This window comes from Ranitomeya variabilis, chromosome 1 (genome assembly GCF_051348905.1).
Source record: "Ranitomeya variabilis isolate aRanVar5 chromosome 1, aRanVar5.hap1, whole genome shotgun sequence".
Taxonomy (NCBI): Eukaryota; Metazoa; Chordata; class Amphibia; order Anura; family Dendrobatidae; genus Ranitomeya; species Ranitomeya variabilis.
The window spans coordinates 224,331,442-224,403,530 of NC_135232.1; the positions used below are offsets into that span (position 1 = coordinate 224,331,442).

General features: G+C 46.3%; 1 protein-coding gene across 1 annotated transcript; it reads right to left on the bottom strand.

Moving 5' to 3' along the window:
- Nucleotides 1-14,662: 14,662 nt before the first annotated feature.
- On the bottom strand, nucleotides 14,663-48,445 carry VPS33A (VPS33A core subunit of CORVET and HOPS complexes). Its single transcript, XM_077293144.1, has 13 exons — nucleotides 48,250-48,445; nucleotides 46,122-46,187; nucleotides 45,905-46,032; nucleotides 44,405-44,594; nucleotides 43,898-44,014; nucleotides 42,170-42,344; nucleotides 36,241-36,434; nucleotides 35,225-35,351; nucleotides 25,780-25,847; nucleotides 23,531-23,668; nucleotides 17,132-17,269; nucleotides 16,230-16,398; nucleotides 14,663-15,287 (listed from the first exon to the last, which is right to left on the bottom strand). The coding sequence occupies exons 1-13, from the start codon at nucleotides 48,382-48,384 to the stop codon at nucleotides 15,094-15,096; spliced, it is 1,839 nt and encodes a 612-aa protein (XP_077149259.1). The 5' UTR covers nucleotides 48,385-48,445; the 3' UTR covers nucleotides 14,663-15,093.
- Between the last annotated feature and the right edge of the window lie 23,644 nt (nucleotides 48,446-72,089).

Sequence of the window (72,089 nt, forward strand, 5' to 3'; positions counted from 1 at the left end):
TTCCTGTGTACTGGTGCAGCATTAATAAATCCTGTCCAACCACAGTTGCCATAGTTTGTAGAATAAGCTTGTTTCTCTTGGTGTAAATACTTTTTTCAAGTTGAATTATACGGTTCGTTTGAGCAATAAATTCACATCTGGACGGGAGGGGGGTGGGCTCATCTCTAATCCAATATTTTGCAATCAATTTCCTTGCTATAAACAATAATTTTGCAATTACTATTTTGGTCATGTTGTCAGTTATTTCTTCCACATACCCTAATATACATACCCTAGGGACGACACACCCATACACTTGGAATGCAGACTTTGATGGAATGGTCTGCTGGTGTCATGTCACATTTGCAGAGCCCCTGATGTGCCTAAACAGTAGAAACCCCCCACAAGTGACCCCATTTTGGAAACTAGTCCCTCAAGGAACTTCTATAGATGTGCCTAAACAGTGGCAATGCCCAACAAGTGCCCCCTTTTTGGATCTAATCTACTGTTTCCTGGTATGTGAATTTTATAATGTAGTGGCATACGCGAGTTGTGTAGTGTTCAGCGGATTGTCACATGTCAGTTGTGCAAGTCAGAAAAGAATTTAGTGGTGCATGGAGGTATAGTACAGTCTGAAGCATTCTGTCATACACAGACCAGGTTTATTGGGGCACATGTCGCATTGCTAAATAGTTTCCTTAATTATTCCCCTTTTGTAACACACTCAGCACACTTTTGCGGCTTACCTTTTTTCCCCACTTTGAGGGATTTCCTCCGGGAAATGTTGACCTGGCACGACACGAGCACCTTCAGTTCTGGAAGTACGGGGCCCGCTCCTTCCTGATCTACAAAAATTAAGGCCTTGATCACTACCTCCTGGAACTGAAGGTACAACGTATCGGTCTGGCCCGCACATCGTGACAGCAGGAAAAGGAGATTTGTGTACTCACCGTAAAATCTTTTTCTCCGAGCCAATCATTGGGAGACACAGGACCATGGGGTGTTATGCTGCTTGCCACTAGGAGGACACTAAGTAAAACACAAAGTTAACTCCTCCTCTGCAGTATACACCCCTTGACTGGCCAGTAACGACTCAGTTCGGTAGTAAAGCAGTAGGAGTATAAGAAAAACCAAGACAAGTAAACTGTCAAAAACCGAGGAACAAAATCCAACAACAAACAGCCAATAGGCTAACAGGGTGGGTGCTGTGTCCCCCAATGATTGGCTTGGAGAAAAAGATTTTACGGTGAGTACACAAAATCTCCTTTTCTCCTATGCCTCATTGGGGGACACAGGACCATGGGACGTCCTAAAGCAGTCCCTGGGTGGGGAGCAATTGCACTGCTAAAAGCCCATGTACCACTGGCTTACTGAGGTACCGCTGTCTGCAGAATGCGCCTGCCATGGGTAGCGTCTGCCGAAGCCAGAGTATGAACCTAATAGTGCTTCGTGAAGGTATGCAGACTGGACCAAGTCGCAGCTTTGCAAAGCTGTTGTGCTGACGCCTGATGCCGAATGACCCAAGATGCACCGACCAACCTAGTCGAATGCGCCTTAACCCCTGCTGGGACAGGGGTGTTCCTGATGCGGTAGGATTTCGGGATAGTGGAGCGAATCCACTTGGCTAGAGTGGCCTTGGAGGCGGGTAGACCTTTCCTATGTCCCTCCGGAAGCACGAACAGGACATCCAACTTACGGAAGGGAGCCGTGCGAGATATGTACCGCCGAAGAGCTCTAACTACATCCAGAGTATGGAGAGCTTTCTCGATATGATGGGTTGGTGCCGGACAGAATAACGGCAAGACAATGTCCTCATTTAGATGAAAAGAGGAGACGACTTTAGGTAGGAAAGAGGGAGAGGTTCTCAAAACTACCTTGTCTGGGTGAAAAATCAGGAAGGGGGGGGGGGGGGGGGGGTCGGCAAGAGAGCCGCCAACTCAGAAACTCTCCTGATTGATGTAATCGCCACGAGAAAGACCACCTTCCAAGAAAGGAGGGTGAGAGAGATGTCCTGCAATGGTTCGAAAGGGGCCTCCTGAAGAAGTCCGAGAACCAAGTTAAGATCCCATGAAGCCAAAGGCATTCTATAGGGAGGGACCACCCAGGAGACTCCTTGGATGAACGTCTTGACCAGCAGTCTGGAAGCGATATTTCGTTGGAATATAACAGACAATGCAGACACTTGTCCCTTGAGTGAGCTTAGGGCAAGGCCTGACTAAGCCTGATTGGAGAAACTCCAGAATGGACGGAATGGAAAAAACCAGAGGAGAACGTTCATGGGCATTGCACCATGAAAAGAAGATGCGCCAGGTGCGATGATAGATGCGCATGGATACGGGTTTCCTAGCGCGAATCATGGTAGAAGAAACCCCTGGAGAGAATCCGGCTTGGGCTAAAATCCAGGATTCCATGGCCACGGCCCTGTGAGAGAAGATCCATGCGATCTGGAAGCCGCCAGGGGGCATCGGCGACCATTTGGACGAGTTCCGCGTACCATGCTCGGCGCGGCCAGTCCGGCGCAACGAGGATCACTGGTCTCCCCTCTGCCCTGATCTTCTTGATGACTCTCGGGAGCAGAGGAAGAGGCGGAAATATGTATGGCAGCTGGAACTGATGCCACGACTGGACCAAAGCATCTGCATGGTGCGGCGGGCCTTGCAGGAGTTTCAGGCGGATAGACCTGATCGTTGCCCACCTGGTAGACTGTTTGTTCCTGATGATTGGACCAGTAAAGTCATTTCTGAGGTTCATTCTTCTGCGTTGACAGGTCATCCTGGAATCTTTGGTACCAGGGATTTGGTGGCAAGGTCCTTCTGGTGGCCTTCCCTGTCTCGAGATGTGCGAGGCTTTGTGCAGTCTTGTGACGTTTGTGCTCGGGCCAAGCCTTGTTGTTCTCGGGCTAGTGGATTGTTGTTGCCCTTGCCTATCCCGAAGAGGCCCTGGACGCACATCTCGATGGATTTTATTTCGGATCTTCCTGTTTCTCAGAAGATGTCTGTCATCTGGGTGGTGTGTGACCGTTTCTCTAAGATGGTGCAAGGATCGCGCAATGAACTGGAGAAACTGGTTGTTGAGCCTCGAGGCCATGAGATCCACATCCGGTGTCCCCCAGCAAAGACAAATCTGCTGGAAGACTTCCGGATGGAGGGACCACTCGCCCGAGGCAAGACCTTGGCGACTGAGGAAGTCCACTTCCCAATTCTCCACACCCGGTAAGTGGATCGCCGAGATGAGCGAGTGATTGGTCTCGGCCCAGCGCAGGATGTGGGAGACTTCGAGCATGGCTGCCCCGCTGCGGGTTCCCCCTTGCCGGTTGATATACACCACGGCTCCAAGATATTGATTGGACGCGGCTCTTGTGGACCAACGACCCTGTGGCATGTGGTGATTGAAAACTGCGCCCCAGCCCAAAAGGCTGGCATCGGTGGTCACCACTAACCAGCGTACTGGGAGAAAGGACTTCCCTTGGTTCAGGGAGGACTGTAGCGTCCACCACCTGAGGGTCTGCCTGACCTGTGGAGACAGGCGAAAACGACGATCGAGGGAAAACGGGCTCCTGTCCCAGGGTGACAGCAGCGCCTGTTGCAGGTGATGGAGATGGAACTGCGCAAACGGAATGGCTTCCATCGCCACAACCATTTTCCCGAGGATGCACATCGCGAAGCGAATGGAGTGAGGGACTGGGCGGGAGAGCTTGCACGCTCCCTGTTGTAAGGACAAGACCTTCTCTGGAGGGAGAATGACTAACCCGCAGGAAGAGTCCAAAATCATACCCAGGAAACAGATTTGCTGAGCCGGCACTGGAGAGGATTTCTCGAAGTTGATTTTCCAACCCAGGCGAGAAAGAGAATCCACGGTGATACTTACAGACTCCTCGCAGGCAGAATGGGACAGACCCTTGATTAATAGGTAGTCCAGATAAGGCAGAACTACCACTCCCCGAGCATTAAGAATGGCCATGACGGCGGCCATGACCTTCGTGAAGACTCTGGGGGCGGTGGAGAGTCCGAAGGGCAAGGCCACAAACTGGAAGTGTTCTTCTTGGACTGCGAAGCGCAGGAACTGCTGATGGGAGGGAAAAATTGGAATATGTAGATAAGCATCCTTGATGTCTATGGATGCAAGGAACTCTCCTTTTTCCAGGGACGTGACAACGTAACGGAGCGAGCCCATCCTGAAGTGTCGGACCCGTACGAACTTGGTGAGCAGTTTGAGGTCCAGTATGGGCCGTAGAGTCCCGTCCTTCTTTGGGACCACGAAAAGATTGGAGTAAAACCCCTTGAACCTTTGGTCTCGAGGGACCGGAGCGATGACACCGTCCCTTTGAAGCACCTGTATGGCCTGAAGAAGATGAGACACCCTTGATTTGGGGGGAGAAGACTGGAAGAAAACTTGATTTTGTATCAGGAAGACATGAGCTCTCTGACCCACTCGTCGTGAACGACCGAGAGTCAATTTTGACGGAACGAAAGAAGGCGTCCGCCTACTTTGTCGGTGTCCACCGGACACGTCGACGAGTCATTGTGTAGAAGGTTTAAGGGATGCGGATGGCTTAGGGCCAGAAGGTCTCGGTCGGGGTTTCCAGGAACGATTTGGTCTGTATGAGACATGGGGATTTCTGTTTTCCCGCAGTCCCGAACCAAGGGAAGAGGAGGACCAACTAGAATTGTTACGAAAGGACCGGAATCGAAAGGGCTGTTGATTCCGAAAAGGCCGGGCAGGTTTTTGATGGGGAAGAAATTTACTCTTCCCTCCTGTAGCGTCAGAAATGATTTGGTCTAGTTTCTCCCCAAATAAACGGCCAGCTTGGTAGGGTAACGAAGTCAGCGACTTTCTAGAAGCAGAATCTGCTCGCCAATCACGGAGCCACAAGGCCCTCCTGATGGAAATTGCGTTTGCAGCCGCTTGTGCTGCGCAATTAGCTGCATCTATGGAAGCGTTAACTACGAAATCTCTGGCCTCAGCTAACTGGTTAGCTAGTTTGGCCGCCTCTGGGGGAAGATTACTATCGTGGATGGTAGAGGTTAACACCTCTGCCCAGGCCACCACTGCCTTAGCCACCCAGGTAACGGCAAAAGATGGAAGGAGCGCTGCTCCTGAGGCCTCGAAGACTGAGCAAGCCATGTAGTCAATTTGACGGTCAGAAGGATTTTTGACTGATGAACCGTCTGACAGGGATGACTGTTTTGGATGCGAGTCGCGATACGGCAGGATCCACAGAAGGAGAGAGAAGCAACTCCTTCACCAGATCCTTGGAGAAAGGATATTTAGCTTCTGTGGCTTTTTGAGCCGTAAAACGCTTCTCCGGCTGTTCCCTGTGCTTTTGGACAAGGTCCTGAAACTCAGGGTGATTAGCAAATATCTTTTGAACGCGTTTAGTCTTTTTAAAAGAGACGACGTGTTCCTGAGTGTATATCGATTCCTCGTCCACCATTAGGTGTTTTGTTGACTGCCTCAATAAGGGAGTCAAGTGTCTCCTGACCGATAGAGGAGTCTTGGGTTAAAGATTCCTCTGACTCATACTGAGTCATGTACGCTGCGACCCTCGGGGGAGGGGGAGCGAGAAGATGCGCTCACAGATGCTGAAGCTTGAGCAAAGACGGGAGATGAGGGAAGGGTTTTTTCTGGCACCCCGAGAGTCCCATAGTACGGTACGCCCCCTGTGGTCGGACGGCCCCGCACCGTCGCCAGATTCCGTCGCAGCCGACGGAGGCGAGTTGCTTAAGGAGGACCCCCGAAAGAGTCCAAAGCCCTGACCAAGGAATCCATTGAACGTGACAAGGACGCGGCCCACTCAGGAGGGTTAGGCTCGGCGGAGTCGGTGGAGACATTGGAGGTGGCGGCAGGAGGCGGCTGCGCACAGGCCAGGTCACAGTTCTGGCACAAAGGGGTATTGTGGGCACGTGGCAACGCAGAATTGCTAGTGGCACATGAAGTAAAAAACACTGCTTTTTATTGCCCCTTTTAGCCTTCTTAGATTGAGACAGTGTATGTCTATACTCCAATTAAACTGCGATAGCAGGGCTATGGAAGCAGAGAAGGGGTTAAGCTTTTCCCTATGGAGTGGAGCAGCTTACCCACGGTCCTGTGCTGGTGTCCCCAGGGAGGAAGAGAGAGAAGTAGTGTTTTTGGCTGAATTTCCCCTGCAGAAGTGGAGTCCCAAGATGGCGCCCGAGATTTGCAGGGCACTTCTCGTTCAGAACGAGAAGCGCCTGAATAGTCCGCGGGGCTTCGACGGTGGGCTGGAATTTTAAGTTGCGGCCTAGTCCGGCAGTAGAAGTTGGGGACTAAATTTATGGAGCCGGCGGAACACACCGGCGGCCGCGTCGCCTGATGACCGCCGCTGGCATCTAGCCAGCGGTATCTCTCCTCAGGGATCCGGAACGCACCTTCCCACGCAGGCAGCGTGAGGAAGGGTAGTACTCACCAAGGAGAGGTGCCTGCAGCTCAATCGATCCTCCCTATGCCGGGGGATGGTGAGCGTCTGCATCTTTAGATATGCCTGCCGCAGGGGACTTACGGAAATGCCTGCCGCAGGGGACTTACAGCTACTGTGGAGTCTACGTGACGGCTTAATTTTGGATGCGCCTGGGAGATGCACATAAGAGGTATACTCTATGTGCTCGCCCACTTACAGGGGGAGATCGGGACCGTATAGGAACGGTCGCCCTGGTGTAGCTTAGGCGTGCCCCAGTCGTCACAGGAGAGGTACGGGGAGGTATACTCGTCGTGCTCGCCTGTTGATGGTTCGGGGGGAGAGCGGACCGTAGAGAGGAATCCCCCTTCACTCAATTAAAAATTTACAGAAAATAAAAATAAAAAAAAAACGGTGGGGCCTGAAAACAGACCCAATTGCCTCCTACAGACACTAAGCAAGAACTGAGTCAAGGGGTGTATACTGCAGAGGAGGAGTTACTTTGTTTACTTAGTGTCCTCCTAGTGACAAGCAGCATAACACCCATGGTCCTGTCCCCCAATGAGGTGTAGGAGAAAGCATTGTCATCTGTACGATCTGCATGGCCAACTTCATGTACCACACCTTGGCCTTTCTCAAAGCACTGTACGGCTGGAGGAGTTTATCAGAGATCAACGCCCCCATGTTTTTGTTGTACCCCAGTACACAATCTGGTTTGCAGACCTGTGCAGAGCTACTTCGTACATTGCTGAGATCACCATGTATGGTGGTCAATTAAAAGACATCCCTCTTGTCCTTGACCACAAGCAGGTGGTCGCTACATTGGGCTCTGCTCTCAACCCTTCTGAGCATCTGCCCAAGTAGCGTTTTTGGGAGGCCTCTGATTTTTGTGGACAGTACCGCAGGCTGTGGTACCTTGCACAGAGGGATATGAAGAGTGGGATGCTGGTATAAAAGTTATCCACATAGAGGTGATAACTTTAATCCAGCAGTGGGTGCACCAAATTCCACTCACTCCCAGGACAGGGGGGCTTTCAGGGGGTTCAATCCGGGTGTCCTTCCCTTCATAAACGCTAAACCTGTGGGTGTACCCTGAGGTACTCTCACACAGCTTATAGAGTTTTATTCCATACCTGGCCCTCTTACTGTCCAGGTACTGATGGAATTTGAGCCTCCCCTTGAAATGAATTACGGACGCATACACGCAGATGTCCCTTTGGGGCATGTACACTTCAGCAAACTTTGTTGAACCGTTTGATTATCTGTTCAAAGTGCATAATTTCAACAGCATCTACAGGAGACCAGTTAGAAACTGATGAATCTGAGTTTTGTGCCAAAAATTGGTGAGCGTACAAATTAGTTTGGCCCACCATGAGGTTAACAAAATCCTCAGAAAAAGACTTTGAAAAAGCCTAGTTCTGTGAGGCTGGTGGTGTCAAACTTGATTCCTGAAACAGTTGCCCATAATTTTCAAGGGGGGCGGGCGAGGTCCATACGGGTCAGTAATGTAATGGGGGGGGCACCGCTTCACCTTCTGTCCTGGGACGTCTGCGTGGTGGTTCAGCAGCACCTGAGGAGGAAGAGGACGAATCGGAAAATAAAGAAGAAGTGTGGGATCCTTTCCCTCGCTATCAGTGTCGGAGGCAAGGAAAGCATAACATATCACTGAATAGCGCTTTTGGGACGAATGGGACTTTTTTTTTTAAATCTGGTGATTGTTTTGGTACTTTATGTGAGTGAGTGAGTGGTGTAAACTTTTTTTGTTTGAAATGAAAAGGCTAAGGGAAAAAAAAAAAAAGGTCAGTGAAAAGAAAAGTGTAAAACAGCAGGCACAAGCTGTCACATCAGTGTTTCAAGCAATCTGATTTCATGAAACATTGAGGAATGCTGCGATTGGCTGTTGAGAATTGAACAGCGACCATGGTTGCGAGAGGGTGGCTACACCCCCCAGGATGACAACACCATCTACCCAGAGGTAAGACGCCGCCGGAATTTTAATGCAAACACCGCAACTTTGATCGCAGTGTGACATTAAACAAATGACTTAATATTCCATCCATGGTCAAATATTATTCCAAGATCTATTGAATAAAATTTTGTCTATGGGAAAACCCCTTTAAGGGAGTTAAATTAGGCATACTGTGGCTTGTGCCAACTTTCCTTGACTAATGGTGGCTTTTTGGGTACCAACAAGTTTTCCAGGCCTTATACCTCATTCACAAATCAGCTTTTTTTCCCTGCTAGTCAATGTTTCATCAGTATTTGAAAGGTTCACAATTCTGTGTTTTAGACTCACTGCCTAGCTTTGGATTGCAATCATCATTTTTCTCTGTGTAGGCTATACTCCTGACTTTTGACTTACAAATACTGATCAAACACTCAGCAAAAACTAGTGTGAAGAAGGCCCAACACAACAGGGCCAATTCATCAAACCATTTATGCCAGAATTCTCAAGTAAAGAGGGATTTTTGTGTACTCACCGTAAAATCCTTTTCTCCGAGCCAATCATTGGGGGACGCAGACCGTGGGTGTTATGCTGCTTGCCACTAGGAGGACACTAAGTGATACAAAGAAAGTTAGCTCCTCCCCTGCAGTATACACCCTCCTGCTGGCTCTCAGCTAACCAGTTCGGTGCAAAAAGCAGTAGGACATCAGTAACAACATATTAGCTTACAGCATGTCATTATATATGAGAGTATAGCATATGGGATTATAAAAACAAGCATAAGCCAATACCAGGGTGGGAGCTGTGTCCCCCAATGATTGGCTCAGAGAAAAGGATTTTACGGTGAGTACACAAAAATCCCTCTTTCTCCTTCGCCTCATTGGGGGACACAGACCGTGGGACGTACCAAAGCAGTCCCTGGGTGGGGACAACATCAGATCAGGCCCTGTGTAACTGCTACTTACAAGTGCACCACCGCGGCCTGCAGAGTCCGCCTGCCCAGACTCACATCTGTGGAAGTCTGGGAATTATAATGTGTCACGAATGCATGCGGACTGGATGAATCCGCAAGCTTGCAGGCGTGTCTTGTCGACGCCTGGTGCCTAGAACCCACGATAGGCTGACATCTAACACGGAAGGACTCCTGGATGGTGAAAGGAATTACACCAGGCTAAATGGCCGATGAAGACGGCTAAACCCTTCCTGTAAACGTCAGGAAGCCTTCCTCTTACCGTCAGGAAGCCCAAGATACAGTGTCCAACCTTCAGAAGGATGCCGTCCTCGAGACGTACCTACTCAGAGCGCTCGCTTCGTCCGGAATATGGGGAACTCATTCCATTTTGTGGACTGGTGCCGAAAGATGAGGGAAGAACTATGCCCTCATAACAGTGGTAATACAATACCACCTTGGTAACAAGGGACGGGGAAGGCCTGAGGACAACCTTGCCTTGAAGGAAATAAGGGAAACAAGTCTGAAAGGACCAGTTAGCACCGAAGACTCGTCAGGATGAGGATATCGCCGAGAAAAAAGGGGGCGACCTTCCATAATAGAATGAATGCGATAGGGAAGAACTACATGTGAAAACTTCCTGCGAGGTGGACCCTACTTGCAGTTTTGTTGCAGAAAGGCAGAAAGCTACCAGCTCCGCAAGCAAACAAACTGACGTGGTCAGTGCGGATTTCCGAGGATCACTGGGGCCCTTTCTGCTTCTGAAAAGCTTTCGGAAGTAGTGAACGGGGAGTTGTGGAAACTGGTACCACGGAAGAACCAGAGCATGCAGTGCGATGGCTCTTGGATCTCGAGGCCGAACGACGAACTCGAGTACACAGGCAGTCAGGAAGCCATCCAAACTACAACTGGAGAGCTCCAGTGAAGGCAGGTCTGATGGAAGACTTCCGGGTGAAGTTCCCACTCACTTGAGGCGAAACCCTGACGGCTGAATATGTTCGCAGCCCAGAGTTAAACTCCTGAGATATGTACTGCCAAGATCACCGAGTGATAGATCTCGGCCCATGTGAGAATGTGAGGTACCTCGGCCATGGTGCCTGAACGTGGGTACCTGCTAGATGATTGACGTATGGCATAGCCGTGGCATTATCCAATTGAATTCACATGGGTTGACCCGTCATAAGGTAGTGGAGCTACTGTAGGACTACCTTTCGGATTTCCAGAGCAATGATCGGGAGAAGAGGACTGGCATTGGGAGTTACTAGTAACCATTGAACCGGGAGAAAGGCCCTGGATGAAGAAGGAGCTCAGAGACTATCGTCTGAAAGTCTGCTTGACTTGCTGAAAACTAACGGAGCGAAGGAAACTGCTTCCATTGTCGTCTCCATTTTTTCCCCAGAACCCTCCCAGCAAATCGAATGAAATGAGGGGATGAGTGAGCAAGTGCTCGAGCTCCCTGTTGAAGGACCATGACCTTGTCTGGAAGGAGATTTACCACCCTTCTGGAAGAGTACCGGATCATCCTCAAAAAGGATATCTGCTGGGGTGGAAATGAGAAGTTGTCTAAGTCTAGCCACCAGCCCAGGTGAGAGGGTATCGCAAGTGATATAGACAACTTAGCTAAGTCCTGCAAGGGCAGGTAAACAGTCGGCCAAACAGGGCAGGACAACCACACCTCTAGGTGCAAGAGGAACATGACAGCCGCCATGACCCTTGCGAACACTCTGGGTGCGGTAGCAAGGCCGAAGGACAAGGTCGTGACTTAAATGCTGTTCACAAATGGAAAAGCAAAGGAATTTTTGAAGAGGGTAAGCATCCCGAATGTCGATGGATGCCAGAAACTGCACCTTTTTCTGTTGAAGTAATGGCTGAGCGGAGGAACTCCATTCGAAGAAGAAGAACCTTGTGAAAGGTTGTTAGAAGTTTGAGGTCCGGGATCGGTCCTACTTCTCGTTCCCCTTTTAGGAACCAAGATCCCTTAGATCTAGACTGTCCTGGACAACCCTGTCACTGTTGGTCGGGGCTGTAGGAACGTACGATCCTTCGTTAGTCTCCCGCTCAAAAATTTGATTGACCAGCTGTACTGTCTTCAGGAAAGGGGTACTGGTGTGAATCAAAGTAGTTAAGGTCTCCAGGCAGGAGACCGTTGCTCTAGCAATCCATGCGGTGGCTAGGGAGGGTAGAGGGCAGGACCCGTAGCCGCAAAACGGAACAAACCAGATTTGCTATTTGACAGATCGTGGCATTTTTAATTGATGACACATCGGGCAGGGATACTGGTAGGTAAACCACAGGAGATTGTACCCGGTTAATCTGCCAAGTGGCAGAATGCGCAGCTGCTTCCAGCAGGTCATTGCAGAGTTAAAAATTAGGAACCCTCGATCCACCATCCTCTTAACAGGGAAGTGGAGAGGGAACATCCGCCTTCTTGCATCTTCTGTTAAATAGTGGTGATGCAGAGGGGGTGCTCAGACGCCCGAAAAGGGTGCCTCTGTACATCCACAGAGTTCAGGTCTCCGGGTGGACAGGACAGGTTGTCTGGCGTTAGGCCTGGATGCAGAAGAGGATACCTGGAGGCGACACTCCGTGTGCCCGTCTGTTGATGGTGTGGGGAGATCGGCGCCCTTTAAAGGGCCCGTCGCCCTTAAAAATCAGACCAGGCATGGCGTCCCACGTAGAGGCTTCTGTCCAGTGAATCGCATATCCGGACTGGATGGCAAATGCTCTACGAGGGAGTTTAGTCTCCTTATGAGGGACACTGTGTAGTCTAGAGCAGGACCGGAGTCCTCGTCAATGTACAGAGATTGGCTGATGATATAAATAAGCGAGTCATCCTTTACTGAAACTCTGGCAAGTCCAGGTCCAAGGCAATATCCGATCCGTGTTCAGAGTCTTGTTGTCAGCAAATCCTTGGAGAGAGATTACCAAATGAGAACTTCCGTTTTGTAGATGCCTGTACGTTTCTAGAATACTCGCGGCCCCTGCTAGCCAACGGATCCCATGTTGGAGAGGGACCATGTATATCGGTCCTGCGAGCACTCCGAGCCACGGAGGATCACGGAGGGATTCAATTTCTTGGTCAGAAAAACCATGGGTTGCGGCAGTGACGAAGTCCACTGAGGGAACTAGTTACACTGGGATAAACTGGGATCAGCGGCAGAGGGCTCCTCATTTATGACCAGCTTCGGATTGGTCATGTGCCTTTAAGACCAGGGAATACTGGTCATGTGCCTTTAAAACCAGGGAATACTGGTCGTGTGCCTTTAAGACCAGGGAATACTGGTCATGTGCCTTTAAGACCAGGGAATACTGGTCATGTGCCTTTAAGACCAGGGAATACTGGTCATGTGCCTTTAAGAACAGGAATACTGGTCATGCGGGTTTAGGTAAAATCTCGCAGCGAGCGAGAAGCGCCAATTCAGGGGGCGGAGCCACAGGCACGACGTGGGCGGAGCCTCGAGACTTCCATGAATAGGCCCAAGCCGGGGCCTAAATTTCTGCAGCCGGCGCCAGCGTAGAAGTGAGGGGCGTTGCTCGAGAAAATTGAGCGCTTCCGTGCCAGGCGAAAAGCACCAGGAAAAAAGGCAGAGCCGCCTTAAGGCGGCACAGTGCGCTTCCGGGGTGCGGCCTACACATCGGCCGAAGCCGGGGGCTAAATTTGGTAGCCGGCTGGAGCGTTACCTCAGGGAGGCCACAGGGAAGCCTGAGACTGCCTGTGAATATCCCGCTGCAGAAGCCCATCGCTGGCAGGATCCACTCACCAACGGTGCGCGTCCCGGCATGGAGCCGCCGCGGATGTCGGGTATTGCAGCGTGGACGGTGCAGGGATAGAGGGATAAACCTCAATCCATCATCCCTTTTGTTAGGGAGGTCGAGAGGAACCGTCCGCCTCCTTGTGCCATCCGCTTTCATAGAGGTGGGACAGTGGGGGCTGCTCGGACGCCATAGAAAGGGGCCTCTGTACATCCACGGAGTTCAGCCCCCGGGTGGACAGGGCCAGTTGTCCGGCATTAGGCCTGGCTCCAGGAGAGGATACATGGAGGAGACACTCCATGTGGTCGCCTGCTGCTGGTGTGGGGAGATCGGGACCGTGAAGGCACCGTCGCCCCTGAAGTGAGCTGGGCGGGGCTCCGGCGGTTGGCGGGGATTTCAACTGCGGCCTAGTCCGGCTGAAAAAGCCGGGGACTAAATTTATGGAGCCTGCCGGTGGAGCGCGTCGGCGGGCCGCGACGTAGCGCCGAATGATTGCCGCTGGCGTACTGGCCAGCGGCACCTCCAGGACCGCACCTTCCACGCAGGCAGCATGAGGAAGGAAACTACTCACCACCACCGAGCAGAGATGCAGCCTCTATTGCGAGGGAATAAGCTCAATCGATCCTCCCTTGGCCGGGGGATGGAGAGTCTCTGTCCATCTTCATATGTGCCTGCCTCAGGGGACTTACGGCTACTGGGGGACTACATGACGCCAACAGGTGAGGACTTAATTGCGGAGGAGCCCGTGAGATGCACATAAGAGGTATACTCTATGTGCTCGCCATCTTACAGTGGGGAGATCGGGACCGTATAGGAACCGTCGCCCTAGCGTAGATTAGGCATGCCCCAGTCGTCGCAGGAAAGGTACGGGGAGGTATACTCGCCGTGCTTGCCTGTTGATGGTTCGGGGGAGAGCAGACCCTAGAAAGGGATCCGTCGCCCCCTTCACTCCGTTAATTAAAAAATAAAAATGTACAGAAAATAAAAATAAAAAATGTTGGGGTCTGAAAACAGACCCAAGTGCCTCCTACAGACACTAAGCAAGAACTGGTTAGCTGGGAGCCAGCAGGAGGGTGTATACTGCAGGGGAGGAGCTAACTTTCTTTGTATCACTTAGTGTCAGCCTCCTAGTGGCAAGCAGCATAACACCCACGGTCTGTGTCCCCCAATGAGGCGAAGGAGAAAAATGTTTGAAAAGTCTCAACATTTTAGCACAACATGAAGCCAATCATCCCTAATGGCTGTTCACCATAGGACTCTAGCAAAGGCCGGGGAGGGGTTCCCTACATTTGGGGCTCCCTGTGCGCCTGTGGCTGGGAAATATAATCCATACAGCCCTCTGTGCGACAGTTTGAGGAGAGTTACTCGCTGGTGACCTATTTCAAATGTGTGATCAAAGAATCGAGGCTGGGGGATATAGAATCAGATCTCCCAGCTGGCTGAATAAAAGCTGGCACAGAAAGGTCTTTAGGGTGGAGGAACAGCACAAATACTGCCCGCTTACTCTGGAGCAGACCTTAGGAGGGGTGGGTAATCACAATCCAACAAGGTCTATAAAATGGCGAAAAACTGCTGAATGAAAATAAAACAAATTATATAAATCAGATACTTTTAAATTACATTGTTCTCAAGATTTAAACTGTAACAGTGTTTATTTAAAATTCATTTTTACATTATGTTAATGTAAGCCAGTGTAGGAAACTGCAAGAAACCACAGGACTGGTTTTAGTCTTTACCATGTGTGTAAAAAAAACCACATTTTTTGGATCAACTACATCAGGGCTTTCCATGTTATAAATGGTCTTAACCCAAAAGCCCTTTCCTTTGAGACTGAACAAGCAGAAGGAAAATTACAACATCTTTGTTACCAAATTCCACTGTGAGCTGTGGACATTCTTGGCAATTTACAGCACAGAATTCTTCAAGGCGTAGCGTTGTACGTAATCCACTTCTACTATGGTTACTACCACTTACGGAAAATTTTGCATGGTTATTTGGAACCAGTTCCAAAATTTTAGCAACTTCTTCCAGAATGGAATGTTTTACTGCAATTTAAAATGGTGGTGGTTCAAGCTTTTCCATTAGAGATTTAATCCATGTAGTGCCATTGATCAGTTTGGTGGTGGCAATTATGTATTCTGTCCCCCCGTCCTCTAGCTGAGAAAGGAAGCGCAAGGCGGCAATTTCTGCAAAAGTTACTCCACCAAGGAAAAAGATCAGCATCACTTTGTTCTCCCCTTGCTGACCTGAAAAATGATAAAATGTAAAAAAAAGGTTGTAGTGAATACAAACAAACTGTGGGAGGCGTTCACAAATATTAAGCTGTTAGGGTTTTCTTATTGTCTTATTGTTCTAAATTGGAGCTGCATCTTTTTATTTACAGGTCTGATATAAGAAAAACGAGCGATTGACAGGTCTGGTCACATGCTCTCCATCAGCAGCTAAGACAAGCTGCACTGCGGGTACATACACTTTTTTTTCCCCCATGGAAACTGCCTATGAATTTTTTCTGGTCCCCTTTTAAATCAAAAACATTTATAAAAAAAAAAAAACAACCCAAACAAACATTTTGGCTTGGAAGACTTTTTTGTTGTGTTGCCTTTTTTCCCCCGAGACCCGATTAATTTTTTGCTGTGTGACGGAGGGGTGAGATTAAGGTTTCTATTTATTTATTTTATTTAATACCATTTTGGGATAGACATGACTGAGCGCTTCTTCCAGCCTTTTTTGTGTAATTGCAGCGACCAAAGAAATGTAACTTTGGCATTTTTTAATTTTCCCCATTTCCGGTGTTAACTGATTGAGTTATTTGTTTTTATATCTTGATAGATCAAACTTTTCTAAAAGTGGCGATACCACGTGTATTTTTTCTTTTTTTTATGTAATATCTTTATTTTCAATGGGAGAAGAGTGCAATTTGAACTTATGTTTAAAAAGGAAAAAAATAAATAAAAAAATAAAAATAAAATAAAATGACCTGTATGATATGCATATTGCTGGTGTGAAGTCAAGGAACTGGAAACTCCATACCCAAGTCAAGATAGCAGAGCCGTTAACCAGTCTTAAATAGCTAGACTAGATGCGCTTATTTTTGGAGGGAGAAAGGACAGGGAAGGAAAGAAATAAGAGAAAAGCGGCTGAAAGAGCATGACCGGACTTTTGTAATGAGTGTATAAAAGGGTACTTACGTTTCTTCATAAGACCAGCTGGTAGGGACTGACGCTCTTCAAACTGAGGACCGGGAAGGATTTTAAGAACCTCCTCAATGCTTCTCCAACCTGGACGTACCAGAACCTGGGCCAGGCGCACACTAAGAGGAGCATAGCCACTGTACACATAGGAGATGTCATTAGGATTCTAGGTGTAAAAAGTGGACAAAAGCAATGGAGGGAAAACATTACAGATGTTTATCTTCCATAACATTTTATACTGATAATGCAATGATTGGTACTTTGACTGAATCTGACAGAGGGGAGAAGAGTGAGGCATTCTAATAAAGCACTTGAATGGACAAAAAATGAAAAGTAGTAAAAGATAAATGGGGTTTTCTGGGCTGAAAAACAAAAAAGTCTGCAGTTACTTAATGTTGTTATGGTTAGCAGTGTGCACACTGTCACGATTCCCTGTATTAACATTGTGAATGGGCGATTACGTGACAGCAGGCATGTGATCTGCATACTTGCGATTATGCGCAGAGTTGAATATCAGCCACTTCCTTCAATACCCTTGTAGCCACAACAAAAGCGGGTGATCAAAATACTGCAGCCTTTACAGGCTGGAAAACCCCTTTAAGATAATAGAGTTAGCATCAGCAGTCTTATAAAAGGTGCAAAAATTTACTCAAGGTTCCAAACTAAGGCAGATCACAAAGCAGAAACACATCTAAGGAAGGGAAAGGGAAGACACTGAGAAACCAGCCTGTAATGAGACTTACAAAGCTGCAGCAAAGAGTGAGACATATGCAGCCTCCAGTAATCCTGAAGTCTGGTCTCCATGATGGCCTGGTTCTGAATACATTAAACCTATTCATGCTCTATGGATCATTATCCAAATTTGGTCTATATATATATTATATTTTAAAGGCAGTTACCTGTTCGTTAACATCGTCCATCCAGAGGCGCAGGGTCTTCCTGATGGTTGGGTAATTATTTCTACTGCCTAGTTGTGCTTTTAGAAGCCCAGCCTTTTCCAGATTGTGCAGCGTCAGTATGTGGTCATAACCATAGGTCTGAAAGAAAAACCGAACATTATACACTACGCTGGAAATAGTGTAAGAAAAGACGACTTCAGTAAATAGGGATTTTTGTGTACTCACCGTAAAATCCTTTTCTCCGAACCACTCATTGGGGGACACAGGATCGTGGGTGTATGCTGCTGCCACTAGGAGGCTGACACTAAGTAAATACAAAAAGGGTTAGCTCCTCCTCTGCAGTGTACACCGCCCACTGGTTCCAGATAATATCAGTTTGTAGCAAAGAAGTAGGAGATTAACAAGATTTAACCGTAGGAACAACATGTCAGACTAAAACACTCATCATAGGCAACAAGCCAAAATAGGGGTGGGTGCTGTGTCCCCCAATGAGTGGCTCGGAGAAAAGGATTTTATGGCGAGTACACCAAAATCCCTATTTCTCCATCGCCACATTGGGGGCCACAGGACCGTTGGACGTCCAAAAGCAGTCCCTGGGCGGGAAATAACCCAACAGTGTAAACTTATGGCACCTGCTGTCTACAGGTGCGCTACTGCTGCCTGCAGAATACGCCTACCCAGGCTTGCATACTTTGAAAAGGTATGCAGGCTAGACCAGGTCGCAGCTTTGCAAACCTGCTCTGCAGACGCTTGATTCCGAATGGCCCAGGAAGCACCCACCGACCGAGTGGAGTGTACCCTGAGACCCGCAGGGATAGGCTTGCCTCTGACGCGGTAAGCCTCTTGAATAGTCGACCGAATCCATCTGGCGATTGTCGACTTAGAAGCGGCCAGTCCCTTCCAGCGCCCCGCCGGGGGCACGAACAGAGCATCCGTCTGTCGAAAAGGTGCCGTTCTAGACACGTACTTCCTTAGAGCTCTGACAAGATCCAGGGAGTGAAGAGCCTCCTCCACGCGGTGCGTTGGGGCAGGACAAAATGACGGAAGTACGATGTTCCTCGTTGAGGTGGAAGGAAGACACCACCTTTGGGAGGAAGATAGGGGACGGTCTGAGGACCACCTTGTCCCGGTGGAACGTAAGGAACGGCGTCCGACAGGAAGGGGCAGCCAACTCCAAGAGGTAATAGCGACGAGAAAGGCCACCTTCCATGAAAGGAGAGGTAGAGAGATGTCCTGCAACGGCTCGAAGGGAGATTCCTGCAGGACACCTAGGACCAGATTAAGGTCCCAAGCCTCTAGAGGCGCTTTGTAGGGAGGCACCACGTGAGAGACTCCCTGAAAGAACGTTCTGACCTGAGTTTTGGAAGCAATTTTTCGTTGAAAAAGGACTGACAAGGCCGAGACCTGCCCTTTAGGGGAACTCGGCAAAAGCCCCAAGTCCAGACCGGATTGGATGAATTCCAGGATGGTAGGGATGTTGAAAACCATCAGAGGGCGACCTCTGCTTCTGCACCAAACAAAGAAGATCCTCCAGGTCCGATGGTAGATGCGCAATGACACCGGCTTTCGGGCATTGATCAAGGTGAAACTACCTCACAGGAAAAACCTGCTTGAGTCAAAACCCAGGATTCAACGGCCAAGCCGTCAAACACAGGGCCTTTGAGTTCTGGTGGTAGATCAGGCCCTGAGAAAGTAGATCTGGACGATCTGGTAGGCACCAAGGAACGTCTGCGATGAGCCGGATCAGCTCTGCATACCACGCCCGGCGAGGCCAATCCGGGGAGATGAAAATTACTGGGACTCCCTCTGCCCTGATCATCCTGATGACTCTGGGAAGCAGGAGCAGGGGGTGAAACAGGTAAGGAAGGCGAAACTGACTCCAAGGAAGGACTAGCGCGTCCGCCCCAATTGCCCTGGGGTCCCGGGACCGGGCCACAAACTGAGGCACCTTGGCATTGAACCAGGAAGCCATCAAGTCTACGTCCGGAGTACCCCAACGAAGGCAGATTTGTTGGAATATGTCCTGATGGAGAGACCACTCTCTTGAGGCAAGACCTTGCCGGCTGAGGAAATCCGAGGCCCAATTCTCCACTCCTGGAATGTGAACGGCCGATATGACCGAGTGGTTGTTTTCGGCCCAGCGAAGGATGTGCTCTCTCGTGCACTGCAGCTCTGCTGCGGGTGCCCCCCCCTGATGATTTATATAAGCCACAGCTGTGGCATTGTCCGACTGGATATGGATGGGGCGGCCTGCTAGGAGATGATGGAACCGATTTAGGGACAGCCGAATCGCACGTATCTCCAGGATATTGATTGGAAGGCGAGACTCGTGATGAGTCCAGGTTCCCTGCACAGTGTGATGGTGAAAGACCACTCCCCAGCCTAGGAGGCTGGCATCGGTAGTGACTACCAGCCAATGGACTTGGAGGAAGGACCTCCCTTGGAGAAGAGAGGATCGGAGCATCCACCATTGGAGTGTCTGCTTGACCCGAGGATAGAGGACACAGTCGGTCGAGGGAAAATGGACTCCCTTCCCATGCGTCCAGCCGAGCGTGCTGGAGGGGACGGAGGTGCATTTGTGCAAATGGAATCGCCCCCATTGCGGCCACCATCTTCCCGAGAATCCTCATGCCGAAACGGATGTAACAGGGGGACGGCTGAAGAAGCTTCCAGACCCCCTGTTGAAGAGCCAGGACCTTGTCCTGAGGAAGGAGATCCGTTGAGCTGGAAAAAGATGACTTTTTTAAATTGATCAACCAGCCCAGCCGCCCAGCCGAGAAAGAGTATCTAAGGAAATGCGGATGCACTCATCGCAGGCTCGGAAAGATGGGCCTTTGACCAGTAGGTCGTCTAGGTGGAGAAGCACGACTAGACCCCGAGAATGCAGAATGGCCATGACCGCCGCCTTGACCTTTGTGAAAACTCTGGGGGCGGTGGCGAGGCCGAAAGGCAAGGCCGTGAACTGAAAATGTTCCTGTCCGACGACGAAGCGAAGAAACCTTTGGTGAGGTGGGAAAATTGTGATGTGGAGTTACGCATCCCGGATGTTGATGGATGCTAAGAATTCACCTTGTTCCATCGAGGCAATGACGGAACAGAGGGATTCCATCCTGAAATGACGGACTTTGACAAATCTGTTCAAGAGCTTTAGGTCCAGGATGGGCCTGACTGTTCCATCCTTTTTGGGGACCATAAACAGATTTGAATAAAAACCACGGAACCTTTCGTCCTCTGGGATAGGGACAATCACTCCTTCTTGGCGGAGCAACTCGATGGCCTGGGAAAAAGCCAGAGTGCGCATTCCCACTTCGGGTTGGAGGGGGAAGGGGGGGGGGGTGGAAAAATCAATTTTGTAACCGGAGGACACCAGATCCCTGACCCACTTGTCGTGAACGACAGAGCCAGGCATGATGAAACAAAAGAAGGCGTCCGCCTACTTTGCATGTGTCGTCCAGACGAGGTTGCGAGTCATTTAGAAGTTGGTTGGGGTCTAGATCCCCTGAACCTAGACTGTGTGGAGCGGCCCCTCCAGGAATGGGTGGGCCTGTATGAAGTCTGAGGGATTTTGTCTCTGCCGGCGCGGTGCCCCGAACCAGGGGAACTGGCCGAGGAATGCCATGCGCAAGTTCCACGAAAGGGCCGAAAACGAGCCTGCGGCTGTCGTCAGAATCTCTGCTGGGGGAGGGAAGTACTTTTTCCCCCTGTAGCGTCTGAAATCAGCTTGTCCAGCTTTTCACCAAATAGACGGCCACTGAGATATGGCAGAGACGCGAGGGACTTTTTAGATGCTGAGTCCGCTCGCCAGTTCCTCAAGCATAGCGCTCTCCTAATCGCCACAGCGTTTGAAGCCGTAAGTGCAGAGCAGTTCGCCGCATCCAGTAAAGCGTTTACTAAGTAATCGCCAGCCAAGGACATTTGATTTGCTAGCTCCGTTATGTCAGAAGGAAACTCACTGTTCTGTAAGGCCTTATGCAGAGAGTCTGCCCAACAAGTCACGGCTTTGGCTACCCAGGTAGCCGCGAAGGAGGGAAAGATTGCCGAGCCTGAAGCCTCAAAAGCATAACGCGTGAGACTGTCAACTAGGCAAGCTGTGGGATCTTTGATAGAAGATCCGTCCGGCACGGATAGAAGGGTTTAGAGGACAAACGTGAAACAGGAGGATCCACAGGAGGGGATTCTGTCCATTGTTTGCGGAGATCAGGAGAAAAAGGATATTTGGACTCCAGAGATCTCTGGCCTTGAAAGCTTTTGTCTGGACGCTCCCTATGTCGCTGGACTATGTCCTGGAACTCCGGGTGATAGCCAATGAGTACGTTTGGTCCTTTTGAAGGACACCGAATTATCCGTACTGGAGGTCGCCGGTTCCTCATCAACCTGAAGGGACTGGTTGACGCCTGAATGAGACTATCTATAGTGCTCTGATAACCTGACGACTCCAGATAAAGAGGCCCATCAGACTCAAGTTCAGAGTCCTGGCCGGAAGAGGTGCCTGGGGAGTGAGAGCTGGAAGTGGAGCTAATGGACACCGAGGCACCAGAGAGCCTGGGGGACGAGCTACGGATGCGCTTCCTAGATGGCCGCCTGTGCTTAGAATGAGAGTGGCCCCTGCAGGCTGAAGATTCCGCAGCCGTAGGGGGAAGTTTCCTGAATAGGCGCATTAGTGGTCCTGCTCCTGGTTGGATCCTGGATGGACTCGATAGCTTTAGTCAAATAAGCCATAGATTGCGAAAGTGACAAAGCCCACTCAGGGGGACTGGTCACCGCGGGCTCGTTTGCGGCGGGGGGGTGGGGGGGGCTCCTGAGCGCATTTAGGGTCACAAGCATTACAGAGCAGAGCAGTACGCCTGCTTGGTAGCGCAGCCTGAGACAGGAGGTGCAAGAAGTTAAGAACACCGTATGTTTTTTTGCAGACTTTTCGGAGGGTTTAGGCAGAGACATGTTGTACTGCTAACCTCCGTGCAGGACTGATGTGGGGCACTTATGTGCAGCTAAAAAAAAAAAAAGAGGAGCACTCCAGGAGGAGCAGGGCCTGTGTTAGTGTGCAGCGCACCTACCAGGTCCTGTCGCAGCGCTGTGACCGGGAGGAGAAGGTGCAGCCGGCGTCCAGAAGATTTCCTTGCATCAAAGATGGCCGCCGAGAGTATGTGGATCGCTTCTCGCAGTGTGCGAGAAGTGCTAAACCGGTGGGCGGGGCCTCGCGCGTGACGCGCACTGTCGGCGTATACGCGGCCTAGCTGGAGCCGAAGCCGGGAACTAAATTAGAGGTGCCCGGCCGCAAGATGCAGCCGAGCCTGCGGTGCTCTCGGGAGCCCCCCACCCCTGCCAGACTCACCGCTTATGATCCTCTTCAGGCGAGGTATGAGGGGAGGTGCAGCCAACCTCGATCCGCCGCCCTCTTGATGAGGAGGTTGAGAGGGACTGGGGAGCTCCATGCAGCACCGCTGTTCTTCAGTGGTGGTGCAGAGGGAGGGCGGCCGGACTGTGCTCATGGAAGGTGGCCTCTGTGTATCCTAAGGGTTCGTTCCCCTAGGATTTCACAGGGCGAGTTCACGGCCGAACATCCCACGTCGCAGGAGAGGGTACGGGGAGTAAACTTGCCGTGCTCGCCTGTTGATGTTTGGAAGAGATCGGCCCCCTTAAAAGAGTCCGTCGCCCCATCATCCTCTTGCGCAAAGTTAAAAATAAAATAAAAAAATAAAAATAACATCTGGAGAAAAACAGACGCAGTGTGCCTCCTACGGACACTAAGCAAGAACTGGTATTATCCGGAGCCAGTGGGCGGTGTATACTGCAGAGGAGGAGCTAACCCTTTGTGTATTTACTTAGTGGTCAGCCTCCTAGTGGCAGCAGCATACACCCAAGGTCCTGTGTCCCCCAATGTGGCGATGGGGAAATATTACTTTAGCATACAAAATACATCAACTCTTTTTGGTCAGTGATGATGTCCCAGTTTAAACGAACGGATGGTAAAGGCTCCCACATTACGAGTCCTCACTGGAGAAGCATGACTGAATGAACCTTCTCTTTTCTGGATCCAATCTCTGCTTTGAACACTGATTAAAAAACGAACCAAAAACAATCAAAATGCAAAGTGTGAACTATGACTATAGTCAAAGAGAAGGATCCATGTACAGTGCTGCTATACCAGAATGGTGAGACAGTTTTTCTGTCAATGGTTTCCCGACAGTCATAACTGCCAGGATACTTCACAGCCATGCCGAGCTAATAGGCCGATAAAAAAAAAAAAAGAAGAGGTTCTTCTCAGAATGTGATTGTTTCCAGCAGGATGGGATACATTTAATGAGAAATATATTGACCTACTGTAAATTGAATGCATTTCTTCATGCATTTATAGTATAAAAGATTGAATATGCTATGGGTTAACGTGACATCGTTTACCTGTAAGATCTCTTTCTTGTAGAAGTCCAGCACTTTTTGCTTTAGACCTGTGTTGCATATGGACTGAAGGCACACCAGTCGGAGGATCTTTATTAAAGGATCCTTTTTCGCTATGCAATCTTCTATGTATGGATTAATCTGATATAAATAAAAGGACAATGAACAACTGATACACACGTTACACAACGCTATGACATCTAGGAATGTACTGGAATGATTGGCATATGCCATCCATTTAATTCAGTGTATGCAAAATACACTGCTCAAAAAAATAAAGGGAACACTAAAATCTCACATCCTAGATATCACTGAATGAAATATTCCAGTTGCAAATCTTTATTCATTACATAGTGGAATGTGTTGAGAACAAGAAAACCTAAAAATTATCAATGTAAAACAAAATGAATATCCCATGGAGGTCTGGAGTTGGAATGATACTCAAAATCAAAGTGGAAAATCAAATTGCAGGCTGATCCAACTTCAGTGGAAATGCCCTAAGACAAGGAAATGGATGTTCAGTTGTGTATATGTTGCCTCCATGTGCCTGTATGACCTCCCTACAACGCCTGGACATGCTCCTGATGAGGCGGCGGATGGTCTCCTGAGGGATCTCCTCCCAGACCTGGACTAAAGGATCCGCCAACTCCTGGACAGTCTGTGGTGCAATGTGTCGGTGGATGGTGAGAGACACGATGTCCCAGATGTGTTCAATCGGCTTTAGGTCTAGGGAATGGGCGGGCCAGTCCATAGCTTCAATGCCTTCATCTTGCAGGAACTACTGACACTTCCAGCCACATGAGGTCTGGCTTTGTCCTGCATTAGGAGGAACTCAGGGCCAACCGCACCAGCATATGGTCTCACAAGGGGTCTGAGGATCTCATCCCGGTACCTAATTCAAGTCAGGCTACCTCTGGCAAGCACATGGAGGGCTGTGCGGCCCTCCAAAGAAATGCCACCCCACACCATTAATGACCCACTGCTAAACCTGAAGGATGTTGCAGGCAGCAGATAGCTCTCCACGGCGTCTCCCGACTCTGTCACGTCTGTCACACGTGCTCAGCGTGAACCTGCTTTCATCTGTGAAGAGCACAGGGTGCCAGTGGGAATTTGCCAATACTGGTGTTCTGTGGCAAATGCCAAGCATCCTGCACGGTGTTGGGCTGTGAGCACAAACCCCATTTGTGGACGTCGAGCACTCAGACCATCCTCATGGAGTCGTTTTCAAACTGTTTGTGCAGACACATGCACATTTGTGGCCTGCTGGAGGTCATTTCGCAGGTTTCTGGAAGTGCTCCTCCTGTTCCTCCTTGCACAAAGGCTGAGGTAGCGGCCCCCCTCCATGTTTCCTGGTAGCGCCTCCAGCCTCTGGACACTATGCTGACAGACCGCAAACCTTCTTGCCACAGCTCGCATTGATGTGCCATCCTGGATGAGCTGCACTACCTGAGCTATCAGTGATCAAAATGAATGAACGAATCTGCCGGCCGATTCGGCGGGCGCACTACGCATGCGCCTGCCATTTTGGAAGATGGCAGCGCCCATGAAGAAGACGGACGGACACCGGGAGGGACACCGGAGGTCAGTAAGTATGAGGGGGTGGGATCGGAGCATGGAGGGGACCCGACAGGAGGACGGAGCGGAGCAGCGGACAGGACGGAGGGGAGGAGATTGGTGGCAGATCGTGGTCTCCAGCCATGGCTGATGATATTGCAGCATTGGCCATGGCTGGATTGTAATATTTCACCAATTTTCATTGGTGAAATATTACGATTGCTCCGATTGACAGTGAAACGTCACTTTTAACAGCCAATCAGAGCGATCGTATCCATGGGGGAGCCCCCTGGGCTCAAGTACCACTCCCCCTGTCTGCAGGTCGGGTGAAATTTCAGTTAACCCTTTCACCCGATCTGCAGGGACGCGATCGTGCCACGATGCCACATAGGGGTCACAGGTCGGATTGGCACCGACTTTCATGAACCCTACGTGGCGTCACAGGTCGAGAAGGGGTTAATATAGAAGATAGACTCCATGTAAAGAACCATATTTAGGATCAAGTGTCACAAATCCTGAATATGATGGTAATGCACAGAGGTATACATATATTGCAGTTACAGTACTACTTCAATTAAATATATGGAAAACTAGGAGGACAGCAAAATGGCATGGTAATTTTTTTATTTTTTATTTATTTATTTATTTTTTTTTGGGGGGGGAGAAAGAGTAAAAATGATAGTAAGTGGAGTACCAACCTTTTCTGTGTCAAACCCAGACATAAATTCTTGCTCCACTGTCAAATTATCAAAAAAGGGTTCCGAAGCTAAAGAGAAACATAATTCATATTTATATATGGCATTGAACAGTATGCAGAAGTAAAGGTATTGAGTCACATTTGAAGCATGTTCGAATAGCAGAAAAGATGGCAATAGGTATAGTCAGGTAGATTAGGTTTTACTGTTAAAGATAAAGTGATTGCATGCACAGCTTGAGAAAAATCTCAGCAGGTGTAACAGGTACATCAGATACAAATGTCACTATATGGAGCATTTCAGCAAAGGCATTTAATAATCAATCCCCTGCCACTTTGTTTTAATCCTCTCTCTGGTAGGTTTGGCTAGGTGTAAGAGCCGACTATCCTCCCCCACAGCTTCAAAATCCGGCGAATTTAAAAAAAACAAAAAAAAAAAACAAAAAACAAACACACGGATCCAGCAAAACTTGCCGCCGGATCCAGTTTTTTCTCATTGACTTGCATTAGCGCCAGGCCAACTACTCTTCGAACAGGATAAATACATCACCTAATAAGATTACCAATCAGCCATTTATTAGACTAGGTATAGCGCTCAGACCCCAATACCAGACAATTATTTGCAGCACCGTCGCTCAATAAGATTTCAGATGGCAGACCTAGGACATCTAGCCATGGTGTACAGATGTTTTCGAATTTCTTCACTGCATCTGTTTCCATGTACTCCTTTTCTAGCCAGATAATGCTATTCAGCTTATTTCTTAATTCCCCAAGTGACGGTGACTGGGCATCCAACCAGTATAAATACAATAAGTTTGAACGCTTGATATACAGAACGCGTGATATGCCAATAACCACCAACTCTCCCAAATACCTCAATACACAGGTTTTAGGATCTGCTTGGATTCGCACCCCTAACACCCTTTCAAATCATCAAGGATAAATCATTCCAATATGGGCCCAACAGAGTACACCCTCAAAACATATGCATTAGATGTGCATCCGTTGTCCCGCATGTAATGCAATCTGCATTTGCACCAGAACTGTTCTGCATACCCTATGAATAAAGGTACATTTGGGATAGCCTCTGATTTACATGGGGATAACCTGGGAATAAGTTGCAGAAAGTCGTCCTATTGATCTTCAGAGATCAGACATCACTTTCCTATTTAGATTTAACTAATAAAGGGTATTCTTTTATGAGATCAGTAAAAGCGGATGATAAACTTTGGAAAGTAAACCCCATGTAGGTTTGGCTGAAGCCATTAAATCTAGGATGTAGTCCTTTTGTATAACTGGATCGGGTACAGTGAATGGAGTCTGGAACGTATGCCTTAATTATAAATATTGGGAAAAGATTGTGTGGTAAATTAAATTTCTGTTGAAGTTTGTCAAAGCTTTCAAACACCCCTTTTCCAACAAATAGTCTAATGTTTGTATTCCTCTCTCCTACCTCCCTAGCTAGACAATTTAACAAATTCCACAACTTGAGGATTCCGCCATATTGAGGTAAATTTGGAGTAATCAATAATTTCCAGTAATAGTTTCTCTCTGTCCCATGTCCTAAGGAGTTATCTAAAGTTAAGTCCCAAGTGGGTGTTATTAGATTGTTTTCATTGGTGGGGGGGTATTTTGCCTCTTGTATGACGCTAACCCATCATAAGCAGGAAGCAACTTAGAGATGCAGAAGGCCCTGCGATATCATCAGGATCGGGAGCAACTGCCCATTTTATATAACCTGTTAGGTGTCAGGTACAATTGACAATTCATACATAAATCCACGTTTTATTCTATAAGAGGCCAATATTTAGGTAACAAATTCACCTTAAAATAATATCTATTTTATGTGTATTAAAAAAATCGGTATTAGTCTTACCGGTAATTATGTTTCCAGGAGTCCATACTGACAGCACCCAGGAGGACGTCCTCCTCCTCCTTGCTGGGACAGGAAACACACGAGAGTTCAAATATCCGGTACCTCCCACCGATCCTCAGTGTTGTAACAAGGACCAACTCATGGAATGATGCAAATAAAATTTTAATATTTGAAACTCAATACACAGAATATATATAACATAACTCTGAATATATATATGTAATTTATAATAGATATGGGAGGGAACTACCGGTGCTGTCAGTATGGACTCCTGGAAACATAATTACCGGTAAGACTAATACCGATTTTCCAGGACGTCCCTCCTGACAGCACCCAGGAGAAGTACCAGATCATCTCCTTAGGGTGGGACTACCGCTTGGAGGACTTTCCTCCCAAAAGCCGTGTGCTGACCAGACATAACATCAAGCTTATAATGTTTACAGAAAGTGTCTGTCCTGGCCCAAGAAGCGGCCTTACAGATCTGCTCTACGGTAGCTCCCGCACGCTCAGCCCAAGAGGCAGACACCCCCCGGGTAGAATGGGCTTTTAAACCTGGAGGAGGGGATAAACCCTCGGACTGATAGGCGTGAGAGATTACCGCAGTAATCCAACGGGCGATAGAGGCTCTAGAGGCTTTCTTACCCTTATTTTTTCCCCCAAATAAAATAAAAAGGTTAGAATCTATACGCCAGGAGTTCGTGGCCTGTAAATAATCTAACACTCCTTGCCTAACATCGAGAGATTGCAGAGCCCTTTCTTTCTCGTTGGAGGGGTTATTACAAAAGGAAGGGAGAATTATTTCTTGGTTCCTATTTTTTGTGGAAGCTACCTTTGGTACAAAAGCTGGGTCTAATTTCAGTATTAGGCTATCCTCCCTGATTTGTAGGTAGGGATCTCTGATACATAGCGCCTGAGTTTCTCCAATTCTTTTAGCCGTGGTGATCGCAACCAAGAAGGCCATTTTCCGAGTGCGAATAGCTATCGGCATATCATCACCCGGAGTGTAAATACCTTTACATAGTGCTCTAAGAACAAGGTTAAGGTCCCAGGCTGGGGACAAGTGCCGGATGGTGGGACGCATTCTCTGGGTGGCCCGAATAAAGCGTATTATCCATGGGTGTGATGCTAAGGGGTAGTCTAGATAAGAACTTAACGCTGACACTTGTACTTTTAATGTGCTAGGTCGAAGCCCCGAGTTGAACCCTTTCTGCAGAAAGTCCAAGATAACAGGAATGTTCGGTGAGCCTGATACAACATCGGACCTGCCACTTTCTGAACAAAAACGTTTCCAAATCTTCCGGTATATGGCTGATGTAACCGGTTTCCTGCTGCTTTGTATAGTAGATATGACTTGGTCTGACAGGCCTTTGGACTTCAGGATGATCCTCTCAGGATCCAGGCTGAAAGACAGAGTCTGCTTGGATCTGGATGATAGACTGGACCTTGGTGGATGACTCTTCCGCTGGCAGGCAGAATGACTGGGTTGTCCATTGCTAGTGTTCCCAGCACTGGAAACCAACTCCTCTTTGGCCAATACGGAACTACTAGGATGACCGTTGTCTGATCCTCCTTGATCTTCCGAAGGACAGCTGGAATTAACGCCAACGGTGGGAAGGCGTATGAGAGGGAATGGTTCCATTTCTGACTCAGAGCATCTACCCCTTCCGGAAGATCCGATGGGTTCAGGGAGAAGAATCTTGGAGTCTTCGAGTTCCTTCTGCTTGCGAAGAGGTCGATGCTGGGAGTTCCCCAACGAAAGCATAGTTGCCGAAAAATGTTCTGGTCCAGTTCCCACTCTGTTGGACACAATTTTTGTCTGCTTAAGTAGTCTGCTACTATGTTCTGAGAACCTTCTAGGTGGATAGCTCTTAGGGAGAGTATAGTGTCTTCGGCCCAGCTGAAGATTTCTTCTGCTAAATCTTGCAGAGGTTGATATCTTGGTCCTCCTTGATGATTCAGGAATGAGACTGTCGTTACATTGTCGGAGAAAATTCTTACGTGCCGGTTTAGGAGGAAAGGGCGATTGTGTTTTAACGCCTGCCATACAGCGTACAGCTCTTTGTAATTTGATGATCTGTTCCTTATGCTTTCTGGCCACTTGCCTTGCAAGATTCTGCCCTGTAGATGAGCTCCCCAACCCCATGCACTGGCGTCTGTAGTGATAACTACATAGGGTGAGGAGATCCATAGAACGCCCACTTCTAGGTTTTTTGTGCGAGTCCACCAATGGAGGGATCTTCGAGTTGGACCCGTCAGCCTCAATGTAGCCTCTAGTGAAGATTTCCGGCGATCCCATACCGACAGGATTTGTCGTTGCAGACGTCTTGAGTGTGCCTGAGCCCACCTTACACATGGGATGCAAGCCGTCATAAGGCCGAGGACCTGCATAGCCATCCTTATAGAAGCTCGATGCTCCAGTAGGTACTTGACTCAATCTTGAATTATTCTTCTTTTGCCCTCCGGTAAGCAGGATATTCTGCGACTGGAGTCCAAAAGCACCCCTAGGTAGGTTACTCTTTGGTCTGGAAGAAGGCTGGACTTCTGCCGGTTTATTACCCAGCCTAGGTGTTCCATCGTTGCTATCGTTTGATTTCTGTGAACTTCCAAGATCTCCACTGAATCTGCTACTAAAAGGAAATCGTCCAGGTACGGGATTATTATGACTCCTTGTCTTCTCAGAAATGCCACCATTTCTGATATAAGCTTTGTAAAGATGCGAGGAGCAGAGGCCAGCCCGAAGGGAAGGCCCTGAAATTGGAAGTGGCAGGTCCGGGTTGGTAGTTTTACTGCGAACCTTAGCAGGTTTTGAGACATGGGATGTATTGGGACCTGGTAATAAGCCCTCTTTAGATCGATGGTACACATGACCGCGTTCTGATTTATTAGCTGAATCGCTGAGCGGATAGACTCCATGCGAAACCTTTTGTATCTCACCCAGACATTTAACGGCTTTAAGTTTATGATCGTGCGAGTGTCGCCCGATGGCCGTGAGATAGTGAATAGGGAGGAGTAGTGACCCGTTCCTATCTCTGAGTGAGGGACCGGAATGATTACTTCGGTTCTGAGCATGTTTTGTAAGTCTTTTAGAATGGCTGAATCTGCAGTGACGATAGTTGGTGTAATATACCTTTCTGGGGGAGGAGCGTAGAGTTCTATGTTGTATCCCCTGGAGACAATGCTGAGAACCCACTGATTCTGAGTGATCTGAGCCCAGTTTTCTGTGAACCTCCGAAGCCTCCCCCCGATGCCTGTGGCGTCATAGTGATTTATTCTTGTATGCAGGGTTAAAGAAGGAACCTCTGTTCCTGTAGCTCTGTCCACGGGAGCCTCTGAAGGATCCTCTACTGGCCCGACCTTGACCTTTAGGCTCACACTGTTTCTTGGGAAAGAAGAAGCCTCTCCGAAAGGACTGAGGACGCTTATTTTTGTCCTCAGGAAATCCTTTTTTATCACTGGCTGATTCAAGGATAGTGTCTAAAGTAGGTCCAAACACTCTCTGTCCCGAGAATGGAATAGAGCAGAGTTTGGATTTAGAGGCGTTGTCGCCAGACCATGACCTCAACCACACAGCTCGCCTAGCTGCATTAGATAAGGAACTATTACGAGCTGCAAATCTAACTGATTCCGCTGTCATATCTGACAAGAAGGCCGTTGCCGATTTCATTAAAGGAAGGGAATTTAGTATATCTGCTCTAGGTGTCTTATTGGATAGCTGCTCTTCCAGCTGCCCCATCCATATGTACATTGACCTTGCCACAGAAGTGGCTGCAATGTTTGTTTTGATCAGGGCTGCGGAAGATTCCCAAGCCCTCTTAAGTAATATATCGGCCTTCCTGTCCATTGGGTCACGAAGGCTAGAGGAGTCCTCGAAGGGTATAGCAGTCTTCTTGGTGACCTTCGCAACCGGGACGTCGATTTTAGGGACCTCGTCCCATAACTTGGCTTCCTCAGAGTCAAATGGTAATCGACTTTTAAAGTCGCGGGATAGTACCAAACGGCGTTCGGCCTCCTTCCATTCCTCTAGGATCATGGCCTTGATATGCTCACTTATAGGAAATACAGTCAAATTTCGTGCCACTAGACCCCCGAACATCAAGTCCTGTCTGGACTGAGGTTTAGATGTATCTTCTATCTGCATAGTACTCCTAACAGCATGTACGAGTCCATCTGTTTCTTCAGATTGAAATAGATACTTCCTGGCTAATTCCTGATTCTCCACTATTTCACCTTCTTCCTCTGCGAGCGAATCCCTGAGTTCGGAATCTTCCTCCGATGAATAATCAGGTTCCCCCTGTATTTCCTCCCGCCTGGGACGCTTACGACCGGGTATGGGACTGGCGGGCCGAGACTGCGACAGGCTGGATATAGAGGCCTGTACCTCTTCCCTTATAAGGGATCTCATCTCGGAAAACAGGGTTGTCTGCTCATCTTTCATGACCTTGGAGGTACATGAGGCACAGAGGGTTTTGTTATAGGCTTCTGGGAGCTTAGCATGACATAAAGGACATCTGGCGCTCTTCATAGTAGCTTTTCCCGATCTTTTAACTGTAACCGTGGGAACAGCGGAGTTTCCCTTATCCTAGGTAATGTAAGATAGGGAGTAATAGGCGGGGAAATATGAGGAGGTTACGGGGCTTAGGTCGTACTGCTCCAGGCAGTCTTACCCTCTCCTCGTCGATTCTATCTTCCATCGTTGATCCTGGCAGCCGATCCTGGCAGACGGTGTGGCCACTGCAGATGCTGGATGCAAAGAACGTAGCGACCGCTCTGTACAGTGTGCTCCCATATGGAGCGTCTGCCTCCCCGCTGAAGCGAACGCCACCGGAAGTGACGTTCCGCCGGCTCTGCCGATACCGGAAGTGACTCGGCTACCTTACACCCGGAAGCCTCGCCTGTCTGTAATCTCTCCGGGACTGCGTGCTCTGCAGAACGAAGGCCGGATCCTGCTGCGTCCTGAACCGAGAGCCTCCCCACCGGGAGGAGCGGTTCAATCCCGGAGTATCGTCCACTCCGGGCCTCTGGGGTAGAGGGACTCCCCTCCGGGGAGTTTCGACCCTGAGCTGCTTGACAGGGGGAAGGATTGGAAAACCGCTCGATCCCCCTGAGCTCGGTAAGCATGTGCTGCTTCTCTACGTGTGTCCCTCCGTGCAGGGACAGGAAAAACACTGAGGATCGGTGGGAGGTACCGGATATTTGAACTCTCGTGTGTTTCCTGTCCCAGCAAGGAGGAGGAGGACGTCCTCCTGGGTGCTGTCAGGAGGGACGTCCTGGAAAATCCACTTTTTTTTTCAGCAGGACTTCGGTACAATACAGAAGAGCTCCTTCACCACTGCCTCCTGATGAGCCCGGCACCATAAAGGGGGAAACGCGTAGAGGCATGACAAGATAACTTAACCCTTGACACATACCACTATCGTTTATATGAAAGAAGGACTATTTATAAGTCCAAATAGGTGGATCTGTTCCATCTACAAGACTCATGCTTTTGAATGCAATATTTATATAAAGTGCTGTTATTTTCTCATTAAGGAACTCCTCACTTTCTGTAGAGGGACGGTCCCTGCTTTGAATGAGTATTATGTACAGTGTTGGTAGAATACTTATATCCTATCCCTAGTGGTCTCCCTTACAACTAGTTAGGTAAGGGAGGACTAGGATGAGCCGTCGAGGATCAGGGGGCGCCATTACCGTGATTCTAGGGTGCCAACCTCCGCAGCCAGGGGCATTTGAGGGTCAGTTTCCCAACCATGAATTTAGTGTGACCATCCTTCTTTCAACACGATATTACTGGATGGGAGGAGTTCCTAGGCATATTCTTTAAGAGATCGCTTTGTACCTGCAACATGATTGTACATTTTTCAGGTTGTTTTTCAGGTTGTATTAGCTCTGAAACTAACCATAAAAGCTGAAACATTTATGTTTGAGGTCTTATACCTATATGGTGTATTTAATGTCTGGCTTAATTTTGAGTGGAATGTTGACTCGAAATGCGCACCTATCAATTTCCCTTCTTTATTCCGATACCAGACAGGTGAGGGAATTATAGGATAGCCGACGTTGAGAGGGGGCACTACTATACTGACCCGAGGGTGCCAACCTCGGCTGCTCAGGAAGGGATCAGGAAGTAGGGCAAGATCCCGCCTACAAGACCCACACAGGTACGGTGACCTCTCCATTCAATCTGAACCCGATTCTGGTCAAGAGGATCTGTGATTACGTTTTAATGTTTGTAACTAATATTGTGTGGGTACAGGGTATCGTTTAATACATATAATATAAAGAGATTTTTTTAAGGGTAATTTATATAAACTAGTTATGTCCTCTCATTGAATCAACACTGTAAAAAAATTAAAGAGGCCAATATTACATCCTTTGTCAGGCTTTGACAGTAGGAAACCAGGGAGGAGGGACCCTATACTGTCCCTTAATCTAGGGAAGCCCTAGTCCATCACCAACCCCAGGGTTACCACTGAAGGTGGAGATGCCCGGAGTCATGCATCTCTGTGCTCCTACAATATCCTATGTAGCTCCCATCCTCCCCCCAGTGAGTAAAGGGGCAGAAATAAAAAACACCGCCTGAATAGACAGGGGTAAACCAAGGCACAATCAAACGACAGACACGACAAAATACAAAGGTAAAATGGTTGCACAGGGAAGAGTCAGAAAAGCAACAGAAAAGAAGGGAAGGTAGAGAAATTCACAACAAAGACAAGAGCGACTCTCTAGAACTCTCTTTCTCCAATGAAGCTGGGAACAGAATGTAGATTCTATTGCTCGCATGGAGGGAAGCCAAATACAGGTTTATATAATAACAAGCAACTCTACACCCTTTCCATGCCGCAAGAAACCCATTAACTCATGAATAGCTGTGTAGATTTAAAGAGGGCATGTGCTTCGCTAATTTCTGCGATCTTCTAATCTCAGATGTACCACAGGTGCCAGCAGAATGCAGCACATTCATGACAGTGTCAAGTTGAATATTAAAAATTTGGTGAATGTCCTCTTTAAAGTAATCAAAACACCAAACTATAGTCAGTCATCTGGCATCCCATAAAAATTAGAATAAAAAGCGATCAAAAATTTATGTATTCCAAAAAGACTGGCTTCACAGTGCATCGTTGGATGCAATAAAACTTGCCATAAACTTCAATGCAAGTCTCAAGCGACATGCCACTTGTCTGCAACTTAGGCTTCTTTCACATTTCCGTCGGTACGGGGCCGTCACAAACCGTCGGCCGTTGTGCACAATTGTGCACAACGTGGGCAGCAGATGCAGTCTTACGACGCATCCGCTGCCCATTGTGAGTTCCGGGGAGGGGGGGGCGGAGTTCCGGCCGCGCATGCGGTCGGAACTGGTGGATTCGACGGACGAAAAAACGTTACATTGAAAAAATAGTAACACTGTATCAAGTTCAAAGAGGTTTTTCGTATGTGCAACTTGTCAGAGAACTTCTTTCACTTGACATATCGTGTAGCTCCAGCCTCAACTATAGCTTGGTGAAAAGAAGATTGTGTGAAACCATTTTCTTTTTTTTAAATGATGTTCTGAATAGAAAAATGTAATGGCACTTACTGGTTATATCCTTTATGAGTTCTGCAATAGATGTGTGATTTGCTAAAGATGCTCGTTCAGCTTGCATATGTGGAAGTTGCGAGACAAATTGCTTAATTTCGCCCACAGTTTTGGCATTGTGTCTTCCCTTCATTTGGAAAATTAAAAATAAAGAATGTGTTCCAGATATTAAAATGTTGAAGAATCACAAATTGCAGAATTTTCCTAATTTAACTGAATTTACATAAAAACTTATTTACAGTAACAAAGGATTCAATAAGATCAGAAAAAGATCTGGACTCAAAATGCTTTGACGTTAACTAACCAGATTGGAATATGAAAAGCACGTCCTTTATTTAAGGTTTGGAAAATCTGCACTAAACACAATTGGCAATCACATGCATAATGCTTGGTGTGACGTAGCGGGCAAGTCCTGACAGGCGGTGGCTAATTATGCCTGGCTGCAAAACCCTGTAATTTCAGCAGGGCATCCAATCTCATTATCACCTTTTGCAGCCCTTTTTTTTCCCCCTTCAAGCCAAGTATTTAAACCAGATAAGATAGAATTAACCTTGCCAACATGTCACAAAAACCATTAACATTTAAACCCAAATTCAATAGATCCCCCGAACTGAATGTATATTGACCGATTACTGTCCTTTATGCTAGTTCTCTTCTGATGTCCCCATAATGTTAGTATGTCATTTCAGGATAGGCCAGCAATATCAGATTAACACCCTTGCCTCTTTTATAGTTCACTGTACATTTCAGAACCCCTGTACACCATATTGTATAAAACACTGCAGCCCTAGACACAACCGCTACCCAACATACGGCGGTGTGCCTAATTGCCAATTATGGAAAGCCGTCAGGATATCAAGCCATAAATGCTGGGCATCTGATCCCCACCAATCTGATACCAATAAGCCAAGGGTTATGCTTGTAAACACAGTCTTCAAAAACGTCTTTAAATTTTATTATATTTGCAGAATGTGAACATGGATGGATGCTAGGTTATGAAGCAAATGCTACTTTACCTCGAAAGCTGCAGATATAATTTTGGCCTTCTTACTCAGTACTGAGCCCACAGCGTTGAAGTTTTTGTCCCTGATTTCGGCATACAACTCCTCAGCGGAATTTAACAGCAGCTTCTTCGCCTCTGTAGGGAGCTCTTTGCCACCCTCACCCTGATTCTTAGGAGCAAATTTTTCTGGGGGAAGTTTCACATTGCCTGTTGTAATTGCATAAAACAGAAATATCTATAATAGAATAACACTTTACCAAAATTGCTGAACTCTAAAATCAGTTGCTTGTACTAGAATTACAATGGCTAGGGGTCAGAGGGCACCTGTCACTAGGTCAAAAAAGGTCAGGTTTGTTTTTTTTTACCTTATTTTAGTCCTACTGCTTTCTTACATAATATGCTTTATTTAATGCGTTTTTTGAAAAAAATAATAAAAAAAAAAAAATTGTATGCCTTTTAGGATATGGGCAGTTTTAGATTTTATGCTCCTATCAATAAAAAGGCAAGATCAGGGCTGCCATCAGGGTATTACTACCCTTACTGTGTAAGGGGCCAAGTGAGCATAAGCAAAAGAGGAGGGGCCCGGACTGCCCCCCCTCTTTCCTTCTCCTCACCAGGCCCAGGGGCAATGTCAGTCAGCCATCTCTATTTGCTAATACAGCCACGCACACATGCAGGACGTATAAACACAGCCCTGCATGGTGCGTGTCTAATGGCTGTGAAGCTCCTCCTTTTCAGCTCCAGTGACAGGAGGTTTCCCTGTGTGTGCAGAGCGGTGCATGGCAACGAGCAAGAAAGGGAAGAGGTGGACGGGGCCAGGTATGTAGGGGAATGAGACAGTGCTGAGGAAAGAGGTGATGAGAGAAGCTGCTGAGGAGAGAGGGGAGAAGCCTGACAGCACTTTCCCCTGTATGGCTGCTATTCACCCACAGGAGCCCCCTCTATACAGTGTATATGTGGGTGCAGGATGTGTGTTGCAATGCGAGTATATATGTGCAGGGCCGCCATCAGGGCATTACTGGTGTAGATTCTGTCCGTGCAGTAACAACCTGAGACGCAGGTTCAGTTAAAATCTATTGCCATTCAGGCCCACACGGCAATAGTTAAAAGCTGCCTTGCATGTCGCCAGCGTATGACGTCATTGTCATTCGCCAACAAGCCCACTCTTGAAATGGCTGGAGGGGATGTCGCTGCTGGACCGCAGCCAGGTAAGGAGAAAGTTGTTGTTTTTTTTTTTTGTTTTTTTTTATTGAAAGTGGCAAGCCCGGGGCAGAGGCATGCAGACTGACGGGGCAGGATGGGACAAGATGGAAACAGATGGGGCAGGATAGGACATCACATGGGGCAGAATGGATGCTCATGAGGGCAGGATGGGAGAACATATTTGATCTTATAAATTTGTTTGAAACAAATGTAAATCCCTAACCGCATTTTAAAAAAAGTTGATAAGAATTACTGTTTGTTGGAAAAACATATGGCTGGAGTCAGGAATGAGACACAAGGCCAGGATTGGGAATATTATTACTGTAGGTTATACTTAAGGGATATTATTACTGCAATGATGCATTTTATTTGAGGATTCTGTTTTCAATGGGGGGTTCCTGTTACTGTGCAGAGCGAATGTGCTCTGCAAGCTGTGCTCTAGACAATTTATTTCCTGCACAGACGAGTCCTGGCTGGTCTCGCCTCAGGAGAGTGGTCTCTCCATCAGGACATATTCCAACAGATTTGCCTTCGTTGGGGTACTCCGGAAATTTGATTTACTAGCTCCGCTAAGTCAGAAGCAAGATCACTTTGTAAGGCCTTGTCCAACAAGTCACGGCTTTGGCTACCCAGGTAGCCGCGAAGGAGGGAAAGAGTGCTGAGCCTGAAGCCTCGAAAGCTGAACAGGTGAGACTGTCAACTAGGCGGTCTGTGGGATCTTTGCTAGAAGATCCGTCCGGTACGGATAGGACAGTTTTAAGGTACCTTCACACTAAGCGACGCTGCAGCGATACAGACAACGATGCCGATCGCTGCAGCGTCACTGTTTGGTCGCTGGAGAGCTGTCACACAGACAGCTCTCCAGCGACCAACGATGCCGAGGTCCCCGGGTAACCAGGGTAAACATCGGGTTACTAAGCGCAGGGCCGCGCTTAGTAACCCGATGTTTACCCTGGTTACCAGTGTAAAATGTAAAAAAACAAACACTACATACTTACCTTCGCGTCCCCTGGCGTCCGCTTCCCTGCACTGACTGAGTGCCAGCCCTAACAGCAGAGCGGTGACGTCACCGCTGTGCTGTGCTTTCACTTTACGGCCGGCGCTCAGTCAGTGCAGGAAGCGGACGCCGGGGGACGCGAAGGTAAGTATGTAGTGTTTGTTTTTTTACATTTTACACTGGTAACCAGGGTAAACATCGGGTTACTAAGCGCGGCCCTGCGCTTAGGAACCCGATGTTTACCCTGGTTACCATTGTAAAACATCGCTGGTATCGTTGCTTTTGCTGTCAAACACAACGATACACGGAGATCTGACGACCAAATAAAGTTCTGAACTTTAACCAACGACCAGCGATATCACAGCAGGATCCTGATCGCTGCTGCCTGTCAAACTCAACGATATCGCTAGCCAGGACGCTGCAACGTCACGGATCGCTAGCGATATCGTTTAGTGTGAAGGTACCTTTAGAGGACAAACGTGAGACAGGAGGATCCACAGGAGGGGGATTCTGTCCATTGTTTGCGGAGATCAGGAGAAAAAGGCCCTGAAAGCGTTTGTCTGGACGCTCCCTATGCCGCTGGACTATGTCCTGGAACTCTGGGTGATTGGCAAACACCCTGTGAGTACGTTTGGTCCTTTTAAGAGACACCAAATTACCCGTACTGGAGGTCGCCGGTTCCTCATCAACCTGAAGAGACTGGTTGACGGCCTTGATGAGACTATCTATAGTACTCTGATTAGATCTGGAGTCGCCAGGTTAAGGCCCATCAGACTCAGGATTAAAGTCCTGGTCTGAAGAAGTGCCTGGGGAGCAAGAGCGGGAAGCTGAGCTAACGGACGCCGAGGCACCAGGGGGCCTGGGGAACGAGCTACGGGCGCGCTTCCTAGATGGCCGCTTGTGCTTAGAATGAGAGCGGCCCCTGCAGGCTGAAGATTCTGCAGCCGTAGGGGAAACATCCTGAATAGGCGGATTAGTGGTCCTACTCCTGGTTGGATCCTGGAGGGACTCTATAGCTTTGGTCAGAGAAGCCATAAATTGCGAAAGTGACAAAGCCCACTCAGGGGAACTGGTCACCGTGGGCTCGTTTGTGGCGGGGGGCTCCTGAGCGCATTTAGGGTCACAAGCATTGCAGAGTGGAGCAGTATGCCCGCTCGGTAGCGCAGCCTGACAGGAGGTGCAAGAAGTGAAGAACACTGTGTTTTTGCAGACTTTTTGGGTTTATGCAGAGACATGTTGTCAGTTAACCTGCGGAGCACTGTGCAGGAGTAGGAGGGCCTGTGTCAGTGTGCAGTGCACCTACCCAGGTCCTGTGTCCGGATGCCGCACTGAGACCAGACTCCTCGATTTGGTGGCGTTCTGAGGCTCCTGAGAGACACCGAGAGCTCTCTGTTCCATCCAAGATGGCCGCCGAAAGTTAAGAGGCGCTTCTCGCAGTGTGCGAGAAGCGGTGGGCGGAGCCTCACGCGTGACGCACGCAGTGGGAGGAACGCGGCCTAGCTGAGGCCGAAGCCGGGGACTAAATTAGCGGTGCCCGGCCGCGAAATGCGGCCGAGCCCGCGGTGCGCTTGGGAGCCCCCCCTACCCTATGAGACTCACCGCTTGTGGTCCTCTTCAGGTGAGGTACGAGGGAAGGTGCAGTCGACCTCAATCCACCACCCTCTTGATGAGAGGGTGGAGAGGGACTGAGGAGCTCCATGCAGCACCGCTGTTCTTCAGTGGTGGTGCAGAGGGAGGGTGGCCGGACTGTGCTCAGTGAAAGTGCCTCTGTGTATCCTAAGGGTTCGCTCCCCTGGGATTTCACAAGGCTAGTTCACAGCCAAACATCCCACGTCGCAGGAAAGGATACGGGGAGTAAACTCGCCGTGCTCGCCTGTTGGTGTTTCGGGGGAGATTGGCCCCCTTAAAAGGGTCAGTCGCCCCCTTCGTCCTCTTGCGCAAAGATAAAAATAAAAAAAAAATGAAAACGTCTGAAAAAAATAAATAAATAAATAAATCAGACGCAGTGTGCCTCTTACGGACACTAAGCAAGAACTGGTATTATCTGGAGCCAGTGTGGGCAGTGTATACAGCAGAGGAGGAGCTAACCTTTTTTATATTTACTTAGTGTCAGCCTCCTAGTGGCAGCAGCATTCACCCCTGTTCCTGTGTCCCCCAATGTGGCGATGGAGAAAATAAAAATTTTGCTAAAAAGTACAGGATATTTTAACAAATGTTTAATAAGTTACAGGAGAGAAGGGACCGGCCAGAGGAATCTACCTTGTCATGGTGGTGGATTAAAAAAAAAAAAACAAACAAACAAAAATAAATAAATAATTTGGCCAAAATGAAAGCAGCTTTCTATGAAGGTGATCTGGTGTTTGATGGGAACTGTTAATGTGTGATTGGTGACGACATGGTGCAGAAGTGGACTTTTTCCAAGAGAGGGCGGTGGGACTGGACGGTTCGAGGAGGTGGAGGAGGAGCTGGGATGGAGCCTAGGAAGAGTCTATAGGGGGTCAGAAAATTATGCCAGTATGGGGCCCCGAAATTCCTAGTGGCAGCCCTGGGAGAGATTACTCAAAGGGGTAATAATGCAGAGCAGCCTCCTCGGTAAAGATCATTCAAATTAGCACTAAATAATAAGGCTCGTTATCTTTGAAATTGTATGGCGGATTTACAACACGCAGAATTACTGAGGGGAGCAGAGGAAATGAGGAAAAGAGTAAGTAAGAGGAAAAGCTGGCAGCTTTTAACATGGTGACAAGACCTCAAAAAAATAAAAATAAAATAAAAAAAATAAAAAAAAAACACAACTTTTTTTTTATTGAACACTCCAATGTAAAAGTTTTCTAGTTTTCAATTGATGGTGTATGACATAATTCCAAGTTATAAAACAAAAGACAAAACAGAACTTAATTTCCTAGCTCTTCTTTAACCCAAGTCAAAACATTCCAGGGAGAACCATTTTCATTTACACAGCAGTTCTAGAATAAAGGAGCACAGAATTTGTTTGCAAGGGGGAGAAGAAAAAAAAAAAAAAAAAAAACACACACCACAAGAAACTATCGATTATGGAACAACATTATATAGCTTCCATCTCTAATCAGAAGATATGTGGGTAACCCTGGAGTATCAAGCCAAGGACTCTTTAGATTTGCGAATAGAGTGAGGAGTCGATTATTTTAGTGTTCGCTTTAACTCTCCAGTAGTGGGAGGTTGTGCATATAAGCAGTGAAATGTAAGTTTACATGCTTGAAAGAGGATACGAGAGATACTTCTGAATAGAGGAGTCGGGATCCACTCCACCTTCATATAATCCTAATATACATATACGGGATCTGTTAATAATTTCGCTCCATACCCCCGTTCTACCAAGGAGAGGACTTTATTCCAAAATGGGCCTGTGTCTACATTCCCACAGCATATGTATCAAATGTGTCTCATTCCCATACGTCAGGCATTTTGCATCATGGCGATCTTGTTACACAAGATAGAATCTTGGAGTATTGTATACTTGGGCCTCACAGGAAGATAATGTGGGAACAGTTTCCAAAATCTCCCTCCACTGCTCCATCGATATAGGGGATAGATCCGATTTTCATTTAGCTTTAGCGATAGGGGGGGGGGGGAAGGTAAGTTCCGGTTGGGATGACAATAGGTTCTCTTTCAAATCATACCGTGAGGTGTTGGGTTATGAATATGAAATTAACCTCAACTTCTGCATTGTAACCTTTACAAAAATGCCATTACACAAACTTACTATTCTGGATCCCATAGACTTCATCGATAAGTCCTTCATAAGTAAGTTGAGTTGCCAGTGGGGTGAGCAAATCCACATTACGATCAAGTAACAAAAGGGTGTCGAACACTGGAGTTATCTGGTTGTTGCTTCCACCCAACTCCCGCTTCATCCTGATCATCATATTGGCAACATGCTAGAAGCAAACCCAAAATTAGCCATATGGCATCACATCACATAAGCCCAAATTCTGCTCACTTCGTCTATTACTACAGGACAAATACCAATGCAATTCTCATGGCTTGCAAAACTGTAATGGAGTAGTTGACTATTTGAGAAGAGTCGCTCACAAAAAGGAAAGCTTTGGAATTATATCTGACAAGTACAATACAAGTAATTTTAGACAAAAAAAAATTGTATGCAAAAGTCAAACCGGTATGGACAGCAGCCGAGAAAGACATGGGAGCTGTAGTCACAGAATGTAATAAGTGGCCAGGGGTAAAGCTGTGCCCAAACACGCAGGAACATGGCTATTCGGAAACTTAACATTTTTCTAAAAGCCCACTCAATTGATTCACCTACCAGCAGCCCCATGGATCCAGCGCTGTTTACTCCGAAGGTATACCTGCTCAGTTCAGAAGTCACGGGACTGCTAAGGCTAGTGACTGGCTCCAGCAGCCCTGTGACTACCAAACGCAGCAGACAACTTTTGCAGCAGACCTCCTGAGCATGTGAGCCAGATCTACAGGGCTACTGGTAGGAAAGTATGCAATTTTTTTTTTTTTTTTTTTTTTAATTGTAAAAGTATCCAAGCAAAAACAAATATAAATTAAATTATGTCGGACAACTTTTTTAATCTCTCCCCATAAACAAAAGACCAACCATATCCAGACAATGTTGGTGATATTTGCAGTTGTATGACCCACCATTAAAGGTCTCGGACCACCTTCTGGAGCACAATATCAAAAGTTAAAGATTAGTTATGAACAGGTGTAGATTTGCGGTATATTTTGCCAGACAAATTTATAATAAATCTGTAGAGCTGGAATCACAACTGCGTATGGCATCCAATGTGATATGCTACTGACCCTCGGCTCCTGCTCTGCTTCGAATGCGAGCCGAAAGTCAGTGCTCTGATCCGCTTGCATGAGCGATCATAGCACAGCTGCGAGGAGATTGAGAAAGTAATTTCTCCATCTGCTCTTATGCTGGTGGGAATCCCACTGCACTCTGGTAATATCTGAGTGCAGTGCGATGCTTCACTTGCACCCATAGACTTGTATGCACGCAAGTGAGCTGAGTCTCGCTGCAAACTGCAGCATGCAGCCATTGTTCTCTCATGCCGAGTCGGCATAATCACAGATCTGCACTGCCACACACTATAACACTAGGCCGAGTAGTGAGACTCCGCCTAAAAGTCTACATTTTTGACAAGCGCCAAAATATTCCTCCAGATAACTGCCATAATAAATCTCCCTCATAAGCTCAGATTATAACGTACCCATCTTGGTGTTGCACAGTGGCTGCCGAGAGGACCACTACTTTTCAAAACACTAAATATTTCAAGAACTAAAATTAGTATTTAAAAAAAACAAAACAAAAAAAAAAAAAAAACAACCTACGATACAGAATCAGATAACATCTAATTTGAAGTCTTACATGTAAGGAATTCCTTTATAAAGACTGGAATAATAGAGTCATGGGCATCACCCTGAAAGACACGTAAACTTTCCTGCAGTCCACACTCACCCTGGCACACTCGCCTTTCCCACAAATCTGAGGAATGGTCCCATACAAGGCCTGCAGAGTGGTGAGACCCTTCGCAGCATGATAAAGTGTTGTCTGATCATTTTCCAAGTAGCATTCCTGTTAGAAAAAAAAAAACAAACTATTTGAGCAATGCAAGTTTTAGGTTTTAATAAAGTTTGAGCCCAACAAGAACAGGCGGCACAACCGGCCCTTATGTCATGAAGACTTATGGATCCAGACTTTAGCATGCGATTGCCAATGTAGTCAGTAAGAGGCATCCTTCTTCATTTGATCAAGGGTTAAAAGTCTGGGAGTTTAGTGTACCAACAATCCTACAGCACCTATGGTTTTTCCTCAAAGCATCCATACCTACTTCAATGCTTACTATAATACTTGGTGTGGAGTAAGTGGTACAAGAGATCCATATTGGACAGCCTTCTTTGTGGCCCATTTATTAGTGGAAGACCTGATCATTCATCTCCCCCAGCGGAGCTCCTATCACCTTACCTTGAACGCATTTTCAGATTCCATAGACAACAGATCTCCATCAAAGGGGATCAGGTTCAGGCGATATTCTTCACGAAGATAAAATGAGCCAAGAACTCCAAGATCCTTAAGTCTCTGCTCACACAGCAGACTACGGCGAGGAACAAATAAAATGTGGAAATCCCGCTGACTAGAACGCCCTTTATCTTCTCTATTAGGAATAATAAAAAATAAAAAAAAAATATTACATGGTTCAGTACCTGGATAATATGATGGCATTCTTAAAAAAAATAAAAAAATAAAAAATAAAAAATACTGGGCTCTTCCCCTTTACCTCTCACTTCCAGCTTTGCAATGTGTTGTAGGAGAAACAGCACACTAAGCCCTGGTCACTGCCTATTGCAAGTCAAAAATCAAGAAGAATTTAACACGCAATGTCTACCCAATCCTGGAGACTGAAAACACAATGGGCACATTTCTTTCCATCTCTGATTTCCCTAAAAACTATAATCCACTACCGTAGAATGGACCATCCTAACTTTAAGCACATATACAATAAATTTATTAAGCATTGCTTATATAGTGCCATCATATTCTGCATTGCTTTATAGACATTACCGGCTTACCAGGAACTTTATTTCAACCTCAAAAAAAAAAAAACACATTGATTTTTCATTCCTTCTCTCCAGCGAACGCTGCTGGAGAGAAGCGATGAATGGCGGCTTCAGCACCACAAACTGGGGGGACAGCACTTACTGTAGCGCTGTCTCCTGCACGGTCCGTGTGGTACCCAGTCGGCACACGGTTGCCACACTGATGTGCCACGTGAGCACACGGACAACTTCGGTACCGATTTTTCCGGTACCGGAATTATCTGGACGTGTGGGACAGGCCTAAAACACTGGGAGAACATACAAACTCCTGGCAGATGTCCTTGATGGGATTTGAACCCAGAACCTTCGCACTGCAAAAGCAACAGTGCTAACCACTGAGTCACAGTGCTGCCCTAAAACCTGAAAAAAACACAGGATTAAGATATAATAGCCTGTTTCCAATCTTTTTTTGAGATGCAAGATTGATGGAACAATATAATATATATATGGTGGTGATTCCCGAAGATAAAAACTTTATTGAAAGAGATAAGATTTTTACTATGCTCCTATCCAAGTCTCTCCTAAGAAACACACTCCTGTGATAAAACAAGCAGGGAAATGTGTTAAAAAAGCAGCCAGCTGGAAGCCTCGCTGTTTGGTCTGGATGCTTACTTATTATACAAGTGACTTATGCTCCCTCCCTTGGAAAGGAGCTGTGGTACGATCAGACCATGTTACTGCACATGGTAAGACACAGCCATTACACAGTACACAGCAGGGACACAGTCATAAGATTCTCTCAGCACAGGAACATTGTATTTAAACATCCAATTGTGGAAATTATTTTTATTCCAAGATTAAAATGTACTTTGTGCGTGGGGCAATCTCTTTAAGTCACAATACATAGAACATCAAATATAAGAAATACCTCCGAATGTTCTCAGCAATTATGTCCATTAATTCCAGCCTGGGTCTGACAAAAAATATGATGTTTTTAACATCAGATGATGGTAGTGGGCCTGACTTCAGCGTAAACATTTTTTCAACATCATGATCCTAAAAACAAACATAACAGCCAGGCTGGATTTACCAAACCTTTAGAAGGAATAAGTCTTATAGTGCTCCAGCTACAAATAAAAAAATACCTTTAAGAGCGAATACTGGGCAATTAATCCAAAAGGGCCTGTCAGGTACTCATCCCACACAATTGCCTACATGCAAATAAAAACAGAAACAATTAGTCAAGTAATTAACAATACAGGTGAAAAAGGTGAAAAAAAAATGGGCAAGCATTAGTGTGAATGGGAGAGTTAGATCCGCACCTCAGATCAAACCATTGTCCTGTTTTATTATCAGGACACTGTCCGCAAAAAAATTACATGGGCAAATGAACAGCAACATAAACTAGAATGGGTATGCGTTCTACATGTGAACATGGATATGTGAACATGGATGTGTGAAAACAGACATCTAAATGACCTCAAATAACTCGATATCCTAACAATCTCTGTATGTGCTGCTCACAAATCAGCGCTCATTATCAGCTCTTTTGAGAGTAGCATTTAGAGATGAGCAAATATTTGGTTCGGATAACGATCGCCGTATTTGCTGAACATCATTGGAGTCAATGGGAGTACAGACGAGCGAATATGTTCGGAAATAATCAAACAAATTCTGCACAAATATGGCACATTTGGATTCGGTGAGAGTTTTCCCGAACATATTCGATAATTTTGAAACCAATGAAGGGTCCTTGATTCTTTGAAGTATCAATTTAGATCATTTCAATATGTCTGAAGAAAAATTTCTCAAAGATTATAATTCCCCCTTTTTTTTTTTTTCAGACCGCGTACACCTAGCATACTGTGAAAATGCACCAGTCACATAATCAAGGGCAGCTGAATGCATCCTTGTACGAGGGCGAGACATGTAGAGATTTTGGTCTATGGCTAAACGCTGGTTACTTTCCTTGTTATATAGCAACACTACTGGTGCAGCGCTTTACACACACGCGCACACACACACACACACACACACACACGCACGCACGCACACACCATCACTGTCCCCACTGGGGATCATATTCTAAATTCCCTGTCCGTTTATCTTGGGCGGTAGGGAGGAGTGAAGGGGTTGTCTGACATTCATACATTTATGGCCTAGACTTCCATAGATTATTTATAGCAGATCAAAAAAGAAAAGCTTTAGTTCTACAACAATTAGATAAAAGGTTTTTTGTAATAAAAAGTCATAATCATTCATTGGCAAAAAAGCATCAAAAACTGATTTAAATATATACTATGGGTAGATGTAACACACATATAGCCAGTCAGTGATTGCTATCGGCCTTTTATAACAAAAGTACTCACTTCTATATCATTGGTGTTCTGGTAGAAATAAAGCTGGCTTTTTAACCATTTAAACTCCGAATCCTCCAGTTTACCATGGCTGCATAAGGCTACGTTCACATTTGCGTTGTGCGCCGCAGCGTCGGCGCCGCAACGCACAACGCAAATAAAAACGCAGCAAAACGCATGCACAACGCTGCGTTTTGCGCCGCATGCGTCGTTTTTTTCATTGAATTTGGACGCAGCAAAAATGCAACTTGCTGCGTCCTCTGCGCACCGACGCGGGCGCCGCAGCGACGCATGCGGCGCAAAACGCAAGTGCGCCGCATGTCCATGCGCCCCCATGTTAAATATAGGGGCGCATGACGCATGCGGCGCCGCTGCGGCGCCCGACGCTGCGGCGAGGACCGCAAATGTGAACGTAGCCTTAGGCTACGTTCACATTTGCGGCCAGCGCCGCAGCGTCGGGCGCCGCATGCGTCATGCGCCCCTATATTTAACATGGGGGCGCATGGACATGCGGCGCACTTGCGTTTTGCGCCGCATGCATCGCTGCGGCGCCCGCGTCGGGGCGCAGAGGACGCAGCAAGTTGCATTTTTGCTGCGTCCAAATTCAATGAAAAAAACGACGCATGCGGCGCAAAACGCAGCGTTGTGCATGCGTTTTGCTGCGTTTTTGTTTGCGTTGTGCACTGCGGCGCACAACGCAAATGTGAACGTAGCCTTATATGTCTGCGCTGGATCTACATTTACCCGAAACTGCATCTAAAAACAATTCTAACACTAGAATATTCTGCAAAACAAGGAACCAACGTGAGGAGCCATAAATAAGAGAAGGAAATGAGAGGTTCTAGGTGAAAGGTGCAGAGGAAATAGAGGGGGCTCCATGGGAAGGCCAGCCATCGGGGGTCCGCCTGCACCGCACCTTGCTCCCAGCACACTTATCCAGGAACTCCCGCAGCTCAATGCGCATCGCCTCCCGTAAGACGTTCAGGTTCACCCGACCGCAGGACAGATGAGACGCCATCTTTAGACTCCTGGTGATGACAGCACGATTCATGTGACTGGCAGTGTGTCACGTGATCGGAAGAATCGGAAACAACCCTGAGAGCAGGCAGCACTTGCAGATCGCCGAGCGCCTTTCTTTATACTCGTTCTATTGGTAACCATTGGGATAGAAGCATCACGTGGCCGGCGCGCGGTGAGCTGAGGATGCGGCTTTAGCGCGAATTAACTTCTAGTAGGAAAACATCGGTGTAAATTGTGTAATTCTTAGTTATTAATATTTTCAGGGGAAAGGTGGTTTATGGCTCAAATAACTATAGTGTTTGCCTTTAGCATATCGTGGCGGCATGCTGCTTGCTGGGAGGAGAGGCTCAGATTGCCCGGACCAAACACGTAGTTGGCAACATTTCAAGATTTTTGGATTCCATGTTTTACCTGGGTTTGTATGAGGCCACCACAGAAACACGTGGAAAACTCTCTGTAGAATTTGCCATTGTTCAGATTCAGACCCAGACCTGCAAGTAAGAGTGTTAACCACTGAGCCAAGGCTGAAATTCGAGTGCTAACCACTGAGCCAGAACTGAAAGTGGAGAGTGCTACCCACTGAGCCAGAACTGAAAGTGGAGAGTGCTACCCACTGAGCCAGAACTGATAGTGAACATGTTAACCATTGAGCCAGAACTGAAAGTGAAGAGTGCTAACCACTGAGCCAGAACTGAAAGTGAAGAGTGCTAACCACTGAACCTCCATGCTGCCCATAGCAACAGATAATGTAAGCTGGAACTAGTACACAAGATTGCTGGAGGGAGAATCATTGGCATAACGATATAAAATGTGGCTCAGTATTAGTAGAGATGACGTCTGCCCTTCAGCTGCAAAAAAAATGTCTTATTCACAAAATTATTATTACTGTCTGCATTTGTCAAATTCAGCAGCCCAGCAACAAAACTGATTCATGAGCAACAATCCAAATAATGGTCACTAATGTGTGACCGGACTGTGCAACCGCTGCGCTGGCTTCAAGACTAAACTCCTTTATTGCCTACAGCAGCCGAGCTGAGGCTTAAAGGGGATTGTCTGGCACTTTGCAATGATGGTGTATTCTTAGGATAGAATATCGATGAGACTGTGACACCCGGCGTTCTTGCCACTCAACTGTTCCCAGTGTCGGCGGTGTCCGGCTGTGCTCAGCTGCAGATTGGAACAGCACAGCTCTATCAACTATGTAATGAAATGGGGCAGATATGTGGTACTCGGCCGTGGCCTCTATGACTGATGGAGCTGTGCAGTTACGCTCTGCAACTGAGCACAGAGAACATCCCCCATTGATCTGATATTGATGATCTATCCTAAGGATACGCCATCAATATAACGTATCAGGCAACCCTTGTAACTCGGGCAACAAAGTAGCCAATTAGGGTCATTCTTCTGGACATGTGTTGTGCAGTGAATTGCAGAACAGATCTATAGTCAAGTGAAATATGTAGGTGAAATAGTACTGATTTGTATTTAACCAGTTTCTTCCCCTATATAAAAAAAAAACCTTACACTGGCAGAAAACACCTAACCATTCAACAAAATTATTTGCATTGAGACATGGTCTTAATGGGTTAATCTTTGAAGATTGATTACAGAATATAGTAATATATAACAAAGATTTTGCTGCTTCCATCTTGATTTTCTAGAAATAGTAGACAGAGGAATTTAAAGCTGTTGTCTGCATCACACAACCAGTTCTCCTTTCCCTTAATAGTGAATGTTGATCTCATGAAGGCCGTTTGTTATATATAGCTAAGGCTTGTGTCAGTTATGAGGCACCACTGAACACCATTAATTGACCATTTAGTTTGGGGTCCATGTATTTGCCATTGAAGCATACACACACCTTGAATTGTGGCAAAGTAAATTCCTACAGGTGAGTATTATAGCTCCATGTGGCACGTGTTGTTCCTCCATGAGGCACTACATATCGGTGTAATCTGACGTGTTAGACAAGTGATCGCTACTGATGGCGGCAAACATCTCATAACTGGGGTACATGTAATATTTACAATGAAACTTCATTCTTCATTCACACAACCACCCAAAATTGCATTCAAAAGTAGTTTTCTAGTAGGGTGGTCATTTCAATGAAGATGGCCAGGGTGTAGAATGTATGGTAGAACCGAATATGAAGTCCTAGAAATCTGGTCTGTATTTGGGAGTTGTCTTTTGCATAGACACCACAATGTTATGCATACTTGCCATCTTTGAGGAGGCCATCGCCTTTTTGAAGACCACTTTTCAATGCAATTTTGAGTAGTCATCTGGCAGAGTCTTCACTGTGGGCAAGATTTGTCTTCTATTGATTTACTGATAACCTTATCAGATAAAACAAAGACTTTGCAATGAAAATAACAAGCTTGTATTTCTCAGAAAACAATGCAAAATACTAGTAGACCTCCAGCTATTTTTTGCATCTTCAGATTTGCATTGAAGACGTTGCATGTAAATCTATTTGCAAGAAACCACATTTTACAGATACATTGTGGTATCAGAGTTAGATCTCTACAAATAACTGCTAATAACTTGGCATTTTAGCAAATATGGTAAAAAACGCTTATACATAAAGGCGCGATTAAAAAAAAGCGAGAGACCGTGCCGGCTGTGGCAAGAGAAGGTTTAGGTTAAGTTCCCACAATGAGTTTTAGACACATCTTACAGTTCCAGGACAGTGGAAGGGATTTATAGAAATCTCGTGCCCCCATTCGCTGAATTTTATGTGCTGATTTACCCCATAGAATTGGTATAAGTTCTCACTTATTTGGTGAATTTTTTAATGTTTAATCTGGTTTTGTTGAAAAGAAATTCTGAACAATCAAGTAACAAAGGATTCAGCAACATAACGATTACTGAGTACAAAAAGAAATCTCATTTACAACTGTTTATCAAGACTTGTAGCCAACGAGTCCCTAAATAATAGAACTTTCAGGTCAAAAGTAATTTTCAATAAAGTCCAACAAAATCTGAAAAGGAAAATATATCCATGGCCGATGTAGGTATCCCCTATCCAGGGAAACTGTATGACCTTTGGCGATACATATTAAGTATCTGCTGAAAGTGACCCAAACAAGAGGAGCTAGGTCACTCCAAGTAATAATGGTATAAACACGAAAGGAAAAAATGAGAAGAAGAAGAGGAATGGAGGGGGGGGGGGGGAGAGGAGAGAGAAAGAAAGAAACAAGGGAAGAGGAATCATGAAGTCTCATATAAAAGGGGGCAACTTGCACCCCTGTAATGACGTCCGTCTAACCTGTATTCAGTCTATATTCCTTATTGCTTAGAAAAGAGGGATTGAAAATCCATAAGAGTTCATATACAAAATTCAAGGACTCCAAGCCTGCAGATATTTCTCCATTGAACCATTAACCTCAGCGGACAATTCCTCCATACTTTGAAGGCTGGTCATTTCCTTAACCCATTCAGACATATTCGGAGAATGGTAGGATTTCCAATGTCTCGGGATTACAGTGCGCGCAGCAGTTAAGCAGAATCTTAGGAGCCCCTTTTTCTGGAAGCGAAACGAGCTCAGGAGGATAGATAATAAAGCCACCTGGGGGGAGTTGGTCACCGAATGACCACTAATGGCTTGATAAGCGGAAAAGACAGAATCCCAAAATGGCTTAATATGTTTACATCCCCACCAAATGTGTAGCATGGTACCTCTCTCCACTCCACAACGCCAGCACCTATCGGAGACGGAGGGAAAAGCGGCGTGTAAGACATCAGGACAGCGATACCACCTGGTGAGAATTTTGTAATTCTTTTCCTGTGCAGCATAGGCAATGGAGAATTTATGTGAATATACTGTGAAGGAGAAAATGTCTAATGAAATCAATTATTAAACCTTATATAAGTCAGTTCAGATATGGTGTAGCAAGATGGCGATTGTGTCTTTGAAGCTGTCTTGGAGATCCTTGAAACTGACCTGGAAGGAATCTTTGGAATGCAGGAGTGAAGGCACTGGAATACCCCACATTTGAAAATGAAGTTGGAATGAACCAATCAGAGTGACACTAACTATTCAGAAGTTGTGCGACCTCCCCCATTTCCTGTTTCTAGTATCATCCTTTGTTCAGAATAAAGTTCAGTTGGGCAACAACTTTCGCTGAGAGAGGCTGTGTGTATCATCTTTGTGAATGTGATGCATTCTTGGCCTCTAAGCTAGCGCACTCAGCTTATATTTGGTCAGGTACAAGCAATCATATTGATCTCCCTTTAAGAGATCACCCTCACAATACGATCGACTATCTCCACTCCGCCTCCACTATATCAACTCCCATCTCACCCCTCCACGTACTTGGGAAACTTGTCTTTGGTATTTTGGTTCAAAAGAGCATATATTAAGGAGACAGCATGTGCGGGTGGTGACCCCAACAGGAAAAGCTTTTCAAACGGCGTAGGAAGGGAGGAGTATGAGCCTGCGCCTTCTGGAGACGAGAGGAAGGATTTTAGTTGGAGGTATTCCAACCAATCAGAAGGGCCCCCGCCCTCTAACGGCTGCACTGATTCAAAAGCGGGCATGGCCGAACCCTTGAGGACATGAAAGCATCTAGTATTGTCCCTTCTCTCCCACCCAAGAAAACAATCCCTCTCCACCCCTGGGGGAAACTCCAGATTAGAGAAGAGAGGTGTAAGCGGTCCACTGCCTAAGGAAAGAGAGCCTCTGCGGGTCTCCAGATCCCATGCCCTAAGTGCATCTTTTAGTCCATGAGCCGGGCCAGATATCGGTACCACCCGGAGTGACTAATTTTCTTTGGTATTTTTAGGTAGATGCATGTCTGTAGTTTATTTTTTGATATGATAGCCCTTACATATACGTAGCTTATTAACCCCTTCAGCCCTAGGCCTATTTGTACCCAAGTGCCTAAGCCAATCTGACCTGTGCCACTTCATGGGCTAATAACTTTGGAACGCTTTCACCTATCCAAGCCATTCTGAGATTGTTTTCTCGTGACATATTGTACTTCACGTCAGTGCTAAATGGGAGTCAATATATTTTACCTTTCTATATAAAAAAATGCTAAATATTCGGAAATTTTGGAAAAATCGGCAATTTTTTAACTTTGAAATTCTCTGCTTTTTACAAAAATACTGATACCCCCCATAATAGTTATTAATTTACACTCCCCACATGTTTACTTCATATTGGCATCATTTTGAAAATGAAACCTTATTGTTTTACGACGTAATAGGGCTTATAGTTTTATGCGCAATTTTTCACATTTACAGCAAAACCCACTTTTCAAAGGACCAAGTCACTTCTGAAGTCACTTTAAGGGGCTTACATAACAGAAACCACCCATAAATTACCCCATTTTGCAAACTACACCCCTCAAGCTGTTCAAAACTCATTTTTAAAAACTGTTAACCCTTTAGGTGTTCCACAGGAATTTTAGCAGAATGAAGGCGAAATTTCAAAATTTCATTTTTTTTCCAGATATTACATTGTAATCCAATTTTACCTGCAACCTAGCAAGGGTTAACGGCAAACCCAAACTTGGTTACCCTAATTCTGCAGTTTATAGAAACACCCCACATGTACTCGTAAACTAAAGTATGGGCACACAGCACAGCTCAACACGGAAGGAGCGCTATGTGGTTTTTGGGTGGCGGATTCACTGGAAGAAATCTAGGGGGCCATGTCACATTTGAAGGCTGCCTGAGGTACCCCCACAGTGGAAACCCCAAAAAGTGACCCTATTTTGGAAACTACACCCCCAAGGAATCTTTTAGGGGGTATAGTGACCACTTTGACCCAACCAGTGTTTCACAGTAGTTGGAAACACTTGGTTGAGAAAACGGAAAAAGTGCATTTTTTACATGAAGGTGTCATTTTAGGCTCATTTTTTTATTTTTAAGAGGTGTACCAGCAAAAAATGCACCCCACTATTTGTTCACCAATCTCTCCCGAACACAACAACACCCGATATGTTGTCGTACACTGCAGTATTGGGGAACGGCAGGCCTCGGAAGGGAAGGAGCGCCAAATGACTTTTGGAGTGCAAATTTTACTGGAAGAAATCTAGGGGGCTATGTCACATTTGAAGACACCCTGAGGTGCCCCAACACACGCACACACACTGACACATACACGTTCTGTGCTGAACAGGACTCTCCGGTCTTCTCTGCAGAGCTCCTATCTCCCTCTGTAGAGGCTGACACCTCCCAGGCTTGTGACTGATCACATGGCCGTGACATCACCACAGGTCCTGTAGTCCTGTACTGTGTGCTGCTGCTGGTAAGGAACTTGTGGAGAGAGGGGGAACAGTCACCTAGCACCAGCGCTCCCAGCTCTAAGAACGAGCGCCTCATGAAGGTGGGCCCCTGCCTCCTCCTTCCCTGCGCGGCGGCCTTTCCCCCCGGCGGCTGTATTCGGCGTATAAGACAACCGCCCTCTTGGAGCCATGTTTTTCATGGCTAAAAAGTCGTCTTATACGCCAGGAAATACGGTAAATAAAATTTTAATGTTTTTCTTTGTGTTTGCAGGTGTTTACTGACTATCTAACGGCATGATGGAAGTACCAGCAAGGAAGAAATCACGGATCGACTGTATCATACACTGCTCTAATGATGACAGCGATGATCTGGCGTCCCTTAAGGATTTGGACTCCTGGAAAACATTGCTTAGGGCTGCAGAGATCAGGCAGCATGAATCAGTCCTGGTAGCAGCTAAGGGCCTTGAAGAAGGAGAAATACCACACATACAATATCACCGTAAATGTCGTAGTATCTTTACAATGAAGAAGTCACTGGATTCTATCCTTGGCAAGGGTGTCAATGTCGAAACAGCAAGCAAAATCTCCATGAGGAAGCTACCGAGGGGTGCCCCCAGTGATAGCAGGGTGTATGCCAAAGTATGTATCTTCTGTGAGAAGTCAAGCAAGTACCTAAAAGGAAAACAAACAAGGGAGCCAATTGTCCAGTGTGTTGAGCTACGAGCAGATGAGACGATCCGCAGAGCAGCGATAAGGAAAGGCACACAGAGAATACTTGGTTTACTTAGCAGAGACCTTGTTGCTGCAGAGGGGCACTACCACAAGTCGTGCTACAAACTATTCACAAAAGATGATTCCCAAGTGGCCTGTAGGTCTAGTGCAGCTGAAAATCAGGTCGAAAGCGAGGAAGTACGCTACGAAGAGGCAGAGAAAGAGGCCCTTGAAGAACTCTTCTTGTATATAAGGACTAAATTGTTCCCAAACCCAGAAGTACTGCCTATGATAAACCTCACATCTAGGCTTGAGAGATTAATGATATCCCGTGGTATCATCCAACTGAAACCATCGACAAAGAAACATGTTCGACGAAAACTTGAAACAGAGATTGGGGAATCACTCCGCTTTCTCTCAGATGAGAAAGGTAAGCTTCTAGTCTATCCATGTAGCCTATCAATGGACGACCTTGTCCGGCAAGTACACAGCATGACAAAAGATCTGCAAGAAGCAAGAGCTGCTAACTCTGGAGATATCGTAACCAAAGCAGCAATGCAGCTAAGGAATGAGATCAAGAAGCAAGATGTGAGTCAGCCATGGCCTCCCAATACAGATCAGAATGTCGTTCCTGCATTAGTCACTCAAATCCTGCAAACCCTGCTTACAGGAGATTGTGAGTGCCAAACTACCTGTGAAAGAGCTCAACGTCTTGCCACATCCTTCGGCAGTGACTTGGTTTTTGCTGTTACCAATGGAAAGACAAAGCCACCAAAGCACGTACTGCTATCCTTTGCAGTTAAGTCTTTGACCGGCAATACAGAACTGATTCGAACTCTGAATCGTCTTGGCCACTGTGTGTCATATTCAATGGCTGAGGAGATCGATACAGCCCTTTGTATCCAGAAGTTGGAATGTTCAAAGGATGACATCCCAATGCAAACAAACTTAAAACGTTCTCTAACATCCAAATGAAGACACGCAGACAAGGTCTTGGCAAGGAGGTAATTTTGAAGGCTGACAGAAACCTATTTGGCCAGATGATACTTGTAGCTGAGAACAGAAAGCTACAAATGAGTGATGTCTTGACTCATCCCCTGGGTCCATTGCCATGGGCACTTGCCAATGGTGATGGGTCTATCCGCAAGACCAACAAGGCTGCCCTCGCAAGGGAGTTGGAGAGGAATGCTCGTCCTGCAGAAGTGATCCCCGAGCCCTCTGCAACCATCATTGATGGGATGAGCCTGGTTCAGAAACTGAAGGGAAACAATGCAACATTTGGCCAGCTAGCAGGCACAGCAATGAGTCGCGCTATCCATGAGGGTGCTAAGAGCAAGCGCATTGATATTGTCTTTGACGTCTACAAGGAGACATCCATCAAAGATACAGAAAGAGTCAACAGATATGAAGGCACAGGGATCCATTTCAAGAACATTCAACATGGGCACAACATCCAGCAGTGGAAAAAGCTTCTAAGTAGTTCCTCCAACAAGGCAAGTCTCATAAAGTTTCTGGTAGAAGAATGGAAGGCGAAACACCACAGGGAGAAGCTTGAGGAGAAGGAGCTGTATGTCACATGTGAGCAGCTCTGCTTTAAGATCACCAAAGAACAGTGGGAAGAGGCTGCTGACCTTAAGTCAAATCAAGAAGAAGCAGACACACGCCTCCTTCTCCATGCTCTTCATGCAGCAGAATCTGGTTACAAGTCGGTCATCATCACTTCGGAGGATACTGATGTCATGGTCCTGTGTCTGGGCATGTGCCACAAAATCCCATCCCACCTGTTCCAGAAATGCGGTACACAGAACCGGACAAGATTCCTGGATATCACCACTCTGAGCCGAACATTGGGAGGCAGCGTATGTGATTCATTGATTGGTATGCATGCATTTACAGGCTGTGACACCGTCAGTGCATTCGCTGGCCGTGGGAAGATGACGACACTCAAGCAGTTGAAGATGAACAAGACATACCAGGATGCCTTTCAGGAAGTTGGTCGTTCATGGGAAGTGTCTACCGAACTTTTTGAGAAGTTACAGGAAATCACCTGCCACATGTACCTGCCAACTACCCAAACAACTGAGGTAAACAGGCTCCGTTATCAGCTGTTCTGTGCCAGACGTGGAGTGGTAGAGTCAAGTCAACTCCCTCCTTGCCAGGACTGCCTTTTCATGCATGCACTGCGTGCAAACTACCAGGCTGCGATCTGGAGGAGAAGTCTGCAGAGCCAGCCATGGGTTGCAAACCCAACAGACTGCGGTTGGATGATAGATAACGACGGAAAGCTTGTTGTCAAGTGGATGCAAGGGGCACCAGCACCAGAAGCTATTATACAGCTACTGTCCTGCAAGTGTGTGCGGTCATGTGAACTTCCTCAGTGTACTTGCCTCAGCAATGGCCTGAAGTGCACAGACATGTGCAGATTACAGACATGCCAGAACAAGGGTACTGAAGACGAGCCAGTAGAACAACAGTCAGATTCAGAGTCCGATGTTGAAGATATTATGGAGTAACATATATATATATATATATATATATATATATATATATATATATATATATATATATGCACATGACATGTTCAGTGTGTATTTACATAACTTGGATTAAATTTTGTTACAAATACTACATCTAGTCACTCCGGGTGGTACCGATATCGTCATATTTGGTTCTTGGCTCATGCTAAAATTCCTGTGGAACACCTAAAGGGTTAACAGTTTTTAAAAATGAGTTTTGAACAGCTTGAGGGGTGTAGTTTGCAAAATGGGGTAATTTATGGGTGGTTTCTGTTATGTAAGCCCCTTAAAGTGACTTCAGAAGTGACTTGGTCCTTTGAAAAGTGGGTTTTGCTGTAAATGTGAAAAATTGCGCATAAAACTATAAGCCCTATTACGTCGTAAAACAATAAGGTTTCATTTTCAAAATGATGCCAATATGAAGTAAACATGTGGGGAGTGTAAATTAATAACTATTATGGGGGGTATCAGTATTTTTGTAAAAAGCAGAGAATTTCAAAGTTAAAAAATTGCCGATTTTTCCAAAATTTCCGAATATTTAGCATTTTTTTATATAGAAAGGTAAAATATATTGACTCCCATTTAGCACTGACGTGAAGTACAATATGTCACGAGAAAACAATCTCAGAATGGCTTGGATAGGTGAAAGCGTTCCAAAGTTATTAGCCCATGAAGTGGCACAGGTCAGATTGGCTTAGGCACTTGGGTACAAATAGGCCTAGGGCTGAAGGGGTTAATAAGCTACGTATATGTAAGGGCTATCATATCAAAAAATAAACTACAGACATGCATCTACCTAAAAATACCAAAGAGAATTAGTCACTCCGCTTGGTACCGATATCGTCAAATTTGGTTCTTGGCTCATGGACTATTTAAGGAGGTCAGCTTCAGAACTGAATTGACTTCTACAGTACTTTTAGGGCTGATCCAGAGGAGGTTATGGAGTGGAATTTTAGAGCTATCTTGTTCTATTCCCACCCATTGTTTGTCTGAACTGTGGTAGTGCAAGTCTAGCATGCGTGTCAACAGCTCTGCTTTGTGATACCATTTGAAATTTGGAGTGAATTTTTTATTTTGTAGATTTCCTGCAGCATTTCTGCACTTATTAGGTAAATTAGGTTAGTTTCGTTATTTTGTTATTGTTTTTTCAGTAAATTATTTTGGTTTTTTTTGTTATGAAATGTTTTAAATAAATCTGCTTTGTTTTTGATAACTCATGGTATTTTGGTTTGCTAATACTTGAGAAAGTCATGTGTAGATTACATGCGTTTTAAGCGTGTTTCTGCTGCGCATACACACTTAAATTGCATGTTTTTTTACCTGTGCATTTTACTCCTCTAATGCAACTCTATTGGGAAAATTGGCATATAAAAAGGCAGCATACTCCGAAGAGAAATTTACATTTTGCGGATCTCAAAAATGCATTGCAGGTCAGTTTACGTAGCATAAAATTGCAGGGTAAGTGTCACAAACACCACTTGCGCATGACACACATGCCTCGGATGTGTCCAGGGGGACTCTGCTTCCCACTCAGTTGTCCTCTCACCTATTGCAATAGGACAACAATGAGCTAAGCATGCCCCAGACAGTCCCCACATCCACACTTACGATGCCACCACTGTGTTTTAGCAGGAGAGTGAGACGCCTGCACTGGGCAATACACTGGTACACATGTACACCCAGCTTTTCCAAGCTACTGAACAGTTGTCTACTTGCACTGAGACTTCAAGGTAACACAATCAAGATATTTTCTCTCCTTGAGATCATAGATACATTACAGCAATGAAGAGCAAACTTATTACATTTTTTATTTAATATACAAAAGAAGTACAGCGCTTAAAACAGTTACAAAAGGTGAGAGAACAAAAAGACATAGAGAAAACAAACAGTCAAGCAAAAAAGATAAAGAAATCTTACACAATAGGACAGTGAGCCTTCTTTGCGAGGAAGATGCTGCCAAAAAGTGTCACGAGTGTGTCACATCTTCCTGGGAGATCTGGGGTTAGAAGATCACTACATATTGTGAATTGCAGATCTTCCATTAAGCCTGTGTGTTTGTGTCCATTATTAAATGGATTTGGTTTCCTTTGGTGCTGAAGAGGTTAACGACCCTTTCTATGCTGGTCAGAATCATGCATCTCCATTTCAGCTGCTTCTGATCTTTTCATTATCTCTCCCTATAAAATCTGGCCAGACATTCTTTTCCTTGCCGGTGATAGCTTTGCTTCCTAGCTCATTGGAGACGTTGTGCTGAATTGGAGATCATTGTTGCTACTGGAGATTGTTGCATACTGTTTTTGGGTGTATGCTTTCCTCATTGACCTATTCCCATTTGGTTGGCACATTCCCTATATACCCCTTTACCTTTGGTGAGTGTTTGTATGTTTGTTGCTTTCAGTTATCCCTGTCTGTCTTACGTGTTGATACACTAGCATTTCTGTCCCGGGCTTCCTGGGGAAGGGGACCGTTTAGACAATAACAGAACAGTAAGGCTGGTGGCCCAAACCTCACCTTTAGAGGTATCTTTATGAGCAGGGATAGTTAGAGCCCCAGTCCTAGGGACAGTTCAGGACTTCTTTCCCTAGTCATGAACAGTCACAGTGTGACAAAAGGTTGGGGTACCGACTGACCATATGCACATGGTTCTTCCAGATCTGACCCTGATATTATATTAGGTGAGATTTTATAATGGGTCTCACCAGACCTCTTACTCCTCACTCAGCTGTGGGCATCATGTCGCATTTGGAGAGCCCCTGATATCCCTAAACAGTGGAAACCCCCCAAAAGCGACCCTATATTGGAATTGATCTAGTGTTTCCAGATGTGTGAATTTTATAATGTTGTTGCATACGTGAGTTGTGTAGAGTGAATCAGGCTAGCATATGCGAGTTGTGTAGTATATGTCAGGTTGGCATACACGACTTGTGTAGCGTGCATCAGGTTGGCATATGTGAGTTGTGCAAGTCAGAAATGAATTTAGTAGTCTATGGATATGGATGTGTGATACAGTTTGAAGCATTCTTACATACACAGCCCTGTTTTGTCAGGACATGCGTCGCATTAATAAGTGCTGTCCTTTCTTATCTTCCTTCTATAACACACTCGGCACCTCTTTTGCAACCTTCCTTTCTTTGTGGTTTGAAGGACCTCACTGGGAAATGTTGCCCTGGTATGATACAAGCACCTTCATTTCCGGAAGTACTGGGGCTTGCTCCTCCCTGACTTCCAAACATTAGGGTCTTACATATATTCCATGCGTTGGAATCGGAGGAGTATATACTGTACACTCACTGTTAGTTCCCGATAAACGGCCTATTAGTGGAAACAGCCCACTCCCTTGATTGTAGGCCAATTGGGTAATTGCCCAGGCGATAGGGGGCAGCAGAGAGCTGTTTGCTCCAAAGATAATAGCGGGTAAATCTGAGATACGATCCCCCTGGCAGCGATCTTTGACAAGCGCCATTTGACTTTATTTTTATTTGCTCAGTCTTTCAGGAGGATTTAGCTATGAGTTATTTCCTAAAACTCTGTTTCTGTAGCCTATGGGTATGTATACATAGAGTCTTTTTTCTGAATTTTTGGAGCATAAACTCTCAAAAATCCTCAAAAATTTGAAACACAGGATACGTGCACACCCCGTTTTGCTGGAACTGTAAGATGCTGCATTTTTTGCTCAACGAGCATCCAACATTCATAATGGAAACTTAATATTAGTGCTGAAACTGCCAAAAAGGTTCTATGTACAGTATATCTTTACATATCTGCTGTAATGTATAAAGAGACAATCACTTAGGACATGGATTTCGGCTACTTTAGCACTGCTGATATCTTCTTGAGCCTATGTTTATACTGCTGTTATTAACCCCTTCAGTTCTGGAGAATGAAGGACAGTCCAGTGTGGATGTGAAGCCTACTGAGCCACCAACGCAGACTGTACACACAGTGTAGCCGTGACAGCACGTCCCAAACCAGACTGAAAACTTACTGAGCAAATACTCACAGGCTCAGTGGGATGTTGTTCTTTGATGAATACTTGGTACAATGAAACAGCTAGACCAGGGATACCATAACAAGCTACTCTTGCTCTGTGTAGTGGACGCTCAGCCGCGGCAACAAGTTTCCATTGAGTGGCGCTGACTCTAGTCATCTCCCTGCGCAACTCTTCCGGGATGGGTTCTGTTTGTTCTGCGCAAAATCACCATGACGTATCCATACGTCCAAGGTCGGGAAGATCTTCCCAACCAGGATGTATGGATAAGTCTAAGGTCGGGAAGGGGTTAAGCCTTCTGTGCATACCATTCATGCAAAAATTAAATAACTGAGATACAATTGAAGTGTAGCCTGTCAGGTTTAGTTAAATGGGTTAATCAAAAATATCCTGTAAAACATTTAGGAATTGCAAGCATTTTTCTACAAAGCCTTTTCATTTCAGGGGCTGAAAAGTTATTGGACTAATTTGCCCCTTTACTATAAATAAAATGTTCATTTTTAATACTTTGCATCACCAAACGCTGGGTTTCTTACTTTGCGATGCTTTGCCAGGCTTTTACTGCAGTTAATTCAGTTGTTGCTTGTTTGTGGGTCTTTCTGCCTTAAGTTTTATCTTAACCATGTGAAATACATGCTCGATGGGCCTCAGCTCTGAGGATTGACTCAGCCATTGCAGAATATTCCACTTCTTTGCCTTCAAAAACTCCTGGGTTGCTTTTTCTGTATGTTTTGGGTCATTGTCCGTCTGTACTTTGAAGCGCTGTCCAATCAACCTTGTTGCAATTGGTTGAATTTGAGCAAAAAGTATTGCCGTGTACACTTCAGAATTCATCCGGCTGCTTCTGTCTTCAGTCATATCAATAAACACTTGTGACTCAGTGCCATTGGAAGACGTGCATACCCATGCCATCACACTGCCTCCACCATGTTTTACACAGGATCTGGTGTGATTTGATTTATGAGCCGTTATAAGCCTTCTCCATTCCTTTTTTTTCTCATTACTCTGGTACGTTTGACTTTAGTTTCGTCTGGCCAAAGAATGCTTTTTCAGAACTGGACTGGCTTCTTTATATTTTTTTGGGCAAAGTCTAATTTGGCCTTTCTGTTTTTAAGACTGAAAATGGTTTGCACCTTGTGGTGAACCCACTGTATTTGTTCAATGTAGTATTTTGTTTATGGTAGACATAGATACTGAAACACCTAGTTTCTGGGGAGTGCTTTTCACTTGGGTGGATGTTGTGAACGGGTTTTTCTTCACCATGGAAAGGATTCTGCTATCATCCACCACTGTTGACTTCTGTGGACATCCAGGCCTTTTTGAGTTCCCAAGCTCACCACTGAGCTCTTTTTTTGGCAGAATCTACCAAACTGTTGAGTAGGCCATGCTTAACATTTCTGGTCTCTCTCTGATTAATTTCTTCTTTATTTTCAGCCTAATAATAATAATAATAATTTTATTTATATAGCGCCAACATATTCCGCAGCGCTTTACAAATTATAGAGGGGACTTGTACAGACAATAGACATTACAGCATAACAGAAATCACAGTTCAAAATAGATACCAAGAGGAGTGAGGGCCCTGCTCGCAAGCTTACAAACTATGAGGAAAAGGGGGAGACACGAGAGGTGGATGGTAACAACTGCTTTAGTTGTTCGGACCAGCCATAGCGTAAGGATCGGGTGTTCATGTAATGGTGCATGAACCAGTTATCAGCCTAAGTATGTAGCAGTACAGACACAGAGGGCTATTACCTGTATAAAGTGTATGAGAACATGATGCGAGGAACCTGATTATGGTTAAAGTTTGGGGGGTTTTTTTGGAATGGGCCATACAGGGACAGTTAGGTTAATGCGTTGAGGCGGTAGGCCAATCTGAACAAATGTGTTTTTAGTGCACGCTTAAAACTGTCGGGATTGGGGATTAATTGTATTAACCTGGGTAGTGCATTCCAAAGAATCGGCGCAGCACGTGTAAAGTCTTGGAGACGGGAGTGGGAGGTTCTGATTATTGAGGATGCTAACCTCAAGTCATTAGCAGAACGGAGAGCACGGGTAGCGTGGTAGACTGAGACCAGAAAGGAGATGTAGGGTGGTGCTGAGTCATTGAGTGCTTTGTGGATGAGGGTAATTGTTTTGTACTGGATTCTGGAGTGGATGGGTAGCCAGTGTAATGACTGGCACAAGGTAGAGGCATCGGTGTAACGGTTGGTGAGGAATATGATCCTGGCTGCAGCATTCAGGACAGATTGGAGCGGGGAGAGTTTGGTAAGAGGGAGGCCGTTTAGGAGAGAGTTACAGTAGTCCAGACGAGAATGAATAAGTGAAACAGTAAGAGTTTTTGCAGAGTCGAAAGTAAGAAAAGGGCGAATTCTAGAAATGTTTTTGAGATGCAGATAAGAAGAGCGTGCCAGTGATCGGATGTGGGGGGTAAATGAAAGCTTGGAATCAAGTATGACCCCAAGGCAGCGGGCATGTTGCTTTGGAGTAATGGTGGAACCGCACACGGAGATGGCAATGTCAGGCAAAGGTAGGGTAGTAGAGGGAGAGAACACGAGGAGTTCAGTTTTTGACAGGTTCAGTTTCAGATAGAGGGAGGACATGATGTTAGAGACAGCGGTAAGACAATCACTGGTGTTTTCTAAAAAGGCCGGCGTGATATCAGGAGAAGTGTATAATTGGGTGTCATCAGCATATAGATGGTACTGGAACCCAAATCTACTGATTGTCCAATAGGGGAGGTATATAACGAGAAGAGGAGGGGGCCTAGGACTGATCCTTGAGGAACCCCTACAGTAAGGGGAAGGTGAGAGGAGGAGGAACCAGCAAAAGATACAGTGAAGGAGCGGTCAGAGAGATAGGAGGAGAACCAGGAGAGAATGGTGTCCTTGAAGCCGATGGAGCGGAGCATAGTGAGGAGGAGCTGATGATCCACGGTGTCGAATGCTGCGGAGAGATCCAAGAGGATTAGCATGGAGTAGTGACCATTAGATTTAGCTGTTAGTAGGTCATTAGAGACTTTAGTGAGGGCAGTTTCAGTAGAGTGTAAAGAGCGGAAACCAGATTGAAGTGGGTCGAGAAGAGAATTATCTGAGAGATAGTGGGTAAGACGGGAGTGGACCAGGCGTTCGAGGAGTTTAGAGATGAAGGGAAGATTAGAGACAGGTCTATAATTAGCGGCACAGTTTTGATCGAGGGATGGTTTTTTAAGTAATGGATGTATGATGGCATGCTTAAATGAGGAGGGAAAAATACCAGAAGAGAGAGAAAGGTTGAATATTTTTGTTAGGTGAGAGGTGACAGCTGGGGAAAGGGACTGGAGGAGATGTGACGGAATGGGGTCACTGGTGCAAGTTGTTGGGCGAGAAGATGCAAGGAGCCTGATTACTTCTTCTGTAACTGGTTCAAAGTCAGAGAGTGAACTAGATGCAGTGGGGGAGGGAGGACAGTGCATGGTATGAAGGGATTGGGAGATAATTTCCTGTCGAATGTGGTCAATTTTTTCTTTGAATTGGCCAGATCGTCAGCGCGGAGATCCGTGGTTGGGGCCTGCACTCTTGGGTCGAGTAGGGACTGGAAAGTGTCAAAGAGATGTTTAGGGTTATTGGACAGCGAGGTGATGAGGGTGTTGAAATAGGTTTGTTTGGAGAGGTGAAGGGCACAGTTGTATGTTTTAAGCATGAACTTATAATGGATGAAATCTTCGGGTAGATTAGATTTTCTCCACAGACATTCGGCGCACCTGGAGCACCGCTGTAGGAAACATGTTTGCATCCAGGGCACTTTGCAGGGTTTCATTGTAATGCTTCAGAGTAGAATCAGGACATGAGATGGAGGAGATTGGGGCCAATGAGGACTGTGTTGTGAATTTGGATTCTGGGCTCCCCCGGTGGCCGCTTGTGGAATTGGACTTGTCATCCTCTTTCCTGTTTCACCTGGTTCCATCAGTAGTGGGTGTCGCTATTTAAGCTCATTTCTCTGGTGGTTTCTTGCCGGTCAACAATGTTATCTGATGCCTCTCAGTGCTTGTTCCTGCTTCTGACAACTACTAGATAAGTTGGACTTTTGTCCATGTTTCGTTTTGCCTATTTGTTCCAGTTCACAGCTGAAGTTTTGTTACTGTGTCTGGAAAGCTCTCGTTGATCAGGGATTGCTACTCTGGCGTTATGAGTTAATGTCAGAGTTTAAGGTAATCTCTGGATGGTGTTTTGTTAGTGTTTTTCTGCTGACCATGAAAGTATACTATCTGTCTTCTGCTATCTAGTAAGCGGACCTCAAATTTGCTAAGACTATTTTCCTGCTGCGTTTGTTGTTTCATCTGAACTCACCGTCATTATATGTGGGGGGCTACTGTCTTCTTTGGAATATTTCTCTAGAGGTGAGCCAGGTCTTATATTTCCCTCTGCTAGCTATTTAGGTCTTAGGCCAGAGCTGGGCATCTAGCGATAAATAGGAAATGCTACCTGGCTATTTCTAGTTGCGCGGCAGGCTTAGTTCATGGTCAGTATAGTTCCATCTTCCGAGAGCTTGTCCCTCTATAGGCTTGCTATGATCTCTGCCTGCAGAGATCATGACAGTTTGACCGGCCCATAAAGTGTTAAAGACCCAGGTTGAGAAAGGAGAGTTATAAGAAGTCTGCTGGAATTTTTTTTTTTTTTTTTTTTCCTCCAGTTTGCCTTGCTGCAGTCTTTTTTCTCTCTCTCCTCCTAATCTCTGTATGGCTCTGTGTGCACCTGACAATAATGGATCTTCAGAGTGTAACTGCGGGTTTGAATAATCTCATCACGAAAGTACAAAATTTACAAGATTTTGTGGTACATGCTCCAGTATCTGAGCCGAGAATTCCTTTGCCGGAGTTCTTCACAGGGAATAGAGCTAGCTTCCAGAATTTCCGAAATAATTGTAAGCTTTATTTGTCCCTGAAGTCTCGTTCAGCTGGAGACCCTGCTCAGCAGGTTAGGATTGTGATTTCCTTGCTCAGGGGTGACCCTCAAGATTGGGCCTTCTCATTGCCAGCAGGGGATCCTGCGTTGCGCGATGTGGATGCGTTTTTTCTGGCCTTGGGCTTGCTTTATGAGGAACCTCATTTGGAACTTCAGGCAGAAAAAACTTTGATGGCACTATCTCAGGGGCAAGACGAAGCTGAGGTTTACTGCCAAAAATTCCGTAAATGGTCTGTGCTTACTCAGTGGAATGAGTGCGCCTTGGCGGCAACTTTCAGAGAAGGTCTCTCTGATGCCGTTAAGGATGTTATGGTGGGGTTCCCTGTGCCTGCAGGTCTGAATGAGTCCATGACAATGGCTATTCAGATTGATAGGCGTCTGCGGGAGCGCAAACCGGTGCACCATCTGGCGGTGTCTATGGAAAAGAAGCCAGAAAGTATGCAGTGTGATAGAATTCTGTCCAGGAGCGAGCGACAGAATTTTAGACGGAAGAATGGATTGTGCTTCTATTGTGGGGATTCTACTCATGTTATATCAGCATGCTCTAGGCGTACAAAGAAGCTTGATAAGTCTGTTTCCATTGGCACCATTCAGTCTAAGTTTATTTTGTCTGTAACCCTGATTTGCTCTTTGTCATCCATTGCCACGGACGCCTATGTTGACTCTGGCGCCGCTCTGAGTCTTATGGATTGGTCCTTTGCCAATCGTTGTGGTTTTGATTTAGAGCCTTTGGAGACTCTTATTCCTCTGAAGGGGATTGACTCCACCCCATTGGCTAATAATAAACCACAATACTGGACACAAGTAACCATGCGTATCAATCCGGATCACCAGGAGATTATTCGTTTCCTGGTGCTGTATAATTTACATGACGATTTGGTACTGGGATTGCCATGGTTGCAGTCTCACAATCCAGTCTTGGACTGGAGAGCAATGTCTGTGTTGAGCTGGGGATGTAAGGGTATTCATGGGGACTTACCTTTGGTTTCTATTTCGTCGTCCATTCCCTCTGAAGTCCCTGAGTTCCTCTCTGATTATCAAGACGTCTTTGACGAACCCAAGCTTGGGTCGTTACCTCCGCACCGTGAGTGCGATTGTGCCATAGATTTGATACCGGGTTGCAAATATCCAAAGGGTCGTTTGTTTAATCTGTCTGTGCCGGAACATGCTGCTATGCGGGAATATATAAAGGAGTCTTTGGAAAAGGGACATATTCGTCCATCTTCTTCTCCCTTGGGAGCTGGGTTTTTCTTTGTCTCAAAAAAGGACGGCTCTTTGAGACCATGTATTGATTATCGGCTTCTGAATAAGATCACTGTTAAGTACCAATACCCATTGCCATTGCTTACTGATTTGTTTGCTCGTATAGAGGGTGCTAAGTGGATCTCTAAAATTGATCTTCGTGGGGCGTATAATTTGGTGCGGATCAGGCAGGGGGATGAGTGGAAGACCGCATTTAATACGCCCGAGGGCCACTTTGAGTATTTGGTCATGCCTTTTGGTCTTTCTAATGCCCCTTCAGTTTTCCAGTCTTTTATGCATGATATTTTCCGCGATTTTTTGGATAAATTTATGATAATATATCTGGATGATATTCTGATTTTTTCTGATGACTGGGACTCTCATGTCCAGCAGGTCAGGAGAGTTTTTCAGGTTCTGCGGTCTAATTCTTTATGTGTGAAGGGGTCTAAGTGCGTTTTTGGGGTCCAGAAAATTTCCTTTTTGGGGTATATTTTTTCTCCCTCTTCCATTGAGATGGATCCCGTCAAGGTGCAAGCTATTTGTGACTGGACTCAGCCCTCCTCTCTTAAGGGTCTTCAGAGATTTTTGGGCTTTGCCAACTTTTACCGCCGATTTATTGCTGGTTTTTCGGATGTCGTTAAACCACTGACTGATTTGACCAGACATGGCGCTGATGTTGCTAATTGGTCCCCTCATGCTGTAGAGGCCTTTCAGGAGCTTAAGCGCCGTTTTGCCTCTGCCCCTGTGTTACGTCAGCCTGATGTGAATCTGCCTTTTCAGGTTGAGGTTGACGCTTCGGAGATCGGAGCTGGGGCAGTGTTGTCGCAGAAAGGTTCCGACTGCTCCGTCATTAGGCCTTGTGCCTTCTTTTCTCGCAAATTTTCGCCCGCAGAGCGGAATTATGATGTTGGGAATAGGGAGCTTTTGGCCATGAAGTGGGCGTTTGAGGAGTGGCGCCATTGGCTAGAGGGGGCTAAGCATCAGGTGGTGGTATTGACTGACCACAAAAATTTGATTTATCTTGAGACTGCCAGGCGCCTGAATCCTAGACAGGCGCGCTGGTCTTTATTTTTTTCTCGCTTTAATTTTGTGGTGTCATACCTACCGGGTTCTAAGAATGTTAAGGCAGATGCCCTTTCTAGGAGTTTTGACCCGGACTCTCCTGGTAATGCTGAACCCACAGGTATCCTTAGGGAGGGAGTAATTTTGTCGGCCGTTTCTCCTGATCTGCGGCGGTCCTTGCAAGAGTTTCAGGCGGATAGACCGGATCGTTGTCCGCCTGATAGACTGTTTGTTCCGGATGATTGGACCAGTAGAGTCATCTCTGAGGTACATTCTTCTGCATTGGCAGGTCATCCCGGAATTTTTGGTACCAGGGATTTGGTGGCAAGATCCTTCTGGTGGCCTTCCCTGTCACGAGATGTGCGAGTCTTTGTGCAGTCATGTGACATTTGTGCTCGGGCCAAGTCTTGTAGTTCTCGGGCTAGCGGACTGCTGTTGCCCTTGCCTATTCCTAAGAGGCCTTGGACACACATCTCGATGGATTTTATTTCAGATCTGCCTGTTTCCCAGAAGATGTCTGTCATCTGGGTGGTCTGTGACCGTTTCTCTAAAATGGTCCATTTGGTTCCTCTGCCCAAGTTGCCTTCTTCTTCTGAGTTGGTTCCTCTGTTTTTTCAGAATATTGTCCGATTGCACGGTATTCCTGAGAATATTGTTTCTGACAGAGGTACCCAATGTGTGTCTAGATTTTGGCGGGCATTCTGTGCTAGGATGGGCATAGATTTGTCTTTTTCATCTGCTTTTCACCCTCAGACTAATGGCCAGACCGAGCGGACTAATCAGACCCTGGAGACATATCTGAGGTGTTTTGTCTCTGCTGACCGGGATGATTGGGTTGCTTTTTTGCCATTGGCAGAGTTCGCCCTCAATAATCGGGCCAGCTCTTCCACCTTGGTGTCCCCGTTTTTCTGTAATTCGGGGTTTCACCCTCGATTTTCCTCCGGTCAGGTGGAATCCTCGGATTGTCCTGGAGTGGATGCGGTGGTGGAGAGATTGCATCACATCTGGGGGCAGGTTATGGACAATTTGAAGTTGTCCCAGGAGAAGACTCAGCGTTTTGCCAACCGTCATCGTCGTGTTGGTTCTCGGCTTTGTGTTGGAGATTTGGTGTGGTTGTCTTCTCGTTTTGTCCCTATGAGGGTCTCTTCTCCTAAGTTTAAACCTCGGTTCATCGGCCCTTATAGAATATTGGAGATTCTTAATCCTGTTTCTTTCCGTTTGGACCTCCCTGCGTCCTTTTCCATTCATAACGTTTTTCATCGGTCGTTATTGCGCAGGTATGAGGTACCTGTTGTACCTTCAGTTGAGCCTCCTGCTCCGGTGTTGGTTGAGGGTGAGTTGGAGTACGTTGTGGAGAAAATTTTGGACTCTCGTGTTTCCAGACGGAGACTCCAGTATCTGGTCAACTGGAAGGGTTACGGCCAGGAGGATAATTCTTGGGTCAATGCATCTGATGTTCATGCTTCTGATCTTGTTCGTGCCTTCCATAGGGCTCATCCTGGTCGCCCTGGTGGATCTGGTGAGGGTTCGGTGCCCCCTCCTTGAGGGGGGGGTACTGTTGTGAATTTGGATTCTGGGCTCCCCCGGTGGCCGCTTGTGGAATTGGACTTGTCATCCTCTTTCCTGTTTCACCTGGTTCCATCAGTAGTGGGTGTCGCTATTTAAGCTCATTTCTCTGGTGGTTTCTTGCCGGTCAACAATGTTATCTGATGCCTCTCAGTGCTTGTTCCTGCTTCTGACAACTACTAGATAAGTTGGACTTTTGTCCATGTTTCGTTTTGCCTATTTGTTCCAGTTCACAGCTGAAGTTTTGTTACTGTGTCTGGAAAGCTCTCGTTGATCAGGGATTGCTACTCTGGCGTTATGAGTTAATGTCAGAGTTTAAGGTAATCTCTGGATGGTGTTTTGTTAGTGTTTTTCTGCTGACCATGAAAGTATACTATCTGTCTTCTGCTATCTAGTAAGCGGACCTCAAATTTGCTAAGACTATTTTCCTGCTGCGTTTGTTGTTTCATCTGAACTCACCGTCATTATATGTGGGGGGCTACTGTCTTCTTTGGAATATTTCTCTAGAGGTGAGCCAGGTCTTATATTTCCCTCTGCTAGCTATTTAGGTCTTAGGCCAGAGCTGGGCATCTAGCGATAAATAGGAAATGCTACCTGGCTATTTCTAGTTGCGCGGCAGGCTTAGTTCATGGTCAGTATAGTTCCATCTTCCGAGAGCTTGTCCCTCTATAGGCTTGCTATGATCTCTGCCTGCAGAGATCATGACAGGACTGCAAGTTCTTCATAAGTTTCTGGGTGTTAATGGCCTGTATGTTTCTATAAGTGTGGAAGGTGGAGGTGACCTGAGCGGGATGGCAGTTCTTGATACAGAATGAAAGAAGGTTGTGGTCAGAGAGCGGGAGAGGGGAGTGTTGTGAACTATACTTCTTGGCTCCCTCTTGTGGTCATTAGTGATTTGGCACTTGGATTGTCTTTTACCAGGTTGGTACTCACCTGCTTCGTTAGGCCTGGGGTGTTGCTATTTAAACTTCCTGGATTCTCAGTCCAGTGCCTGGCATCGTTGTAATCAGTTCATTTCTGTTTGCTCCTGTCTTCAGGTCCTGGTTCTTTGCAAGATAAGCTAAGTCCTGCTTTCTTATTTGTTGTTATTTTGCTTGTTCATATTTTTGTCCAGCTTGTACAAAATGTGATTCCTGATATTGCTGGAAGCTCTAGGGGGCTGATATTCTCCCCCCTCACCGTTAGTCGGTTTGGGGGTTCTTAGATATTCAGCGTGGATATTTTGCAGGGTTTTTTGCTGACCATATAAGTCATCTTACTATTTTCTGCTATTAGTCAGTGGGCCTCTCTTTGCTAAAATCTAGTTCATTCTTACGTTTGTCTTTTCTTCTTACCTCACCGTTATTATTTGTTGGGGGCTTGTATTACTTTGGGGTCTTTTCTCTGGAGGCAAGAGAGGTCTTATTTTCCCTGATAGGGTTAGTTAGTTCTCCGGCTGGCGCGAGACGTCTAGGATCAACGTAGGTACGTTCCCC

What these genes read in the sequence shown, in the direction of transcription:
- VPS33A (XM_077293144.1), bottom strand. Translation starts at nt 48,384, where the DNA reads ATGAATCGTGCTGTCATCACCAGGAGTCTAAAGATGGCGTCTCATCTG. An exon ending in TTATATCTGCAGCTTTCGAG is followed by an intron (nt 35,352 to 36,240) that starts GTAAAGTAGCAT and finishes TTCCAAATGAAG; the next exon opens with GGAAGACACAATGCCAAAAC. An exon ending in AGCTGGTCTTATGAAGAAAC is followed by an intron (nt 15,288 to 16,229) that starts GTAAGTACCCTT and finishes ATCATTTTTCAG; the next exon opens with GTCAGCAAGGGGAGAACAAA.